The following is a 72,089-nucleotide window of genomic DNA, read 5'->3' as shown; positions in this document are numbered from 1 at the left end:
TGATCCTTTGACTTTTGAACCCTAGAGTTCAAGTTACATTGGTAGAATTGATTACTGAGCATTCTAGCATCACAGCATTAAAGCAGGTGACTGAGGGAAGCTATGGAATTACCTCTTCTGCAATGGAAGTCTTTGGGTTCTAAATGCAGTCAGTCATGCCTGGAGACAGGAGTATGAACTCAAAAATCTTTCAAGATTTCCCAACAGACTAAAGATTCTGCAGTTCTGGTACCAGGAAGCTTAAAGCTTCTTCTCTATGCTTGATTGCCCGTGGATCTGAAAAAAGGTGTTTGCCTATCTAAGCTGCATTAAGACTACCTTAGAAAAGAAAATTAATTTGAAAAAAAAAAGACTATTCAGAATAGAGGCTGGCAACCTCTGGAATACGTCAAAGATGCAGAGGGATAATTTTGAGAGGCTTTGACACCATTGGTCTTATTAATGGCAAGAAAAAAGTTCTAATGAAGGAGTGCTTAAATTTGGGGTGTGTCATGGAACCCCTTGGCTGTCTGGTGAAGGCTATAGACCCTTTCTCAGAATAGAAGACTATAGATCCTTTCTTAGAATATGTAAACCAAAATACATAGGATTTTTTTAAAAAAGGAATAATGTTGAAATATGGTTATCAAAATTCTAAGAAAACAAATTTACAGACCCCAGGTTAAGAACATCTGTTGCAAAGGAAACATCCTATCTAGATTTACTTATCCCACGAAAATATGTTTCGTGGACAAAGAATGTATATTATTTAAATTACTTTATTCATTGCTGGGCAGCTAGGTGGAACAGTGGATAGAGTACAGGCCTGGAGTCAGGAAGACCTAAGTGCAAATCAGGCCTCAGACACTTACTAGTTGTATGGCCCTAGGCAAGTCACTTAACCTCATTTGCTTCAGTTTCCTCATCTGTAAAAATTAGCAAGAGAAGGAAATAACAAGCCACTCCAATATCTTTGCCAAGAAAAGCCCAAATGGTGTCACAAAGAATTGGACATGACTGAAACAACTGAACAACAACATTCATTGCTGGAAAAGGTTCTTCTCTTTTCTCTTCCTTCTCTATGACAAATTTTCATAAATGAGAGAAATTATTATCAGTAATCAGTTATTATGGGATCCAAGGTTCTTTCTCTTTTTGCTTCCTCATTCAAAGCTCAGACCTTAGTAGGTCAAGGAAATCTCAGAAGGACAGAGTTGACAGTGAGATTGGCCTAACCCTGGAAACATTCTCCTCCATCTTGGGTAGAACCCCACCCAACTGGGAGAGCTTATTTCTGATTAACGAGTAAAGAGAATCTAATCTAGGTGAATTGCAGCCCTAAAAAACATTGGGCTCATGCCCAATAACATTGTTCAATTTAAGGGCATTGTTTAACTTAAGTGGTCTGGATGGAGATGGATTCTTTTGTCTTGATGGCTGGAGGCAGATGAATCTCATGAACAAGTCAAGTTCTCAGTAGGAGGAGCTGAAGACTTTTGGCCCACTTCCTCATTATATGTCCACCCCCTCATTGATTTTTTACTAATCAGAGTTGATCTCCGCCTATCTGGGCCACCCACTTTTCCAAAGGTGTTTTAGCCTTGCTGATCTCCATGGTCTTTTATCTTTGGTTACCAAAGAAACTACTGACCATCAATTCATTATTTGCTACCCTAATGAATAAAATTATTATTACCCAGAAACTTTGGACTTTTCATTCCTCACATAAATAATAGAACTAGGTGAGGAAAACAAGAGTTTTTGCTGTAAGCCTCTTCATCCAATAAATTACTTTCCAGGGATTTACACATTGCTAAAGGGGTTGATGCACACATCACCAGAGCTAGCTCAGTGTTTCAGAGGCTCCAAAGGAAAATATGGGAGAGAAGAGCTATTAGGCTGACTACCAAACTGAAGGTCTACAGACAGAGCCATTGTGCTGACTTCATTGTTGTATGCCTGTGAAACCTGGACAGTATACCATCACCATGCCAAGAAACTGAATTGCTTCCATTTGAATTGTCTTAGGAAGATTCTGAAGATCACCTGGCAAGATAAGATACAAGACACTGAGGTCCTTTCTCAAACTAAACTACCAAGCATTCAAACTCTGCTTCAGAGAGCACAACTCCATTGTTCAAATGCAAAATGTATGCTTGCCAAAAAGACTTTTTTATGGAGAACTCACAAAGGGCAAGCGTTCACATGATGGTTAGAAGAAGCAACACAAGGACACTCTCAAGGTCTCTCTTAAGAACTTTGCAATTGATTGCGTGACATGGGAGACACTGGCACAGGACCGCTCAGCACAGCGTGCTCACATCAGAGAAGGTGCTGTGCTCTAGGAGCAAAGCAGAATTGAGGTAGTGCAAGAGAAAGGCAAAATACGCAAACTTAGAGAATCCACCCCAAATATTCACACAGACTATTTGTGCCCAACCTGTGGTAGAACTTTCCGAGCTCATGTTGGTCTGATCAGTCCCAGTCGGACACACTAAAACTTGACTCTAACGTAGTGATGTCATTTGGGTCCTCTTTGAGAATGAAAAACAACAACAAAAAGGGTTAGGGAGCTAAGTAGGGATTCAATTCAGACATCTATTTAGCGCCTCCTCTGTTCAAAACACCACGTTGGCGATAGGGTTAAAAAGATATATGGGTCACAGACCCTGCTCTCCAGGAGCTTACAATGTAATGGCAAAAATGACAAATAACCATGTTGCTGTGAAACAAATGATAGTGAAATCAATTAATAAACGTGAGAAAGAATTAGAAGTTAGGCTTCCACAACAGAACAAGGGCATTCTGAGAAGGACTTCCACAATCTTGTGGATGATCCCTCAACCAATCAGAAAGCGCCCCAAACATTTTGCAAACAACTAGTTCCTTAAGAAAGAGCCCTGGAGGCTAAACTGGCTGCAACTCATTGGGGTCAAGGCTTTTCTCCACTGCACTTGCTTAATAAGCTTATTGAATATTTACTGACACTCCTGGAGGGTGGAGATAGCCGCCATTTCTGAACACGGGACACATGAATTAGCATGACAAGGAGGAACATGGAGAAACACGGGATGGGAGATTCAGGAAGAGTGTAACTCAGATGATCCGGTCCAACCCCGGGCTCAGGTGGGAGGAGTATGAATCGTACTAACTACTTAAAAGTTGACTCTACCACTTACTAGGAAGCACAAGCGACTAAGGCGTCCTGTGCCAGCTTCTCGCGAGAAGCGTAATAAAGGCTTTCCTTCGCGCACTCCTATAGTAGTTTTTGTTTCAGATTTTTCTAACAATAAACAAGCATTTATTAAGCGTTTGCTGTGTACTAGGCACTGTGCTAAACCCTAGGAATACAAAGATAAAAGCAAAACAGTGTCTGTCCTCCAGGAGCTCACATTCTAATGGAGGAGAAAAATAGTCTAAGTATGTGATCCTATAAATGCAAAGGGAAGGTTCAATCAAAATGCTATGAAAAAAACCTAAGAATCACCTGGTGGGGGGCAGGGAAAGAAATCTTGGAGGACTTAGTGGAGAAGGAGGCCCTGGAGTATAGGAAGAGAAGTATTTCACCAGGCAGAGAAGAGGAAGGAACGTTTTTCCAGGCCTGGAGCATAGCCTGCAGGAATGCATGGAAGCAGAACCTGGATGAGCAGGACTAGAATGGCTAATAATTAGTAATCCAATTGGGCTAAAGCACATGGCTCTTAAAGAGAGAGAGGGAGTGTGTGTTTATACTTAAATGCCAGACTAAGGAGTTTGTATTTTATTCTTTAAGCAAGAGGAAACTATCTAAAGAGCCCTCTAAATGTTCCAGTGTATTCCTGGCAACAGCTCAGCGTGACAAATGAAGACTTGGACACCATTCCTAAAAGGTCACTGACTCTTCACTTAGGTGAAGCTCTGGGAATCACTCAAGTAACAGTGCCAAGGGAAGTGAGGCTACCTTCTGTGTGGCTGGAATTGGCAAACCAAGCCAGCATAGTGAGATTAGAGGACAAAGTGCTGTTGCGTTACATTTCCTGAAATTTTGCTATTAGAATAATATCTTTAGTCACTAGCCAATCAGAGAATTTTCTTTTAAAATGCAAATGTATGTGGAATGAGTAATCCATTGAGTCTTCATCATGAGTTTATTTGATCTCTTCTCTGTGGACACTGCCCTGAGAGCAGGGACTAGAAACAGCTAATTTTAATATGGAAGAGGAATAAGAGAACAGTACAGAACTGTGGGAATGTGACCGAGAAGAACAACCCTGGAGAAAGCACCACAATGCAAGGGCATGGACATCTGAGGGGCAGCATCTCACAAGTATGGGAAGGGATGAATGCTACTTCCTTTCTACCAATGAGGAAGCTGACTTGCCCAGAGCCAAACAATGAGCAAGTGCCAGGATTCAAACACAGGTCTTTCTGAATTCAAGTCTTGAATGCCATTCCCGGTACTATGCTGTCTCTCCAAACAATGAAAGAAAATGACATGAAGGGAGGTGGAGGATGCTAGAAAAGGGCTCCACTCTTTCATTCTTCCCCTGAATTACTATAATGTTGTTGAGGCACATCCTTTTATTCAATTTTTATTTACTTACTTTTGCTACTTCCTACAATAAACATTCTGAGCCTTTCTACCCTCGTCAAGCTGCCACCTCCTTGACACCCTTCTCTCTCCACAGATGACCTATGGAATCAAGATTCTAAGCCAAATCGGTACTAATTTTATTGTTGTGCTTTTAGAGGCTTGGCATTACTGTGTAGGACTATGGCTAGATTAGCCCTTACTAGCATGAAGGACCAGAGGGACAAGATTTCACAAGGAAAATTCTGTTTTCTTCAGGCAGAACAAAAGAAATGTTCATGCAATTTGATGTCACCAATTATCCATTCTTGAATCTAGGCTGCTTCTAGGAACAAGCAGGTGATACTCCTGCTTTATTCTAGGAACTGAATGGAATAGAATGAACGTTTATTAAGTGTGTACTAGGCACCAAGTACTTTACAATTACTGTCTTATTTGATCTTCATGCCAACCCTGGGAGGTAGGTGGTATTATTATCCCCATTTTACAGATGAGGAAACCGAGGCAAATAGAAATCATGACTTGCTCAGGATCACACAGCTAGTTAGTGCCAGAGACTGGATTTGAACTCAGGTCTTCCTGATTCCCAGGCCCAGTTCTCTATCCACTGTGCCACCTAGTCATCAAATCTTACCTCATTTGATCCTCTAAACTTGTCATACCTCATCTGGTGAATAATGTTCAGTTTGGGGTAGTGTGGTTCCAAAAGGATGTTGATAAACTGGAGAGTGTCCAAAGAAGGACCACAAGATGGTGAAGAGCCTCGAGTTCATGGTGTATGAGGATGAGATGAAGGAAACGGGCATGTTTACCCTGGGTGTAAGAAGATTCAGGGTGGACATTGATGGGGTGAGCTCAGAGATCTCCCCCCCCACACTTTTATCCCACAGGGAATCTGGCTCCCATTTGTCTACAGACCCCAGCTCCTTATCTCCCTTTGGAAGCCTTTGCCTACACCTTTTGACCTTACTAAGATGCCTTCCAGCTCCCTCCATTACAGGCCCCATAAAACACTTAAACTTCCAGGTTTCTTATTGACTCCCTTTATCTCCCTTTGACAAATGCCTTCCCCTTCCCCCCATTAGCTATTCCCATTGTTTATTCAGACTTCCCCAATTAGAATCCTTACCTAGACCCTTTTACCAGCCCCATCCTTTGGCCACTCAGAGTGATTTTATTGTATTTAAGATCCACCCTGGCCCCCACTCAGATGCTGAGAATCTCTCATGCCCCAAAGGCTGAGCTTTTCTCATGCCTTCCTTACTGGCCGTCACCTGACCTATGAGATTTATCACTAATAAACATTTCCTCTGCCTTGAAGAAGATTTGAGTTGAATTCATTCAGGCAGGGCCTGGTACCTTGATTTTGGGGTTGCAGCACCCCAAAAGTCCTAGACCTCTTCAGACATGACAGCTGTGTTCAAATATCTGAAGGGACTTCACATAGAAAGGGGGTTAGACTCATTCTTTTTGTCCCCAGAGGGCAGCACTAGAGAAGTTAGGTGAAAGTTGCAAAGAGGATAATTTAGGCATGATGTGGGGACCAACTTGCTGGTAATTAGAACTGTCTGAAAGTGGAATAGCTTGGCCCAAAAGGTGGTGGTATTCTCTTTCTTGGAGTCCTTTAAGCAGAGGCTAGATGTCCACTTGTCTGGCATGTTATAGTGGGGATTCTTCCATATAATGACTGGACTGGAAAGCCACTGAGATCCCTTCCCAATCTCAAGTCCTGTGATTCTTTCCATTTATTTCTATCACAAAGGTTCTAAACCAGGGTGGTCTTCTAGGTCCTTAGGTGTGACCTTTTGACTGAGTCCAAATTTCACAGAACAAATCCTTTTTTCAAGGGGATTTGTATTACAAAGTTTGGATTCACCCGAAGTTTGGATTCACCTCACACTTGAGAACCTAGAGAGCCACCCCAGTAACCCACCTGGCATCATAGACCACTGTGGCAGGCTGATGAAACCTATGGATCCTTTCTTAGAATAATATTTTTAAATGTGCGCAATAAAATATAAAGAATTATAAAGAATATCATATCTCATTTGAACCACATAACAACCCCAAGAGGAAGGTGCTGTTACTATCCCTATTTTACATGTAGATGAGGAAACTGAGGCTAAAAGAGATTAAGTCAGTTGCCCAAAGTCACACAGCTAGCATCTGAGGCAGAATTTGAACTCAGGTCTTCCTGACTCCAGGTCCAATACCCTATCCATTATGCCACCTAGCTACCTCAATAAATGTTCATTGGATTAAATTGTATTATACTGCTGTAACAATGTACATACTCAACTTAGCAGCTCCAGGAACCACAATTAAGGAGGGATTCTGGGAAGAACCATAAGATGGACAAGACAATAATCAAACAGTAACCTAAGACTGGGATCTATGGATTTAGAGTCAGAGAACCTGGGTTTGTATAGTTGGAAGAGTTCTAGATATGGAATACCATTCCTTAACACCAGCCTTCACTTACCTGCTGGGCATTTCCACCTAGATGTCATCCCAAAAGCATCTCAAACTTAACACAAGTGAGAAAGGAATCATTAAATTATACATACCCATTTATACCCTACTATGTCTATACTGTGCCCCCAAAAAGATCAAAGAAAAATGGTCCCATGATTTACCAAAAAAATTATTTTCAGCAACTATTTTTGTGGTGGCAAAGAACCGGAAACTAAGGAGATACCCATCAATTGGGAAATGACTGGACAAATTATGTCATATAACTATAGTGGAATACTACTGTGCCCAAGAAACAATGAAGGACATGTTTTTAGAAAAACCTAGGAAGACTTGTAAGAATTGAAACATGATGATGTAAGCAAAGCCAGGTGAACAATTTATACAGTCACAACAACATTGTAAAAACAAACAACTTTCAGTGACCTAACTCTTATCAACTCAATGATCAACTATGATTCCAAAGGACCATTCAGGAAGAATGCTACCCACATCCTGACAGAGAGATGTTGAACCAAATATGCAGATTGAGACACATTTTTGGATATGGTCAATATGGAAGTTAGCTTTGCTTGATGAAGCATATTTGTTACAAGAGTTTTGTCTTCATATTTATTTTTTCTAATCAAGGCATAGAGATGAGAGGGAGGGAAAAACAAATTCTTGTAAATTAGAGAAAAAATGTAATTAAAAGAACAGCCCTGCTGGATGTGAGATGAACAGCAGATGATAATTCTGTTGTACTGTTTATACTCCTTCACTTACTCATGAGAAGATCAGCCATGATAGATATATTTTTCAGAACTTCTGATTTCATGGTAGACTACATTCTATCTTGGAGAGGTTTCAAGAATGCAACAGAGAAATAGATATCTTATTATGCATTGTTTTAATTGTCATTAGGTATTGCTGTATTGTTTTTATTGATTCTATGTCAAGAGTAAAGTCCTTTATTCAGATGTCAGACAAACTTGCCCATCACTGTGGAAAGTCAACTCCATTATGCCAAGATCACGTGACTGAGAGATAAAAGAGCCTTGGAAAAAGCAGGATTTTCATAGAATGGGAGCTTGGAGCTGATTCTTTATGGATAAATCCAAACTAATGTAGACTCGATAGATAGCAAAGTAGCCTGGGTCCTCCCAGATGGGGGTGAAACTAGATGTTAGAAGTTTGTTCACTCTTTTAAAAACTATAGAATGGTTGGCATTTCTTCCCAGTGGAGTGAAGCACCTAACCACTCAGTATGAATGTGGGATTCCTTCATCTTGATCCTTACTCTTGAATAGAATCATAATAGTGACTAGAAAAGCCACCTGATAGCTAATTTTATACCCAAATCTCTATCTCCATTTTCCTTAGTTCCATATAGCTCTTCCTCAAAACCCGTCCCCCACCCCTATTACCAACTGTTTATTGGACTTTTTCACAAGCACCTCAAAATTACCAAGGCTAAATCAGAAACTACCATCAAACCAGTTCCTATTTCTGTTGCCCTTATTTCTGATAGTGGTACTACTATCCTCCTACCTAGTCACTTAGGCTCAAAGACTTTAATTTTCAGAAATTTACATTCTTATGATGAACTAACAATTATCAACCAATATAAACACTTCATTGCACAAAGAACAGGAATAAGGATTGAGTACAAAATATATAAAATATGTAACATATAATTATATTGAATATGTAATATATTGTACTGAGTATATAATTAAATATAATATAGTACAGAATTATGTTTATTGTTATTCAGTCATTTCAGTCATGTCCAACACTTTGTGATCCCATTTGGGATTTTCTTGCCAAAGACACTGGAGTGATTTGCCATTTCCTTCTCTAGCTCATTTGACAGATGAGGAAAGTGAGGCAAACAGGGTTAAGTGACTTGTCCGGGGTCACACAGCTAGTAAGTGTCGGAGGCCAGATTTGAACCAGGAAGAGTAGTCTTCCTGACTCCAGGCCTGGCATTTGCCCTTCAGAATTACATAGTTTTTAAGTATGTGTGTAATTAACACGTAATTAACAAAATTGGCCTATTTGCTTATTGAAGCAAAGAATTAGAAATAAAATTAAATATCCCTCAACTGAGGAATAGCTAAACAAATTGTGTTATATGAATGTAGTGAAGTATTATTGTACCATAAGAAATGAAGAATTTGATGGATTCAGAACAACATAGAAAGATTTGTATGGACTAATACAGAGTGAAATGAGAACAAGGAGAAACATTCACATGATGACAACACATACACTTAGCCAAGTGGTGCAGTGGATAGAGCTCTGGACTTGGAATCAGAAAGACCTGGGTTCAAATCCTGCCACAGACACTTACTAGCTGTGTCACCCTAGACAAGTCACTTAACCTCTGTTAGTCTCGTTGTCCTCAACTGTAAAATGGGGATAAGAATAGCACCTGCCTTGCAAGGCTGTTGTGAGGACCAAATGGGACAACATATGTAAAATGTTTTGCAAACCTTAAAACATTATATAAATGCTGGCTACTTTTTTTCTAAACTACTCTCTTTTCCTTGGTGACATTTAGTCACCAAAGCCTGTTGAATCTTCCTTCTCAATGTCTCTTCAATCAGTTTCTTTGTTTTCATTTCCGTAGTTACCATCTAAATCCAAGAAATATCCAGACTATTGCATTAACCTCCTAACTGGTCTCCCTGACTCTGTTTCATTTCGAAGTTGAAAGAGAAGGAGAAAGGAACAAGTATTTGTTAAATACCTACTATGTGGCAGACACTGTAAGCACTTTACAATCCTCATAACCCCTGTGAGGTAGGGGTTCTTATTATCCCCATTTTACAGTTGAGGAAACTGAGGCAAAGAGAGTTTAAGTGACTTGCCCAGAGTCACACAGCTATTAAGTATATGAGGTCAAATTTGAACTCAGGTCTTCCTGAATTCAAGCCCAGTGCTATAACCCCTGTTCCATCTCGATGCCTCTAATTGATTCACAGATTGAGAGTTGCAGGGATTTTAGAAATCAAGCCACTTCCAACTCCTCATTTTATCGACTGGGAAATTGAGATCAATGACTTTCTCCTCTCCACACCCCAAATCATCGGGCACATTCCTGACAGAGTAATCATATATCAAAAGATCATAGGATCACATGTTTAGAGTTAGAAAAGAGCTTAGAGATCACCTGGTCCAACCCCCCCCCCCTTTACAAGTCAGGAAACAGAGCTCAAAAGAGGCGGAGTAATTCACCAAAATTTATGTAAGTCATGAGCTGACAGCCAGGATTTTTTGTTTTGTTTTGTTGTTTTGCTAGGCAATAAGGTTAAGTGACTTGCCCAGGGTCACACAGCTAGTGAGTGATATGTGTCTGAGGCTGGGTTTGAACTCAGGTCCTCCTGACTCCCGGGTCGGTACTCTATCTACTGCACCACCTAGCTGCCCCCAACAGTCAGTATTTGAACCCAGATTCCCTGAGTCCAGCAAACTCTCTCAGCTAGGTGGTCACATAATTAGAAAGCTGGACTTAAAGTCAGGAAGACTCTAATTCAAACCTGATGCTCTTTTCAATGGACAAGCAACATCTAATGCATTCCTTTGATCATCGAATCACAGAAATATGAAGTTGACAGAAGCCTCTGAGGTCATCTCATCTTGTCTCCAGATATTCAGCTCATGCTCTTAAGAGGCTTCGCTCTCACCACCATCCCTCCTTTCATCATCCAATTCAGAAAAGAACTCTCTAAATCAAATTCCTGTAGCTGCCAAGTCAAAGACCAACTTGCCTTGCTATCAGAATGGGTTGTAATAATAATGGCAGTAGCAGTGATATCATACCTAGGCTTATGTTCAGTATTCCTCATAGTAATTTCACACATATTTTCACATACAGTCCATCTTAAGAGCTAAGTACAGGAGAGATCATTATCTCCACTTGATAGATGAGGAAACTGAGGCAAATACAGGATGTGACTTGCCCAAGGTCACGTAGATAATTGATCAGTAGCCTCTTTAGACATATAAGACTAGAACCCAGGTTTCTTGATTCTTTCCTGGTTCTCTTTCTATCATATGATACCATGGAAAGTAAAGGTCACTTCCAAAAAAGCAAGTCCCACCCCCCCTGCTTCTTGCTGAGCCCTGGTATGTTCTGTCCTCTATATCATGAGCCAGAGGCTTATTTGGCTTGTTCTTTGGAAACCAGAAATCCATTGTGGCTTGGAGTTAAGTTCCCCAAGGTATTTGCCTGGCCTTAAATGTTGTGTCTGCTGAGCCAGCCACATGCATGCACCACCTTGATCTAGCTCTATAAGTTACAGAGCCTGGAAGAAGCCATTTATCATTTTAATGGGATCCTCAGATTCAGATATTAGAGGCTTCTAATTTATTGACGCTTTAGGATAAAAGACCCAAGAAATCATTACTGCCTGGGATGGACAGGTTCTGTGAAGCCTTTTAATGTCACACACAGCATCTTTGATAAATCAACTGCCTGGTGAGATTCTTCTAGCCACTGACCTCCTCCTTTCCTCTCTGCATGCCAAGGGGCTCTCTCTGATCTGGGAACTGGCCAATGACCCCTTGGCACTTTCAAGGCCTCTCTGCCACCAATCTCTTGTCATTAGCTAGGCTAGGAGTCACTGAGACTGAGGCCCAGTTTCCCTGGTTTATTGCTGAAACAATCAGGAGTACATCCCACAATGCAGTCCCCTCACAGAGTTTTCTTCCTCCACTTGCCTCCCTTAGTTTATGTGCTTCCTCCTGGCCCTGTATGTCCAGGCTAATTCCATACAGCAGGATTATTTAGAACAGAAGTTCTTAATGAAGGGTCGATAGATAGATTTTAGAAGGTCCACAAATTTGGATAAGAAAAAAAAATGACATCTTTATTTTCATTAACCTTTCACTGAAATTTCACTCTTCCTTCAATTATAAATTTAGGTAACAAAACATTTTGAAAAGAGGTCCATAGGCTTCACCAGACTGCAAAAGGATACCTGACAGAAAAAAAGGTTAAGAGCCTTTAGGAAAAAGAAACTTCACATAGCTGTGCCAAAGCTAAACTTTCAGGTCTTCCTTTCCCCAACCCCAGCTGCGAGCCCACCAACCATCTCACTGAAGAAGACGGTACAGTCGAGTGAAGGCAAAATCTTCTGAATCTTCAAACTTCCCATTCTTATCATCTCACTGTTTCTTGAAAACAAAAACAATGTTTTACATGATTGCACGTGTATAACATATCGGATTACTTACCATCTCAGGAAGCGGGGAGGGAGGGGAGGAGGGGTAGAATTTGGAACTCAGACTTAAAAAAAAAGTTTAAAAATTGTTTTAACATGTAACTGGAGGAAAATATATTAAAACAAATTTTAAAAATTTGTTTTTTTCTTTTTAAAGATTGAGTCTCTATCTCATCCAAGCTGGAAGTACAGGACCACTCTTGGCCAGACCTCAGTGCTGATCAACAAAGTAGCTTTGACCCGAGCCAATTCACCTCTGCCTTAGGCAACCTACTAGCCCCCTACCCCAAGAGCTCACCATTTTAATGCCAAACTTAGTGCAAAAACCGGATCACCTAAGCTTACTGTAGCTCAGAACTCCTAAGCTTAAAAGATCCGCCAGCCTCAGTCTCCTCCGTAGCTGGGATTACAGCTTCATCTCATTCTTTTAGAATTCTTTAAGCATTACTTGCCCATGCAACAGGGTTGGGTGGTCATAAAGAAGAGGAGGACCAGCCCTTGGAATAAATCATAGATTTAAGCTTGCAAGTGACCTTAGAGGTAATTTAATCCAATCCCGTCATTTTATAGGTGAAGAAACTAAGGCCAAGACAGATGAAGTAATTTTCCCAAGGTTACACAGAGAGTAAGTGACAGATCCTGGGATCTGAACCCAGGACCTCTACCTCCAAATGTAGTTCTCTTTCCACCATATTTTGTTGCTTGGGCTGTGGAAGCCAAGCCACATTCCCAGGCTAAACTTGGACACTGAATTCCTGAACAGATACAGACGGAGAAAGAATGCCAAGGCTTCCCATGAGCATAGGGTGTTCATAGGCCCGTAGGATTATCGATCTAGGGCTATAATAGACCTCAGAGTCCATTTAATCAAACCCCTTTATTTTACAGGTGAGAAATGTGAGGCCAAAGAAGACTGAGTAACTTTTCCAAGGTCGCAGATGTAGTATCATTTCCATAGGGGAAATTCTTCCTTGGAGGTCTAATCAGCTGGGATGGATAGGAGAGGTTGATGCCCTCCCAAAAATGCTCTCCAGGGGAGCATAACTGCAGCTTCTAACAGCACCATTTCTATATAATCCATTTGTCAATGAATTGTGCACTGCCTTGTGACATCATAATAATTTACTGTTTTATGGAAGCCTAGAGGCATACAAAGCACTAACCTTACAACAACCTTGGTAGGTATGATGATGATACCTACAGCTGGAAAGAGCTTAAAACACCATTCAGCCCAGCCCTCTTATTTTACAAATGAGAAACAAAGTAATCAGAAACAGGGCCTGGAATCAAACCCAGGTTTTCTGACTCCAAATCCCAGTTCTCTTTCCATTATAATATATAGAGAGACCTGATTTCTATCTATCTATCTATCTATCTATCTATCTATCTATCTATCTATCTATCTATCTATCTATCCATCCATCCATCCATCCATCCATCCATCCATCCATCCATCCATCTATCTATCTATCTATCTATCTATCTATCTATCTATCTATCTATCTATCTATCTATCTTTCTATCTTTCTATCTAATTACCTATGTAGTTACCCATCTTTCTATCTATCCCATCTAGTTAGCTAGCTACCAGCTGTGTGTGTTTGTATATGTCTGTGTGTGTGTGTGTGTGTATACACCTATATATAAGACCTGAATTCAAATGCCATCTCAGACACTCACTAGGTATATGACCCTGGTCAAGCCACTTAACCTTTTTTTGCCTCAGTTTCCTCAACTATAAAATGGGTATAGCCCTTAACTTCCAAGGTGGTTGTGAAGGTAAAATGAGATGTTTATAAATATATTTATAAAGTACCTTTCAAATCTTAAAGGTTATCTTCAAAAGATATTTATAAAGCCCCTTACCAATCTTAAAGCACTATGTAAAGGCTAATATTATTTTTATTATTATATCATGCTGCTTTTTATATTTAATACAAGTATTTTTATCCCCATTTTGAAAATGAGAAAACTGAAACCCAGAAAGGCCAAGTGACTTCCCAAGGTCATCCTTGTGTCAGAGGTAGGATTCAAACACAGAATGCCTGGCTCCAGGTTTAATGTTATTTGTACTATACAGGCTCCCTTCTATTGTTGCCATGGAATATTACTTCAATATTTTTATTTAATGTTTCATTGTGCATGTAGTAATAGTAATAACAACAAGCATTTATATAGTGCTATAATATTTGCAAAGCCCTTTACATGTGGCCTCATTTGTTCCTCACCACAGTCCTATAAGGAAGGTGCTGTTATTATTTCCATTTCATAAATGAAGAAACTGAGGCTGAGAGAGATTAAGTCACTTGCCCAGGGTCACACAACTGGTTAGTGTCTGAAGCAGAATCTGAGCTCAGGTTTTTCTGACTTCAGGTCCAGTGCTCTATTTACTGTACAACCTGTCTAAGACATATCAACTGGATTGTTATACACTTCTTGAAAAAAAAATAGATCTTTCATTTCTTTGTAGTTCAGTGCTGCACTGGTATACATTGTAGGAACTGTACTTAGCAGTTCTAGGAGCCACAACTACAAAGAAATTCTGAGAGGTTTCGGAGGAAGGGCACAAACAGTGAAAAAAAAATAAATAACTCAAGTCTAGAATCTATGGATTTGGAGTCAGAGAATTCTGAGTTTGTGTAATAGAAAAATCATGAATTGTAAACAGATAGGTAGGTAGGTAGATACAGACAGACAGAGGTAGAGAGACAGATACAGACATAGATAGATAGACAGACAGACAGACACATACATATATACATACAGCATTATTAAGTGCTTACTATGTGCCAGGAACTGTGCTAAGGACTGGGGATACAAAAACAAGAAAATAATACTGTCCCTACATTCTAGAAGCTCATACTCTAATGGAAAAGGACAGTACATAAAGTGGAGGAGGGGAATGGGTTGAGTGGGAGAGAATTGGGGAGAACTGGCATGAAGCAAAGCAGCTGGTGTGTAGGTGGAGCAGTCTAGAGAGTGTGAGAAGAGGGAAGTGAGCAGCATAGCTGAGACTTCTGGTGATATGGCAGTTCTTGTCGGACTCATCAATTGTCTAGTCATTCCCAAGCTGGTATCTAGATGTGCAATTCTGCTCCTGAACACAAGTCCTGCACCTCCAATTACCTGCAGGACAATTTCTACCTGTATATCCCTTGGGTATCTCAAAATTAATGCATCCAAACTACAAAAAATCATTTTATAGAACTAGAAAAAATAATAAGATTTTTCTGAAGGAATAAATGGTCAAGAATATCAAAGAGAATCAATGGGGAAAAAATGTGAAGAAAGGTAGCTTAGCAGCACCAAATCTCAAACTGTATTACAAAACAGTCATCATCAAAACAATCTGGTAGTGGCTAAGAAATAGAATAGTGGATCAGTGGAATAAATTAGGTACACAATATACAGTAGTAAGTTACCATAGTAATCTATTGTTTGGTAAATGCAAAGACCTCAGCTTTTGGGATAAGAACTCACTATTTGACAAAATCTGTTGGGAAAACTGGAAAACAGTTTGGCAGAAACTAGATATAGACCAATATCTTACACTGTATATCAAGATAAGATCAAAATGGGTATATGACTTAGAAATAAAAGGTGATACCATAAACAAATCAGGGGAACACGGAATAGTTTACCTGTCAAACCTATGGAGAAGGGAATAATTTAAGACCAAACAAGAGATAGAAAGCATTACAGTATGTAAAATGGCTAATTTTGATTACATGAAATAAAAAAGGGTTTACACAAACAAAACCAGTACAGCCAAGACTAAAAGGAAAATAGAAAATGGGGTGGGGGGAGGTGTGGAATTTTACAGCAAGTTTCTCTGATAAAGACCTCATTTCTCAAATATATAGGGAACTGAGTCAATTTTTAAAAAATACAAGTCATTCCCCAATTGATAAACGGTCAAAGGATATGAACAGGCAATTTTCAGATGAAGAAATCAAAGCTATTTATAGTCATATGAAAAAATGTTCTAAATCAGGAATAGTAAGAGAAATGCAAATTAAAACAACCCTGAGGTACCAGCTCATACCTATCAGATTCGCTAATATGATAGAAAAGGAAAATGACAAATGTCAGAGGGGATGTGGAAAAAATGGGATACTAATGAACTGTTGGTGGAGTTGTAAACTGATCCAACTATTCTAGAAAGTAATTTGGAACTGTGTTCAAAAGGCTATAAAACTGAGCACAGTCTTGGATCCAGAAATAGCTTTACTAGCCCTGTATTCCAAAGAGATTTAAAAAGAACAAAACGACCCATCCGTACAAAATATCTATAGCAGTTCTTTCTGTGGCAGCAGAGAATTAGAAATTGAAAGGATATCCATCAATTGTGGAATGGCTAAACAAGTTGTGGTAAATGAGTGTGATGGAATATTATTGTGTTATAAGAAGTGATAAGCAGGATGCTTTCAGAAAAACCTGAGAAGACTAATGAATTGATGCAAAGTTAAGTGAGAAAAACCAGAAGAACATTGTACACAGTAACAGCAATATTGTATAATGATCAACTGTGAATGACTTTGCTATTCTCAACAATATAGTGATCTACTACAATTCTGAAGGACTCATGATGAAAAATTCTATCCACCTCCAGAGAAAGAACTGATAGAGTCTGAATCTAGATCTAAGCATATTTTTTAACTTTATTTATTTATCTTGGTGGGTTTGTGGGGTTTTTTTGTCTGTTTTCTTTTACAATATGACTAATATGGAAATATGTTTTGCATGACTGTACATGTATAAACCTAGATCAAACTGTTTGCCTTCTCAATGAGAGGAGTTGGGGAAAGAGAATTTGAAACTCAAAATTTAAAAAAAAAAGAATATAAAAAATTTACATAATTCAAAATATAAAGCATTTTTTAAAAAATTAATACATCCAAAATAGAACTCATTATTCTTTCTCCTCAGACCAGCCCCCCCCACCACCACCACCAACTTCTCCTCCTTCTAACTTCCTGATGTCTGGCAAAGACACTATCATTCTTCTAGTGACCAGTTCACAAATTAGAAGTCATTGTCAACTGCTCAACTTTTCGAATTGTTTTCCAGAAGGACTGGACCATTCACAGCTTCACCAATGATGTGTTAATGTGAATGTGTTTCCACAACCTCTCCACTGTTAACTATTCCCATATTTTGTCACTCTTGCCAATTTGCTGGGTGTGAAGTAAAGCTTCTGTATTGTTTTGATCTTATTTTCGTTTCCCTTATTTTATAGCCATATTTCATATGATTGTTTAGAGTTTGCAATTCTTTTAAGAACCTTTTGACATCTTTAACTATTTATTCTTGATGAATGGTTCTTGGCCTTATATTTCTTTTAGATAAATTTTAGGCATCAGAGCCTTAGTGATTTTTATGCTAAATATTTTTTTCCCAATCCACATATTCTTCCCTTATTTTAGTTGCATTGATTTTATTCATGCAAAATCTTTTCAAATTCACACAAGTGCATCTTTCCCTATGTTCTTCTACTAGACAGGGAGCTGACAAACTGCCCAGAGAGAAAAGGCCTGGACAAAAAAGGATAGCATGAGGGCACCGAATGCCAGGAAACTAAGAAGCCAAAAAATAGGAGAAAAACACTGAAAAGATATGAGAGAGTTCAAGACAAAATGTACCTAATTCACAATTTTCCTTTGTCACATGTAAACTCTTAAGGGAATTGAAGTCTATGTATGTCAGACTATCTCCTCTGTGGCCATCTCAGCTCTAATTCACTCCCTGTTTGACTGCTCTTCTTTTGAAAGGTCAAATCCAAATTTGATAGTTTGATGAAAATAATTCTTAACTTAATTGACAAAAAAAATTATCATGAGTCATTTGTTAAGCAACTTAACTGCATGTGGCATTGCTGGAAATCACACGAAGAGACTTCCACAGGCATGCATCCTATTCTCCCTAGAGTTCACTCTTCTATCCTCCTTGGAGTTGCCTATCTGCTGTGGGATCCCAGAAACATATTGCTGAAATAAATTTAGGACTCCGTTCTGATTTGACAACTTGTCATTTTACGTTTATTTATCTGTCTTTTGACCATAGCAACTTTCAAAGGAGTTAGCTACAAGTCTTAAAGATACACCTGTCTGATTTATATTTCAGTGTTTCATCTTGAAATAAAATGGAAGTTCATGAAGGTTTTAAGTAGACATATCTCTGTAAGGTTTATGCATTATCTCAAAGCTTGTTCCAAGAGTAGACCTTGAAGACGTATGTGGCTGCACAGAGTGTGGTCTATAGTTCCTAAAACCAATAGCTATTGCAGAATGAAGTACTCTCACCAAACCCCTCCTCACTCATCCTTAACTGGCCCACTTTGGAAAGGAGAAGTCTCACTTAACCACACCTGAATGCCACATGCTGGCATAGAGAAGATGGACCAGCTAAGAATGGTCTCTCCCATCTTTCCTGGGTGTCTCAGTTTTATTGTGATATGGAACAGTTTTTGTTTTGTTTTGTTTTTTAATTAACTTTCAATTAACAAGCATTTATTTCCTATTCCCCCTATTCATTCCCACTGAAGAAAAAGAAAAACCTCAAATACAAATAAGCATAGTCAAGCAACCCAAATTCCCACATTGACCATAAATATGTCATACTCTATATTTAGCTTTTCACCTGTCAGGAGGTAGGTAGCATTCTTCATCACCAGTCCTGTGGAATCCTGGCCATTACATTGATCAAAGTTCTGAAGTCTTTTTTTGTTTTGTTCTGGTTTTTTTGTTTGTTTTGGTTTTTGTTTGTTTTCACTATGGTGGAATGCTACTGTTCAGGAAAACCTGGGAAGACTTTTATGAACCGATGTAGAGGGAAGTGAAGAGAACCAGGAGAATAATTTATGCTATAATGACAACACTGTACAAAAGCGACAGTTCTTGTTAATTCAAGTTATACTGTTCAGAAAAAGATCTAGGGGGTTAGGAGGATGTGGAGCAAGCAAAGGTCGATGGTCAGGTCTTCCTCAGGAAAATTCAGCAATTGCAGAAAGTGAACTGAGATTCTCCTGCTTTCCTTTCCTAGGATAATCTTATAGAATAAGAAAATACCCAGGTGGTGTCATTTCAGGGGCTAAGAGGACTTTCCTGCTCCCTCAACCCCAAATACTTTGTGTTAGGGAGAGGGGAGAGAGAACCAAAGGTCCCAGAGACACCTGAGTGGGTGGGGGAGGGATGCCAAATCGGGGAGAAAGCAACTCAAAATGGAGAGGCTGAGAATGCCGAGGATAAAGTCCCTGATTCACAATGTCACTGGCTGAGCTAGTCCTGCCCTCACTTTCTCCTCTACTTCCAGGGAATTCAGCACACTGATGCTCCTACCTTCCTTTCTCCCCAAAGAACAAAGAATTGGGTCTTATAGAGTGTGGGATGTTATAAAGTAGCTCACAGTTAATGTTATGAACTCATCAAGATGGACAAAGATCATTTTAGGGGACTGGTAGGTTACTTTGAAAACCTGATATACTGATATACAGAAACTGGGAATGGATGGAGTCATTTGGCAAAGAGGTATTGCTCAGCTAAAGATAAAAAGCCCCAAATGGAAATTCTAACATCAAGCTACAAGTCAGGATCACTTGAGGGGAGAATCAGAGTTAGAAGTTGAAACTCCCAGTTGATGCTTCACAAATGGGACCAGATATACGTAAACTCAAGTGTCAGACCCTGACCACTGACAAATGTACAAGGTTCCTTCTTGGGGAACTCTCTTTTAATAATCACTGACTCATTTTGCTCATATACACAGTTCCTCTGGGGTCAGAAGCTGGCTCTCAGAGAGACCTACCTGACTCCTATAGGAACTAAGATTAATGAAAACATTAACTATGAAAGAGGTTTATTAAAGGTAGTAAAGAACAAAGAAGAGACTCATATCTAAGCTCCTTTGGTAGCTTAGGGTCATGAGGGTTCATAGAGGTCATGAATCTGGAGTTGTTATAGCCCCATGTCCTATGAACTCCTTTTCCATACTCCCATAGATTCAAGTCACAGACTCTACAAACAAAACAAAGCAAAACAAAACAAAACAAACCCAAACATGCAGTGTAGTGTTTGATGTAGTTCCTGAAACAGAAGCAGAATCAAGGGCCCCTGGATTTGCTGCTATGCCCCTGGGAACCTCACCATCCTACAACCTCACTTCAGCCCAGGAATTCAGACTTTATCTATGCCTCCTTCCCTTGGAGCCATTCCTTCTGATTAGACAGCCTAGAGTTGGTAAGCTCCTTCTAGCATGACCATTTAGAGTCTGCCCAGGACAGCCATGTCTTCCTTCCCCACTGGCTGTACAATCCTGGACTTTGACATCAAACCCCTGCACCTACCCTAGCCCCTTCAGCTTCCTCTTCCCAGTAGAGTGTAAGCTCCTTGACGGCACAGACTGCCTTTCTTTTTTCCTCGCACCCTCAGTATTTAGCACAGTGCCTGGAATATTGTAGGTGCTTAATAAATGTTTGTGGACTCACTGTCCTTTGAATGGAAGGAGAGGAAGCTACTCAAGCCCTTGAGCTTCTCTAGACCTCAGGCATGAGGCTTTTTGGTGGGTACATGCTCATAATATTCACATTATGTTTGCGTAACTACTCAACTCTCCATTATCTGCAGAGAACATGAGGACCAAGTGCCACTGATTATCCCAGAGCAGATAAACTCAAATTCCTTTATATTTGACTCTGTAGATCACCATATTTTTTCTCTAGCATATTTACATTTCTAATTATGTTTTTCTCAGTCTAATATTAAAATGGGTTGGCATTACTTGAGGACTTACCATCTGACAGGGGGAGGAGATGGCACTAAGTGCATTGGGTGGCAGGGGGACACTGAACTAGAATTACAGACTTACTGTGACTCACCAACCCCTCCCAGGATAATTGAGAGTTTACAATAATGATGATGGTGACTGCTCACCTGAGCAAGAGTGTGCTTTACAAAATCTCCCATCTGCTTCTGAAGAAGCCAAATAGGAGCCCCTCCCCATCACCCTCCCCACCCCAGCCCACCCCCTCGCCAAGAGATCTGTTTTCCCCTTCTGCCAGTGAAGATGTGGTAGGACAGCCAGATGGGAGACGAACAGAACACGTGAATGCCTGGGAACTTTCCTTCTTGTTTAGGGATGTGTGAAGTGAGACTAGCCCGGGCATCTGTTCTCAGTGGTTCCAGCAGTCCCGCAGTAGCACTTTGTGGTTGGTTAAGCCCCATTTCAACTCGTTTTCTGCTCCTTATTATGTCCATTTTAAACTGTGTTATAGTCTGTGGTGGTCAGTGATTCATTGAGAGGCCTGCCTGTGGGTAATAGGGTATCTGTCCATTAAAACCACATCTCTACACCAGATTAAAGCTTCACTTAACCAAGGTTCATTCTCCACGAGGGCATCTGCTGAACAGAGAGCCAGTCAATAAATACATTGGACCAGTCGCACCTTGTTTCCAAAGAAGCCTCACAGGGGATCTGGCATGAATGAAGCAGGTTGGGGTGAGCCAAAGGTGGTGAGGGCATCAAAGGTAAATAGGGAGAATATATTAAAGAACTGCCCCAGAAGTAGCTAAGAGTCTCTCTGTATTTTCCACATAAACCTCCTCCCCAAGTCAGATAAAAGTGTTTTTATCACTCAGCTATAAAGATTCACTAAAAAATGAAACTCCTACAAGACCACAGGCATCGCAGCAGAGCTCTGTGCATGAATGAAGATTTGTTTTCCTTTCCAAACAAAAAATAATGTCTAATTTTTTATCAATGTAAGTGCAAGGTCAGCTCTTCCAGTGCCTCAGTGCTCAGCTAATTTAAAAAATGAGGCTTTATATGTTTTTTGACCCAATAGGGCTTCTATATTCTGAGAAGATGGTCGAGGGGGTCCTTGAATTCAGACAAAAGCAATTACTTCTTTTCAGAGCTTCTTTCCACTGCCCAAGGGGCTTCTGTCCATTGATAGATGAAATCTAAACTGTAGAAAGTAGAGTCTTACTTACGCTATGGTTGTGTGTGTTTGTGTGTGTGTGTGTGTGTGTGTGTGTGTGTGTGTGTGTGTAACCCTCACCCAGTCAAGCTCAAGAGAGGGAGAAATTGTTCTGATTTATAATAAATAGCTCATAGTTTAGTTTGTGTTCAAAAAAAAAATCTGACAGGGGGAGGAAATAGCACATGAGCACATTGGGTAACAGAGGGACACAGGCCTGGAATTATGTATTTGCTGTGGATCATCTACCCCCTTCCCTGGATAATTAAGAGTTCACCATAATGCTGATGGTGACAGCTCACCTGAGGCAAAAATATGCCTCATGTGAAAGGAGCAATGGAGAAGGGAGTGAAATGCCTGGCAGTTTAATACAGAATCTGGCAATGAGGTTGAGATGTACTGTTGTCATTCCTATATAAAAGAACCATCCTTCTTCTGATTCTCTTCCCTCTTCTTCTCTTTTTATATACCTTCTCCTCATAGCCTTCTCCTGTTTCTTCTCTTTCTTTTTTATTTTTCCTTTGTATTTTTCTCAAGCTTCCTTCCTATGGCACTCCAGAGGTGATATGGAAAAATATTTTAAAATAAATTTTTAATGATAACTCTTGCTTTTATATCACCTACATTTCCTCTCACTTCCAGAGAGCCATCCTTCGTAACAATGACTATGGGGGAAAAGAGGAAGGAGAAAAATGTTCAGCAAAACTAACCAATAAATTGGAAAAGTATGATGTTATATTTAGTGGTCCAAATTCATGGTCCCCCACCTCCTCAAAGAAGTAGAGCTGGGAAGATTATTCTTGTATCTCTTCTTTGGGACCAAGTTTGGTATTTATAATTTCACAGTATTTAGTTTCAATTGTTTTGTTTTTTGGCGAGGGGAGGGGGGTTTCCCACATACTGGTAAGTACTTATAAGCTGGAGTACTTATTTTTCTGGTTCTGTTTACTTCGCATCTGTTCATATAAGCCTTCCCATGCTTTTTACTCATTACATTTATCATTTCTTAAGGCACAGTAATATTCCATTATATTTATATGCCACAATTTATTTTGTCATTCTCCAACTGAAGTATAATTTACTTTGTTTCCAGCTCTTTGCTACTACAAAAGTACTATTATAAATATTTCAGTATAAATGGGGTCTTTTGTTTTCTCATTGACTTCCCTGGAGTTTATGTCTTGTGATGGTGGAATTTCTGGGTCAAAGAAGAGTGATATTTTCTTTGCATAATTCTAAAGTGATTTCCAGAAGGCTTATACCAATTCACAAATCCACCAACAATGCATAGGTATACCTTTCTTTCAACAATTCCTTCAACATAGAATATTCCCATCTTCTATCATCTTTGACAATTTGCTAAGTGTGAGATGAATTTTAGGGTTGCTTTGATTTTCATTTCTCTTCTTAGTGATTTGGAATATGCTTGTTGATGATTATAAATAGTTTGTGATTCTTTTGAGAAATTCTTGTTCATATCATTTGAGCTTTTTTTGTATTAGGAATGACTTTCAAGTGGAGAAAATATTGATGCCATTTATCAACTACCCCATCTCAAGTGATCACCATATCATAGAATATGAGAGGTGACAGAGACCTCAGAGGTCCTAGGGTCCAAGCCATACTGAAGAGGAATCCTCTCAATAACACCCCTGGCAAGTTGTCATTCAGGCTTCTCTTGAAGATATCTAGTTTTTGGGAGCTTAGTGGAGTAATGTACAAGATGTACAATATGTACATGTCAGGAAGACCTGAGTTCAAATCCTACTTCAGATACACTGTTGTATAATTCTGGGCAAAGTCACTTAACCTCCTGCAGCCTCTGTTTCCTCAGCTATAAAAGAGAGGTAATAATAGCACCTACTTCATAGCATTTCTGTGAGGATACAATGGGATGAGATATGTAAAGCACTTTACAACTCAGAGTGCTATATGCATTTTAGCTATTATAATTATTGTTATTCTAAGGGAACCCATTTTATTTTTGGAGAATTCTAATTGTTTAAAAAAAAATGTAGCTAAGTGGTAGAGTGGATAGAGTTCAGGGCCTGGAGTCAGGAGACTCATCTTCCTGAGCTCAAATCCAGCCTTACATATTTACTAACGGTGTGACCCTGGGCAAGTCACTTAACCCTGTTGGCCTCAGTATCCTCATCTGTAAAATGAGCTGGAGAAGGAAATGGCAAAGCACTCCAGTATCTTTGCCAAGAAAACCCCAAATAGGGTCATGAAGAGTTATACATGACTGAAAAATGATTCAACAACAATCGTTAAAAATTATTTCTCATACAAAATATGAATCTGCCTTTCTGCAACTTCCATTCATTAGTTTGAGTTCTTCCCTCCATGGCTGATAAAAATAAGATAAATCCTTCTACATGATAGCCCTTCAAGTACTCAACGACATAATATAAGGTTCTCTCTAAGTCTCCTCTTTTCCAGGATAACTGACCCCTGTTCCTTCAACCAATTATCACATGGCACATTTTTAGTTCAGGTCTCCCTTGACGGGATGCTATTTGAACACAGCATTGCAGGTGGGGTCTGACTAGGGATGTTAGGGATAGGACAGTCACATCCCTCCTTCTGGACAATCTGCCTCTAATAAATGCAGTTTAAGCCATATTAGCTTTATTGCCTACCAAGTCACACTGTTGACAAATTGAACTAACACCTCAGGTGTTGACTTTTTCCTCCCACGTGACCTATTGTCGAACCATGCAGCCTCCACTTTATACTGTCAAGTTGATTTTTTTTAAACCTAAGTATAGGGCTTAAAATTTAGCCCTAGTAAGTTTTACCTTATTAGCACAGAAAAATTGCACTTTTGTGTTGGAGAAGGTAGGCAAAAGATAACCAAAAGGTTTTGTCGCTGGCATATATGGATAATTAAGGCAGGAATGTAGCCAAAAGGGATAGAATATTGTGTCCTTGTTTTTTTCCTTTTAGTTTTTATTCTGACTCTGACTTCATTGGTATGCCAATTCAAAGAGGACCCTGGAAGCAAAGCTCCCCTAACACCTCACCTTCCACACAGCTCCTCAGAAGATTTCTGAGCAGGGTTCTCAAAATAAATTTGTGAAATATAGACTCACAATCAGGGAAATAATCTGAAGTATAAGGAATTTACCTGGTCAGGTAGTTTTGGAGAAACCATGAATTTCAAATAAATAGCAGACACAGGAAGTGAAAAGAATAAATAATCATAGCCTGGGGCATTTTGATAACTTATGAACTGCTATACGACTGGGTATGGTGGGCCACAGCCCACCATATTCATTAAATGAGCCAAAACTCTCCCTACTGAAGAGAGGGTTCCTAGCTACTGCTTCCCAGTCTATTACAGTAGAGTGGCTAGCCCTGAATGGGCCAGTACCTTGCCCCCTGGAAAACCAGTGGAAACACAAAATCCATTAGAGTTGACGCAGCAGAGACAACATGCCCAGTAGAGAAGAGCAAAAAGTGGTGTAATGTCATCATCAGAATACATAGGCAGGCCTGCAGAGTCTGAATTCTAATTAGCCCTGGATTCGAATAATGACTAAGTGGACACATTTCACACGTGTACCCTGATCGTGAGTGTTCTCTGACATGATGACCTTCCCCCATGGGTGATGGAAAGGACACATCACCTGCGCTTGAAGGAATATTTGCTTGTCACTTTATTTGCTATGCTATTTGAATAAGTATCTTATTGTTTTCAATTGTGTCCCTGGCTATCTGGTAAAAGTAAATGCATCAGTGGGGCTCATAAGCTATGTTTTTTAGTAGATGCTGGACCCCAGAGTGCCACAAACATGGGCTAGCTTTTCTGGAGGATCCAGTAGTTACATCAGCGGTCTACCCTGCTAAAACACTCTTCCCAGATTCTTGTCATCCACAAATTTGAAAAGTGTATCATCTACGCTAAGTGACACAGTGGATAGAGTGCTGGGCCTAGAGTCAGGAAGACTCATCATCTTTAGTTCAAATCCAACCTCAGATACTTGCTAGCTACATGACTTAACCCTGGGCAAGTCATCTAACCCTGTTTGCCTCAGTTTTCTCATCTATACAATGAGCTGGAGAAGGAAATGGCAAACCACTCCAGGATCTTTACCCAGAAAACCCCAGATGGGGTCACAAAGCATCAAACATGACTCAAATGACTGATCAGAAACCTACCATCTATGCCTTCATCCAAGTAAATGGAAAATAAGAAAATCCGCCAGAGACCTTCCCCTAGGTTTGTGTTAATCCATTAAGCACTATTCTTTGAGTCCTGTCTTTCAATCCGTTCCAAAGCTCCCTGTAAACATCATCTTACCCACATCCATCCAGACCCTGAAAAGCAGTATTTAGCCTAAGCTCAGTCTCCAGCCAGTCTCCCTCGGGGTTAAAGTGAAGCCTAGGAAGTCGGTCACTGGATTGATTGTTTGTAATAGTGAATGTAAGCTCTCCAAAAAGACTATAAACTCCTCTAAAGCAGGGACTGGGATCTTTTATTTCAACTGCCCTATTAGCAGGGAGGAGAGGGCTGAGCCCACAGACAGTAATACTGAATAAAATGCCTTCCTGACTGAATCTCTATGGCTCCCACATTGACCTTTGTCCTCCAAGAGCATTTCAATTTGATCTGCAGTTCCCCTTGATTCTAAAGTGTCAGCATCTCCCTCCTGACAGCTCGGGTTGGATCAGTAGCATACCTATAGTCACATTGACCTGTGACGTCAAGCTTCCTTCCTGCCCATGCAGCAAAATTGTCACAGTTTCTTCATGAACTGGGGAGTGTCAGAAAAAGGACAAAGGACAGGTGAAAGGAGTGCAGAAGAGGTTGCTGAACACTGACATTTTCCTGTGACCCTCTTGGGTTATTTTTGACCAGACTGTTTTCTGTCTCTCTCTTTCTCTCTCTCTCTCTCTCTCTCTCTCTCTCTCTCCCTCTCTCTCTCTCTCTCTCTCTCTCTCTCTCTCTCTCTCTCTCTCTCCCTCTCCCTCTCTCTCTCTCCCTCCCTTCACAAGATCTGAAAACTTGGCATCAGATGGATACCGTTGTTGTACTTAGCACTCAATTCCTCTGGGTTCATTTCCAGAAGAGTCAGCTCTGATTCACCAAGTTTACAAATCCAATCATTCCTCTGGAGCACCAAGCAATATCGCACTAAGTCAACATCCCTGATTACATTTTCATCTATTTATTTACTTTTGAGCAATGCACAAAGCATGTTTATTAATTCTTCCCTCTATCCCCTCAGGTCACTTTTAATATTGCAGCCACAGATGAGTATATGAAGGCGATGCTAGCCATCAAGCATAGTTTTCTGATCTGCTTTGGCACCCACACTGGTGGGGCACTGATTGGATCTGGGGCAGCTGGAGGAATTCCAGGATTCTACTGCCAAGGCCCAGCAGGAGACCAGGGGGCCCTAGAAAAGAGGAAGCAGTCATGAAAAGAGTCCCTTTGGGGGTGTCTAACTAAGAGATGGGATCCTGATTCCCTCTCAAAATTGCTACCAGAGTCTAATTTCCATTAATTGGAATGTAATTGCATAATCACTTCAATAAATGCCTCCTGGACATGTTCAAGCCAGACACGTTTAGATGTAGCTGTGCCTGCTACCAAAGTTAATTTGGGTAGTGGTAGGGGCAAATGCTGGAAGCGATGTTTTCTCCATGACCATAGACTCCAGAGAGGGCCACTGGCTCCCCTTGGAAAGCTCAGCCTCCAAGAAGACCTTGGAGCTAGACTCTCATGTTGGCAATAACTCAGCCTCCTAAATGAAAGGCTTACTGATCCACTCACATGTTTTCCCACTCTGCCCCTTATAAGTGGTAAAAGAAAGAAAATGCATTTTATTTGCCACCACTCTTGCATACACTGGCACTTTTCCTGGATGAGCAGACAAGCTGCTATTTACAGGCTCCAGATAAGCACAGAATCTCAGAGTTGGAAGGATCCTAATAGACCATCAAATCCACCTATTCCTGAATCAGAATGCCCTCTACAAGATCCATGATAAGCAGTGGTAAAACCTGTTCTGGGGAGTGATGGGGAGCCCACTACCATCTGAAGCAAACCATTCCATTTCTTTTTCATAGACTTAGAGGGAGTTAAAAACCTGACCCTTCTGTGCGTCCCATCCAGTGCTCTGCTTCTGATCTCAGAGGGCCAGCATCCATTGTCCAACCAGACCTGCACAGAACTAATCCAAGGGCACTGGGGCTCACAAGGAGGCAGCGCTTATGTGTGAGGTGACAAAGCACTGTGGTGTGGTGGAAAGAGTACTGGCTCTGGAGTCAGAGGACCGTGGGTTCAAACCCTGCCTCTAACGCTTACTACCTGTGTAAATTCGGTCAGTCAGTCAACAGATTTATTAAGGGTTTACGATGTGTCAAGCACTGTGCTACACCATAGAAATACAAATGCAAGCATGAAGACTGTCTCTGTCCTTAAGGAGCTTACATTCTAATGGGGAAAGACAACACACACACACACACACACACACACACACACACACACACAAAGGCAAAGGGGTTGGGGCGGGGAGAAGATACTCAGCTCTATCATGGTAGAGAAAGACCTGTAGAGATGAATCATCAGTGCAGTCCAAAGAGGGATGCAGACATCTTTGATTCCCTTAAATTGAAGGTTCTGGGAGGAACCAGCCAATCAGAAGGTGAAGCCTCAGGTGGCAAATCATTTAACTTCCTACCTGCCTCGGTTGGGCAGCTAAGTGTAGCAGTGGATAGTATGCTGGGCCTGGAGTCAGGAGGACTCCTCTTCCTGAGTTCAAATCTGGCCTCAGACACTTAATAGCTTTGTGACCCGGAGCAAATCACTTAACCCTATTTGCTTCGGTTTCCTCATCTCTAAAATGAGCTGGAGAAGGAAATGGGAAACCTCTCCAGTATCTTTGCCAAGAAAACCCCAAATGGGGCCAGGAAGAGTAGGACACTACTAAAATGGCTCAGCGGTAAAATCTGTTTACTTATTTGTAAAATGAAAGAATTGGGCTAGGTGACACAAAGTCCCTTCAAGCTCTAGATGTATAATCCTATGATGAATTAAGTACTATGAAAAAAAAAAAGAGTGGCTATTGTGAAGGTAGTGGCTGAGGGCATTATACCCATTACTATAGATGATAATAGTAATAATCTAATTTGAAGCTTATAGAAATGTCGAATGTATGAATTGAAAATCATTGTCAGATGGTAATGGTTGATTATAGTAATAATTTATCATATTTATATTAGATTCTATATTATATTATAATATATTATATTTTTTATTTACATAGTGCTTTAAGGCTTTTTAAGCTCTTTATGTACATAATCTATTTGAGTTGCACAGTACAACAGCACTGTAGAGTTAACTTTTACAGGTTATTATTACATTTTACAGATGGGGAAGCTAAGCCTTAGGGAATATAAATGACTTGCCTATGCCCCCCAGGTAGTCATTGGTAGAAGTGGAAACGGAACCCAGATCTTGCTGAGTCCAAATCCGTTATTCTATTTATATCCTAGACTGCTGAGAAGTCACACTCGCCCTCTCTGGGGATGGATATTCCACAATTCCCACAATTCACTCCTCTCTCTCTTCTGACACCACCACCCCTCTGATGTAGGCCCTCATCACTTTGTGCCTGGATTGTTTCAATAGCCTGCTGGTGGGTCTGCCTGCCTTGAGTCTCTCCCTACTCTAATCTACCCTCCATTAAGCCACTAAAGTGATTTTCCTAAAGCACAGGTACAATCATGTCAACCCCCCGCCACACACTCAATAAATTCCAGTGGCTCCATGTTGTCTCCAGGAGCAAATACAAAATCCTGAGGTCAGCATTCAAAGCCTAGCATAATGTAACCCCCTCCTACCTTTCCAGTCTTCTTACCCTTACTACCTGCCATCCAGTCTTTAAACCAGAGACACTAGCCTCCTTGGTGTCCCACAGACAAGACACGCCATCATCTAGAGGAAGCCTTTTCCAACCCCTCTTAATTCTTCCCTCTCTTATTTACTTCCTATTTACCTCATATATAGCTTATTTGTACATATTTGTTTGTTTGCTGTCTTGCCCTTTAAGTCATAAAATCTTTGAGGGCACAGACTATCTTTTCTCTCTTTTTGTAACCCCAATGCATAGTGCCTGGCACATAGTGGGCACTTAATGTTTATTGATTGGCTGATTGTTTTCTTCAGGGACCCAGTCCATTATTCAGCCATCCTAGATTGGTAACTCTTAAATCCCTCCTCCCAAGCTTTAGGCCCATCACTTCATAGTCCTTCAGTTGGGGTAGTAAACAAAGAATTTATATTAATCCACCTTTTGTCAGGAGTCACCCTGGTCCCATCCTTCTGCTACACATACTACATTTTCAGCAGCCTTTTCCTAGACTCACTATATTTCATTTTCAAGTTTCAGCTGCAAGCTTCCCATACCTCTGGGACCTCCCTCTACCTTTTTAAGACAACTGTTATGGTTTCATAAATATATCAGTGCTGGCAAAGGGTGGTCAGGAGGCAGCAGGCATGAAAGATGTCGGACTGCTGATTGGTGGTGCTTTGGGTGATTGCTGGCTCTCCCACAGGGAGGTAGAAAGAGATCTATTTCTCTGGGAAAGGTGACAGAGGGAAAAAATGGGGAATGCCTAGAGCTAGGCAGATGCTTGACCTGGTTTTGGTAAGTGAAATAATTTCTCATTTATCAGTACCCACCTACAACTTTGAAATGGATCCACTCTGATTCATCTATGCCACTGAGGTGCCCAGCTTACAGAGACCATGCATCCTTTACTTCTTGGGGATCTATCTTTTCCTATCAAGGAGCTGAAAGGAGCTCTGATTCTTTTAGACTAGAGGGTGCAGCACCTACTCTCACACCATCATGGAATTCATAGGCACTTCGCAGGCATCTTACCCGATCCAGTTAATACAATCGTTCTGCCTTCTTCTTAGTGCAGCCAGGGTTTGTTAATTATCATCCTACAGTGCTAGCGGATTGGGCACAAATGCATCCATCCTCTGCTCTCTGCACTCTGCTCCTGGAATGATAACCCCAAACAGCAGCAGAGAAGTGAATGAGAGGAGACACCATTGCCAATCTTTTGATTCCTACATGACTCCTTTATGAGCCAAAGTACTGGGGCTCAATTGAAATTTACTAGGAATTTTCATATGTTAATCTGGAGTACTTCCACCCTTTTCTCAATCTAATGGAATTGATTCATCTCAAGTAAGGAAACGGCAATAGCATTGTATAGTGGAAAGAAAATGAAATTCTGAGTCATGGGACCTGTATTGGAATCCTGGTCCTGCTGCGTGTTGGTTGTGTGAGGTAGGCAAATCACTTTGATTCTCTTTCCTCATTCTTCTCTTGGAGACTTAGTTTCCCCAATCTGTAAAATGAAGGAGGCAGGACCCGATGATCTCTAAGGTCTCTTCCAGCTTTAGATCTTATGATAGGATAGAGGGAAACAAGACAGACTGGAAAAAAGATACTTGAGGGCATCAAATTATCCCCAGACTAGGGACCAAAGATAGGGAGCAGCTAGGTGGAGCAGTGGATAGAATGCTGAGCCTAGAGTCAAGAAGGCTCATCTTTCTGAGTTCAAAAGGGGTCACAAAGAATCAGAAACAACTGAACACTTATTAGTTGTGTGGCCCTGGGCAAGTAACTTAACCCTGTTTGCCTCAGTTTCTCATCTGTAAAATGAGCTGGAGAAAGAAATGGCAAACCACTCCAGTATCTTTGCCAAGAAAACCCCGAATGGGCTCATGAAGAGTCTAACATGACAGAAATGACCAAAGAGCAACAGGGACCATGGCTAGTGAATATTGAGCACACTGGTCACTGCTCTCTCCATTGCTAAAAGGTTATCCATTTATAACTGCTGTTTGCATAGGGCCCAGAGTGGGAGATAAAGGTGAATCCCCATTAGATGTTAGTATTTTAATCATTTAATGCCCCCTTTCCTAGCTGCAGAGAAAGAGTATGTTCTAAAGGAAGGAGAGGGTATATTATTTGGTTAGAATCAAATGCATTTTTAAGTCTCAGTCCTCACACCAATTTTGGTTTGATTTTGCTGATAAGTAGGTGGCACCGTGGATAGAGCACTGGGCCTGGGCAGTTTCCTCATCTGTAAAATGGGGATAATAATAGCACCTACTACCCAAAGTTGTTGTAAAATTATATAATAATTAGAAAGCATTTAGCACAGTGCATGGCACAGAGTAAGTGTTATATAAATGTTAGGTATTATTATCACCATAATCCATTATTAGAAGGCAGGATTTAGGGTCCTGCCAAATTGGGTGAACTGAATTCAAATCTCACCTCTGACACTGGCCAGGGGCAGGAAGGAGGATGGAGAAAGCAGCCTTGGGAACAACAGCAAAAATACTGTCAGGTATTGTTTCAAGGCCATGTAGGGCAGAAAATACCAATGAGCTCGGGAATCACAGAATATGAATGTGATTCCTAACTCTTCCATACACTACCTGTTGGACTTTGAACGAGTTAGTTGAGCACTGTAGGCCCCATTTTCTCTTCTGTAAAATTAGAGAATTGGACCAGACAGCCTCTAGGGTCTCTACCAGCTCTAGACCCATGATCACATGAGCTATTGTTGGTTTGGCTTTGATTTCTTCCATGAACAAATGGGGAAAACACTGTACTATGAGTTTAAAAAAAAACTGGCTCTAAGTCCTGTACTAGTTATATAACCTGGGGCAAGCCTCAGTTTCCTCTTCTGTAAGCTAGAAACAGTCTTTGCACTACCTATCAAAAAGGTGTTGTGGCCATCGCATCAGATCACAGATATAAAGTTGCTTCTAATTGCAAAGCATCATATGAGCACAAGCTATTATAATCATTATCATTTGGCTCCCACTCCCTGGGAACCAACAATCCTGCAGTTGGACAGAACTAAGGAATGAATGTGTTCGTGGCTCCCTCCCCACACTCTTTGAAGCCAATCTGTGCAATGGTGAACAATCTCCTTTCCCCCGTAGTGTGCTCCTCCCCCATGGAGCCTCAACATCAGATTCACTCAGCCCAACTTAGAGCTTCCTATTTCTTTCTGTTTCTCATTCTGGGAAGATGATACCATAGTTTCCTATACTGCCTGGCTCTGAGTAAACATTCCTGCCAACTGTTTTATCTTCCTGGATAGTGAACAAGGATTCTGCTTTAGAAAAGTAAATTATGCTATGTACATAGTAGGAATGCAACAAATAGGTACATGGATGAATGACTGCATGCATGCAGGCTTTCTAGTCAAGTTCAGCTTTCCAATCTTAATATGCCTGGTGACTCCTGAGTACTAGTAATGTTCTGGGAGATACATCAACTATACAAATAATGTGGGTCTGCCCTCTAAGTACTTAAGTAGCATAAGATCATGGAATTTGAAGAGTTGTTATGAAGTAAGAGAAATTGAAAAAGACCAAAAGGCCATAGAATAGCCTCCTGGACTAAGCTATTCCAGCATCTTACAATTTAGAAATGTTTCCTTATCTCTAACTTCAATTCTGCTGTAATTCAAGGCAATTTCCCTAGTTCAGTCCTCAATGGAGATGAAAAACAACTTGTGACCCCTATACTGGAAACATATTGGTAGTGTGAATCACACAAATATAAAATTTAACACTATAAATTCAGATGCTCGAAGAGAGTTATTATTAGCTCATTCTCTCATCTCTTTTCAAAAAGGCTCAAATAGAAGCAATCTTGGGACAAACTGACATTCTACTTTTATGCTTTTACATTTAATGTCTTATAGATTATTTCACAGGTGGATGAAATGACTACTTTTATAGTTGAATAAAAAGTTTTGGGGTGTACATCTTTTGTAGGCTTACTGAAAGCATCCTCAGTACATCCCCAAAAATGGTCAAGTAGGTGGCACAGTGGATAGAGCACTGGGCTTGGAATCAGGAAAATTTGTCTTTCTGTCCTCAGACACTAGCTGTGTCACCTTGGGCAAGTCCCTTAACCCTGTTTGCCTCAGTTTCCTCATCTGTAAAATGAGCTGGAGAAGGAAGTGTCAAACCACTCCAGTATCTTTGCCAAGAAAACCCCAAAAGGGGTCACAAAGAATCAGAAACAACTGAACAACACATCTCCAGAAGTAGACGGGGTGACAGGGATGAAATCTGTGCTTCATCCTATTCCCACATGATTATAAATACTTCTGCTAGGTCTCTAAATTTTGAAATTTTTTCATTCCGTGTAACTTGGAAATTAGAAGTACTTGGAATGCCACTATCTATTAAAAACTGTTTTCAAATTTTTATGGATCATAGTTCTCTACAAGAAATTGAAGATAATTGCTTGGTCTATGATAGTAGTATGGTTCTGGTACAGTTTATTAGTTAAATTCTCCATATTTTGAAGTCTGTATTTGAAAGCTTACAATCTGTCAGTTCTTAAAAGATAGTTAACTTTCTATGTATAATACTAGCTATCAAGTATTTGGCATATGCTAACTTTTTACAGCCTTTAGAGATGTATTGGAGTTTCTACAATTTCTTTGTATAATCTATGCTGATCTCTAAGTCCAAGCTATAGGGATAACTCACCAGTAGTTTCAAGTAGCAATGAGATGGTCCTGAACTGCCATCATAAACTCCTATACTTCCACAAACAAATTCAGGTAAATTAGCCATTTTTTCATTGAATTCATGTGGATATGATCTACAGTAGATACCTTTTGATTCTATTCTTGGATTTTCATAGCTTCCCTCCAAAGGTAACCAATTCTGGTTGTATTTGATAAATCCAAAGACGTGAACTGGTTTTCAGCTTTGACTATTGCTCAAAGTGATGTCTGCTTCCAAAAATATTTCTGTAGGCATTTGAGCTATTGATCATATATATGTTCTTCAAGTGACTAGAAGTCCTCTTGCCCTTTTTGGAAAGGAAGAATTCATTTTCTATAACTGGATTAATTTAATGGGTTTTATACAGATGTTGATTATTTTAAATTTGTTCTTCCCATTCAGCTTTGATTTCAGGATACCAGTAAGTCTCCTAATCCATTCAGCCACAGCCTTCTCTTTGGTATCTTTATGCTCAGTATGTCTTGACTGGAGAAGACTGAGTTATTTGTAGGTATAGCTTTCATCCACTGGTTCAACATGAGCTCCAGATTCAAGTTCAAAGGCTCCAGACTCTATCTTTCCTTGGCTGTTAGGAATTTTAAATTTAATGAGTCAAAATGACATTTTGATATCATTAAAGTCCATAAAATCAAAGTTTTTTGATATATTTTTGGGAGAGTCATGGAGATTTATATTATCCATGTACATCAAGTAATTAATGAGATCTTTTGGATTGACTCCCTCTTTATTTAAGGCTGGGCAGAACCATAATGGGCTTAAACACTCTCCCTGAAAAATGCCATATTTCAATGAATTAATCCAGACATTACTCTGCTGGTGATATATATTTAAATATGAAACACTGTTCTATGTGGACATCAAATTCTCATCATACACTCATCTTAGGTGAATTTTATATATTTTCAGTACTTGAATAAGCTATGAGCATGGAACTGAGTCAAAGGCTTCATTATCATCAACAAAAGCCGGGTAAATGTTATGGCGCTTTGGGGAATCTTGTTCAATCATTGCCAAGTTGATAATAAGTTGCTTTTATACCCCTGGGACTTTGGGGACATTTTATTTTTTGCTTCTCAGCTAGTCTATGGTTTTCTCGTGTTTATAGAATTATTTTAGTGATTCAAGTTATGAACGCTTTCTATAAAGTGCATAAACATGTAATTGACCAATATTTGGAGGGATTACTGGTATTCTCATCTTTATGTGGTAGTACACGATGCCTCCTGTTAAGAAAGATAAGATCAGGCTTGCATCTGAGGAGCTGGTAAAATGATTTGTTAGCAACTCGTGAGTCACTGTGAAGTATTTGAGGCATTAAATATGACTAATTTTGCAAAGAAGCTAGAGTTTTAGTCCTTCCTTTTGGCACAGCTGTTTCATTACTTATTATATTAATAGTGCACATACTTTTGGTTTCTCATTTAATCCAACCTGCATATTTATTGTGATGGATATCTTATAACCATGTAGAGAGACAGAAAATTTTAACATTCTCTTTCATTAGGGGTCCTCTCTCAACTCTGACTTCTTTGCTTCTCAAACTTCTATGGTACAATTATGATTGTTGTTTAATAAATTTCAAATTATTTATTTTGTTCTTTTTGCTACTTTAACTTCTTGTATCATCTTTTGTCTTGTTTTGACTTTTGTTTTCAATTGCTTTTTGACAGAATCTAGAGTTCCAATGAGCTATTGTTTCTATTTCTGCTACGAGTTTCTATTTCTGTCACTTTTACCTAGACAATGTGACATTCAGGTTTTCTACTGTGTGAAACACTGAGATACTGATGAAATCTCCCATTGTCTTTCTAGAGATCTTCAATAGCTTCAGAAGTCATTTCTGCCATGATGATGTTTGATATCTTTCCTCCAGAATATTCCTTGATAGCCCTACCTTTCCTCCTATAGTTCTTGTTATGGCCATGGCTGCCCCATATACCGATGAGTACAAGTTCTGAAACGTTTTAACACCTTTTGTCAAATACTATAGAGGAATATCTTTGCTCATGGTGATTACAGAAGATAAAACTTATTTTAATTACTCTGTTTTGATATAATTGGTCTGTGGGTTGGGTTCATGCCATCAAACTCAAAAAGAGTTTTTCAGAATTCCATTCTAAGGTTGACTATCTCCCTTTTAAATCATTTGAAATGTCTGTGCTGGTTTTTATTATCTATTTAGTTATTCAGTGTAGTTCCTAGAGTTTATATAAAGTAAAGAATTTTAATGACTTCAATGACTTCAACTTTTCCTTCTTTGGATTTTAGTTATCTTCTCAAATTCATTTATTATTTTGTCTAATCTGCGGTTAGACATAAAGTTAGAATTTGAATTGTCCTGCACTGATTGGCAACATTTTTGAGAACACCCCTGACTAAAATCAGTATGAAGTCCTTGTCTAGACTTGGTAAGATCTGTTTCCAACTTTATTATGACATAATAGTGGCATGTAATGAAAGTATTGCCCACTTTTATGGTCATCATCATCCATGCCAATGCATGGTGGGACATTGGTATGACTTATTTGTTTCATTGTGTCTTGCTTTCCTGTGATATCAGAAGATGAAGAAGCATCATTCACCCCACTTTTCTCTGTGCCAAGCTGACCATTACAACAATTTTGAGTAAAGGTAGCCTATAACACTGTCCATCTATTATTTAGATTCATAAAAATAATTTTATCACAATGGCCAAGATGCTAATCCAATCAGTGGTATGGCAAAAGTCTAATTGGATAGCATTTAGGGGTTGTTGTTATTATGATGAGGAGGAGAGGATGAAGCAATTGGGGTTAAGTGACTTGCCCAGAGTCACATAGCTAGTAAATGCTATATGTCTGAGGCCAGATTTGAATTCAGGTCCTACTGACTCCAGGGCTGGTGCTTTATCCACTGTGCCAGCTAGCTGCCCCCTGTTGCTATTATTTTTTTGAGGAAACCTACATGGCTTCTAATCTTGGTTCTGTCCCTAACTAGATTGGGCACTTCAGGCAATCAGTTAACCTCTCTCAACCTATTTCTTCACTTGAAAAATGAAAAATTGGGAGCAGGGGATATCTGAGGTCCTTTCCACTTCTAACATTCTCTGATTCTGGTATGTTCATCCAGGTCTCTTCAGTTCGTATTAAGACCTAGAAATTCCTCAGACCCAAAGGAAGTCCTGAAATGATTCTGAAAAAACTAAATGAGCCATTCACCTCATTTTAGTTAATATTTTATTGGGTTTTCCTAGTCACTTAAACTAGGGTGTGAACTCTCATTGAGCAGTGTACCAATTATTCCTGTTGTAGTTTCATTTCTATAGACATCTAAAGTATCACCTGGAAGTCTTGCAGGAGAAATAGAAGGGTAATACACTGGAAAGTAGGTAGACCTGTGCACATAGGTGTTTCAGCTTCCTTCTTTCATTCTTTTCCCTTGAAAGAAACTTACTTTCAGCATCAAGACTGAGGTTACTTACATACCATGAGGGCTAATGGAAATAGCTTTCAGACACAACCCATTTTTTAGCCACCATTCTGGGGACTGACAACAGAAGAGCTGAAAACAGACATAAAGTACTGGCTACAGTCTCTACCTAGAATAATCAGGACCAATGCTAGACACTGTCCGTTACTGGGAAGCCTGAAGGAATGGTGAACCAAGGGTGGGAGACTACCCATTTCTCCTGAAGATTTCCTTTTTAAATTCTGAGATCCAGAACTGAGATGTGAGATACCCATACCTCCTACTTAGTCCTTCTCTATAAACTACGTACATGGGCAATTTGCAGCCTCTCCCAGATACCCAAAAAAGGAGAAGGTAAGTCAGCAATAGTTAAGGGAGATGACTGCATGGAGGCTACTCATATGAAGAATGCTTATCCATTTGCCTTACATTTTTGCTCCATTTGGCAATAAGGAAATGAATGACTACACCATCCATGTATGTGAGGTCATTGATTGAGAAAGTAAAGTCCACGTGTGGTGGGGGATAGAGCCAGAGAGAGCTTTATTTTTAATATTTTAAGCAATGTTTCATCATTTTATAGTCTAAATTCAAAAACTAGTCAAGGTCACCCCTACCCCACTTCAACTTTGATCCTTTGAGAGCTACACATTAGAGGAGCCAGTCTAAGTGTTTATAGGCTAAATGTAGAAATGCTGCATCTTTTTAGAAATGTTATTCCATGCTGGTTTCAGAGCAACTCTGATAGGCACACTTGCTTGATGACTTGAGTATATATATAGCACCACCTGATAGGCAACTCAAATATTGCATTCACTTTTTGAGGTTATTAATATGGTGACACCTTGCCTTACTATAGTTTTAAGAAAGGCAACACACAAGTAAGCTAATTACACTAGTGCAGTGCCTCAGTTGTTACACACAGCCACTACCTATTTGTAACATCTGCAGATAGATTCTCTGAAGCTGGTGTTCTAATTCTCACCTGTGGTTCCCAGAAGCTATAGCATGCGCAGCAGCCACACCCTGATAAACCATCTCAGTAGATGGGCTAAAGCAGGTTAAGCATCCCCAACAGGTCTCAAACCTGTTGGTGAATTAAGGGAATGTCTACCCCAAGCATGTGACAACTTTCCCCAGCAGAATGGGCAGATGAGAACAGTTTGTACCAACAGCCATGAAGGTGGCTGAAGCAGACACTATGGAGCACTTAGAGCTTGGTCAGGTTTCAAAGATGCTAAGGTCATCCACCATTTCCCAGGCCATGGTCAATCATCTTGACTTTTGTCTTGCCACTAGACTTCAATGATTCTGGAAGACAGAGTGAGGCTGACAACCTCGTGCAACTCTACCTCACTTAAATCCATTTGACAAGCGAGTCAAGACATCACTCGTGATGTCATTGGTCCTCTTCAAAATGAAGGATAAACAACCTCATCAATGACAGTAATACTGATAACTGGCATTTGCAGAGCACTTTACATGCCATTATCTCATTTGAGCATCTGTGATGCAGATACAGTAGGTAAAATGATTCTCATTATACAGATATAAAAACTGATGTTCAGAGAAATTATGTGAATTCTTCCTGGTCACCCAGTTAGTAAGTGTTAGAGGCAGAATCTGAATTTTCCATAATCCAAATCTAGCACTATCTACTACTTTACAATATGGAGAAGAATAGCAAAGATTGGGAATCATGGGAAATGGGATGAAGGTAGCTTTAGAAAGGACAGTTGGTATGAGTAAAAAAATTCATCAAGTTAAGTTTCAAGAAGAGAGATTTTTTTTAACCTATCCACAATCCTACACAGAATGGTTGATGGAAGATCTGTTAATGACCTAAAAATGTAAATATTTTGTATTTTGCGGGGAGAGAGAGTAAGAGGACATATCCAGAGAGACCTCTGACTTCTCTAGCAGAGAGAGCTCTCTCTGTGGACACCCTCTCCCCTTATTCACATGAATACCACCTCTGTTTATATTTATAACACTCTCTCTCTCTCTCTCTCTCTCTCTCTCTCTCTCTCTCTCGCTATATATATATATATATATATATATATATATAGTATATATAAATACATTTATATTTATAGCTCTAGTAAGTTGCTCTGGACTCTGACTTCCTAGTGGTCACACTATACAGATAGTATATGTCAGAGATAGAACTTGAATCCAGGTCTTCCCAACTCTAAGGCTAGCCTTCTATCTACTGCACTAAGCTGCCTTACTGTATTTTTATTTCTAATGTATCATGGAGAGAGAAGTTTGGGGAAGACAAATGTCTGAATGGGTCCCATAGAATTTGCGTAATCTTTTTTGTGACAGGTGGGATCTGAAGATAGAGGTATTCTTTTTGTCACTTACCAGTGTTATTAGCTATTTCTAGATCCTAGTCCTGGAATCCGTTAAAGGAGAGGAAATGTCCTCATTCCTAACATCACCCACTGCTTCCCAGCTGACTGCAGTCTTCATTGTCCCTCTCTAGGTTCTGATAGGCCCCCTCAGGCACTAGTGCTCCTCTTATTGGAGACGTGTGAATAGACTGTGCTGCCTGTTTCACAGGTATTGCACGTTTGGGGGTCCTTGGCTGAAGTGAGACATTATCTTAATGAAAAGTTGCCTTTCCCTACGAACATCTGCCACCAACTCACCATTTCCTTCCATCTGTGGTGATGGGATCCAGATTTCATTATAGTTAAAGACCAAGCCTGCAGCTGAGAGTAATTAAAACGGGGATAAGTTGAAAATAACATGTATGCCAATTTAAAAGCATGGGGTTCTTATTAATTTTCTCCTGTAACTGGCCAGAAGCTTGAGTGCCTGGCCAGGTCAGACTTCCGAAGGGTGGTCACTACTCAGCCTCTGCTCCCTCAAGGGTCCTGCCAAGGGGGCTTGAATGGGACTTTCACCTCTCACTGAGCCACCTGTCTGTCCTCTTTACTCTGATAGAGTTCACATTTTACTGATTTCCCCTTCCACCTTCCACTCTGACACCTGGTAATCCAAGGTGTCCACATGTTGGCAACAAACAAAGACCGGGAACTGACAGACTTGGCCCAGTGCCTCACTTTGCACTGTGCTGATTAAGTTTTAATTGGCAATTCTTCTCTATAATGGAAAGTAATTGCAGAAATTCCCAGAAATTGTTTGCCGAGTAGAAAGAAATAGATTCATCTGAGTTTTACTGGAGGAGCTTAATTAAAGACTTTACAAAGTGCAACAGATGGTACCTTGCTAGTTAGCCAGGCAGAGCTCTTCCATGGCATTCCCCAGCATCAGACAAGTCTACTCATTTCTGCCAGCTCCATTTTCACTCACGACACCATTTGGAATCAACTCCCGCGTTAAAGCCGGTGCCAGTGTCTGCCTCCATTTTACTATCAAAGGAGCCTAGAATTTGTGGCAGGTGTGAGGATGACAGTCCCAAAGCCTGGTTTCCATGCCAACCTCTTGATGACCAATATGGGTAGCATCAGTCTGGCTTTATTTTTTAAAATAATTATATCATTCTGGTGTAGGGAAAAGGGCACTGGACTAGGCATCAGGAGACCTAGATGTTAGGCCTCACTCTGCACCTTACAAGCAAGCTTTTATTTCTATGGGCCTCAGTTTCCTCCTCTTTAAGATGAGCTGTCTGGCTGATGCAGTGGGGATTATAAGTGTTTATCTGGCAGGTGGGCAATGCTTAGAGGAGTACATTGTCCCTGCCTGGCCCCTAGTCTAAATGTGTCAGAAAGAAGGGTGGGCAATTTGAATGACCCCAGGAGAAGGGGAAGATAGAGGGACACTGGGATAAGTGAGCTGCTTCTCCTTGAGCTCCTAGACCCAGCAGAAATTGCTGACGTGAGTAGGAGACACATAGCCCAAATTCCATGGGAGAGAAGATACAAATAATAATAATAATAATCCACCATGTAAAACTGGAAAGAGGGAAAAAAACCACTTGTACAAGGGGTAAATGGTTTTTTTAGCTCGCTGGGAGACCTCTTGTATGGGATGTGAATAAAAGTCATCTGGCCAAGTTTTAGAAAAAGGTATTTAAAAAAAAAACAAAAACAAAAAACTGTCCATACATGGGAACAGACAAACAAAAGGCTTCAGAAGAATGGAGGCCCTTTGCTCTATCAGTTCATCCCTGGGCTATAAAGATGCTTGACTGAGAAGCTTTGGAGAGTTTTCTTACCCCTATAGACTAATTGTCAAAAAAATTGTCAAACAAAATTGGTCCCCTGAGAAAGGGAGAAAGTGCCATCTGCTGGAAGATGAGAACAAGAAAAGTTAAGGGGATTCCTGTCCTTGCCGCCCACCCCCCACCAGGGTCTCTTTCCTCTAACACTGTGAGCTCCCTGAGACGAGGGACAGTGTTTTTATATTATCTCCATTTTACAGATGAGGAAAATGGCCATCCATAATAATAGGCTTTCTTTGCATCTTCAGCACTTACCACCGAGTCTGGCTTAAAAGAAGCTGGTTGATTGACTGACTCACCCAGAGAGGAGGGCTATATAATAAATGACTGACACTTACCAGACCTGACGAGAACAGTAAGAAGCAAATTAGTGGAGGGGAGTGACAGAGGACAGTGATGAGGGAAATGAAATGAAGGGACCCTGGAGGTGAGACCTGCCCTAGAAGTAGAACTTTATCCACACAGGCAAAAGCCATGGAGGGAGAGACCAACATGAAAGAGCAGCCTTCAGGAACCACACCAGAGCCTTACTCAGGGCAATTCTGTAAGCCGGGGAAACTGTACAGGTTTCAAGACAGAGAATAGGTTCCCAATGGGTAAATGATAGCTAATAAGATCTAACATTTATTAAGCACCTACTATGTGCCAGGCACTGTGCTAAGCACTTCACAATTATTATCTTATTGGATCCTCACAACAATCCTGGGAGGTAAGTGGTATTATTATCCCCATTTTATAGATGGGGAAACTGAGACAAACAGGGGTTAAATGGCTTGTTTAGGGTCACACAGCTAGTATCTGAGGTCAGATGTGAATTCAGGTTTTCCTGGTGTTCTACCCACTGTGTCACCTAGTGACCCTTGTTAGTATTTGCTTTGGGTCTGGGTGCAAGGTCTTTCTGTATTCTTGAACCCGTATATAAAACCATTCATGTGTTAAGCCCGATTGGCCTGTGTACTTGTAAGAGACATTGGTAACTCCTTCTTAAGTCATCTGTGTGGGCACAACAAGAAAGAGAAGTAAGGAGCTCCCAGAGTTCACCTGGACCTTATTATGTCAGGGGGTAGCCTTGGACACAGGGATTATATTTCACCAAGTCTTTTTCCACTATAATATTCTTCGATTTCTATGGTCAACAATTTTATCCAGCATCAAAAAGCAAATGGAGATGTTTAAGCAAAATGGCTCCATAAGATAGCAGCCATTTACTGACAGTGGTCCTCTTTGACAGGGGGAAAGATGTGGAGTGGAATGACATAAACTAGCTGTTACTTCCCATGCATGGCCAAGGAGTGTTCCTCAACCTGAATAATGGTGATGATGATGATGATGATGATGATGATGATGATGACTACATATAGCGTCTTGTGATTACAAAGCATATCATTGATATGTATCATATAATTTAACCTCACAATGCTAATATGATATAGTCAAGTCAACAAGCATTTATTAAGCTCTGAGTGTGTTCCAGCTCTGTACTAAGCTCTGGAAATGCAAGTATAAGCAAAAAGAAAAATAGTCTCTGCCCTCAAGGAGCTTATCCCTAAAGAGGAGCTGAAAATTGGAGGCAAGAGTAGGAGTCGGGGGAAGATAATGCCAGGAGAGTCAGGAGTGGGACTGGGAAAGGAGTCAAGGATGGCTGACCGAGTCACCTACCTCCTAGGGTCATTGTGAGAATCAAATGAGATAATATTTGCAAAGAGTGCTTACAATAGACATAGTAGGAGGTACTCAATAAATGTTTCTTTCCTTCTTTCCAGTACAGATGGTAGATGACTTACCAAAAAAAACAACTCATCTTCTAGGTAAAGAGAGGTGGGGTAGAGGGGAACCCAAGTTCCCTGTTTTTAGGTCCAATAATCATTCCACTGAATCATGCCACTTTCCCAGCAGGGCCACCTTTAAGGCGGTACCCACATCCTGGACAGCTGTGGAACTCTCCTAAAATAGTCAATGAGTCCTTTGTCTTCTGTCTCATTGATTTGGTACATTTAGTTTTAATAATAGGCAGAGGACCATAGCAAGCAGACTGTTACAGGAAGGATTGGGTTCAAATTCCTCCTCTGACACCTACTAACTATGTGACCATGGCCAACCTCTAGGCACTTCGGGCAACTCTCACTAGGTTAAGATGGGTTGCGATCTGTGTTAGCAGATGTTCCCACAGATGAAATGGTAGATCCTTGCCATAGTGGATCATAGAACGATAAATGAGACAACATATGTAAACCACTATAACGTGCTACATAAATGTTACCTATTATTGTTGTTTTTATTAGATTTGTCTCTTCAATTGGACTGGAAACATCTTGAGGACAGGGAACATGTTTTATACTTCTCAATATCATCTGGCCAAAGCACAGATGTGGGGCTTAAAACCAGGTTTCAATAAACGCTTGCTGAGGTTGGTTAAGGGGGAAAGAGGGAATAAGTATTTATTTATATGGCACCTACTATGTGCCAGGCACTGTGCTAAGTGCTTTTTTATAAATATTATCTTATTTGATCCTTACAACAAACATGGAAAGCAGGTACTGTTTTCATCCCCATTCTACAGATGAGGAAACTGAGGTAAATAGAGGTTGAGTGACCTGCCCAGGATCACACAGCTAAGTAAATGAGGTCAAATTTGAACTCACATCTTCCTGACTCCTGGACCAATGCTTTGCCCACTGCAGTCCCTAGCTACCTCAGTTGCCTTGAGAGAAAAGCCACAATAAGTTGACAGGAGTCCAGGTTTTGTTACCATGTCCCACACAGCTTTAAAGTTGGACTACCACTCTGCCCAAGACCTTATTGCCCTAATATAGCTTTCTTTTTTTGGACAAGAACTGTGATTTCACTAGTGCAAGGTAAGAGTGTCAAATTCAAATAGAAACGGGGTTACTAAATTGTACATAAAAGTCATTGATATCCACATACTTAAGAAACTACATGTTGACATTATCTGTGTCCTATTGTATTTCCATTTATTTTGCAAAATATTTACCAATTACATTTAAGTCTAGTTCCACACTGGGAGGGTAGCTGCGTATTTAACATCTCTGATGCAGGAAGCTCCCAGAGAGAAAGATGAATAACTCTCTCTACCAATGGAGAGCACCATCTTCTCTGCACCTTAGAATCTAAGAGAGTTGTCTAAAGCATCGAGAGGTAAAGTCACTTACCCAGGGTCACACAGCTAGTTGCCAGAGGTGGGACCAGAAGCCAAGTCTTCCTGACAACAAGGCTAGCTCTCTATCTGCCACATCCTATCACCTCTATACCCTAGTTCCCAAGGAAGCCAGACTTTCCCTGCAACTACCTCACAATGGAGAGGATTTTCTGTCTGGCTTCTTGCCTGGTGTCCATTTCAGGTCAGGCTCCAGAGGATTTGGTTACAGTCACAGAAACCTTAGACCTTCTTTTTCCAGCGCTGGAGTAAGCCAGCAAACCCTCTCTTTCAAACTTGGCTCTGGACAGTCACAGCTCCAGGATGCCTCAGTTTCCACTCTGGCTCAGGCTGGTGTCTCTCCTTGCTGTCTTCAGTGCTGGTGAGTTCACCCACTACCTCTTTATGATCTCAACTTCCATCCTCTCAGAGAGATTGATGGCTTTGTCATTCCCTGACTCTGTGCTTCTGAAAGAGGGTCTTGGAATTTGGGGCAGACACTGGGGTAGGCACCCTGGGTGGAGGAGGGGGCAGGGGGCAGAGAGAACAGCCACTAGCCCCTTCATGCCCAGTTTAGGCAGCATCAGCTTTGTTTTTATGAAAGACAATAACATTATCAGATAACCTTTGACTCTGAAAGCTGACTCCATAATGATCTAGTCTCTGTTGCCCATTATTATTCGTTCTTATCTCAAAACTCTTATTCTCATTGTCCCCCTAAACTGGAATGACCTTGTTTCCTCTGCTGATCCAAATCCTACCCAGCTTAATGTCCCTCCTTCTCTGGGAAACTTTCCTTTGATTACTCCAGCCTTGACTGGTCTCATGAAATTAATTAACTAACTAATTAATTGATTAATTAATTGCATTTACCAAGTTCTTATTATTTGCTGGTGATACAAATATAAAATCAAAACGACCCTTGTTCTCAGGGAGCTTAAATTCTAACGGGAAAGACTCCTCATATAGGTGAGTAATATGGCCAGGGAAAGACCTTCTTATCTAGGGAGTCATAGAGATGTGAGTGGAATGATAGAGCAGTCCATTAGCATACCTTTTCCAGAGGCAATGGAAGTGGTGATTTATTATAGTTCTTAAAGAAAGAGGAAGATAAAATCAAAAAATATTAAGGCCATAAGAGACCACTTTTCCTTCCTTTGTCCATTGTACAGATGAGAAAACTGAGGGATTGCAGATTTAAAACTAGATGAAACCTTAGAGGTTCTGAGATGCTTTGACTTGCCCAAGGCCACATACAGGCTAGTTAATGGAAGAGCTGAGTCTAGAACTCAGGTCTCCTGTTCACTGCTTTTTTCTGCTATCTCACATTGCACCTCCCTTCCCCCCAGTGTACTGAGCTCCTTCTGTACTTATCATCTATAGCACATGAGCAAGCACCGAACTGCACACTCAGTCTTATCATACTCTCTAGCTGGTTCATGAATATTTTGTCCCATCCTCCCTATCCCCTGTATACAGTGATTTACTTAAAAGCTGGGGCTTCACAGTCCCTACTCTTGGTCTCTTACCTACTTGTATCTACCTACCATAGCACATGGTACAAGTTCTAGCGTGGAGGAGACACTCAATAAAGATTTCTGGATCAATTAATATCAAGAATAACAAACTACCCATGAGTTCCTCAACAATGAGATCTTTTGCCCATTCCTCTCAGGCTTCAAGGGCAGCTAGGTGGCACAGGGGATAGAGTGCCAAGTCTGGTGTCAGGAAGACTTGAGTTCTAATCTAGTCTCAGATAATTACTAGATGTGTGACCCTGGACAAGTCACTTGAACCTGTTTGCCTCTGTTTCCTCATCTGTAAAATGAACTGGAGCACTCCAGTATCTTTGCCAAGAAAACCCCAAATGGGGTCACAAAGAATTGGACACAACTGAAATGTCTGAATGGCAATAATCAAGCTCCAAGCACCACATCTGGTCTCCTTATAACTACCTCTGTGCCCTGGGAAACTGCCCAGGGAAACACACCTTTGGTGGGCTGCCTATCTGGCATTCCACAGCACATCTGGAAAATGGAAGGATAAATAATTATAATAACAATAGCTAGCATTTCTATAGTACTTTAAGGTTTGTGAAGCACTTACAACTACTATCTCATTTGTTCCCCGCAACCCTGGGAAGTAAGTTATTATTATCACCATTTTACAGTTGAGGAAACTGAGGCAAAGAGCGGTTGGTTATGTGATTGTCCATGATCATGCAGTGAGGCAGGATTTGAATTTAGGTCTTTGGGACTACAAGTCTGGCTATCTTCTCTGTCACCTAATTGCCTCTGCACTCCTTTTATTGTTGGCTTACACACACACACACACACCAGAATATCGCTATGTGATTTTGGGACTCAGAAGATCTGGATTCTCTGCCAAATACTTATTTCACCTCTCTGACTTCTCTGCTTTCTCACCTATAAAATGGAGATAATCACACTTGCACTATCTACTTCATAGGTTTTCACGAGAAAAGCACTCCACAAACTATAAATCTCTATAGAAATAGGAGGTAACATGGACAGACTGTTCCAATGAGACTCAGGAGACTCAGGCTGAAGTTCAGACTTTGCCATTTACCAGACTTGAATAAGTCATAAAATCTCTGTGGGTATCCACTTCCTCACCTGCAAAATGAGGAGCCTGGACCAGGAGCTCTCTAAAGTCATTTCCATCTCTAGCATTATAATTCAGTGACTCTACAACTACTACTAATTTGGGCAAGACATAAATTCCCATTGAGCCTCAGCTTCCTTGTCAACTAGATGAGGGAAATTAACCCCTGCCTGAACTGACTGGAAGACATTTTGAGATCTTTGAACAGAAAACAGATAGCCATCCAAAAGGTGATGATATTTTTTATACTGGTCACTGTAGAGGAAGGGATCTTAGCTACCCTATTGTCCCATGCTAGATCATGCTTATGATATTTAAATCACTGAGTAATGGCAGCCCAGGTGGGGAAATAAAGACCCAAGCCCTCTCTCTCCCCACCCAGAAGTTTAGAGTATTTTTATCTTTCTCCATTAATACAACCAGGAAACAGACTGAATTGTCTGGTTGGTGCCATTTGTAAACACTCGGTTCCAGCTCAGAAGCCAATCAAATGTCCTCTTCTTCACCCGGCAGTCTGTAGTTGAGAAACTATCATAAAATGCTTGCATATGCTCCAAAGTCTTTGTGGGGGATGGAGTTTTCATTGCCCAGCCCCTCATTGCATGTAGGATTCATCAGAATGCAATGTAGCCTATCGTGACAAATTGCCATTTATTACCACTGCTCATTTATAATTAAAATGTCAGAAATATCACATAATTATGATAGAACAGTAACTGGAGAGTAGCTGGGGAATAGCCTTTCTACAGAGAGTATATGGAGTTGTCTTGTGTGGTCTTCCACCTGCTGTTTAACTGTTTCTGGACTTTCTTTTGGTCTCCTACAGGAGGAGCTGCCCTCTCCCGGGTTACTGACTGCCACACCCAGTGCCAGATTGACTGCCCTCCTGGCCTCCACTACACTTCAGGGAATTGCCTTGAGTGCCCTGTTGGCTTTTAGTAAGGAAGGGTATTCCAGACCCCATGGGGAGGGGGAAGGGAGCCAAAGGAGAGCAGACTGAGGGTTCTACTTTCTGGGTAGAGTAAAGAGTCACTGCCACCAAGACCAGACTCCCAGGGATTCAGATTCAGAGTGTGACAATCTGCTTAGGCAATGGAATACTAGCCGGTGGCCTGGTCACCCCTCCAGGAGTGGGGAAAACTCAAGAACCTCCCTCAGCTCCTGAGCAAAGCAACAACACTGGTATTACAGAGGGGCCGAGCAGCTGAGAGTAGAGAGGACCAATCCATTACAATTTATGGCAAAGAGGATAGAGCGCTGGGCCTGGAGTTAGGAAAACTTATCTTCCTGAGTTCACATCCAGCCTCAGACATTTATTAGTTGTCTGACCCTGGACAAGTCACTTAACCCTGTTTGCCTTAGTTTCCTCATCTGTAAAAATGGGAATGATAATAGCACCTACCTCCCAGAGTTGTTGTGAGGATCAAATACAATAATACTGTGCTTAGCACGATGCCTGGCATGTAGTAGTTATATAAATGTTAGCTATTATTATTATTATTTGGCCATCCTGTCCCCTGTCCCACCTCCAGGTATGAAGCTGTGATTCCTCCCACCTGGGAAGATTAAAGAATGGTCTTGATATCAGGAAAGGAAAGGTCCTTGTAGTCCTAGGTTAATCATCAGGGACCGCAATCATATTATAAATAATTTTTATAATTGTAAATAAATATAATGAATAGTAATAGATTAATAAATGATGAGCTAGTAATTATAATTATTGTTAATAATAAAAGCTAACATTTATCTAGGCTTTAAGATTTGCAAAGCACTTTAAAAATATCTCATTGGGGGGCAGCTAGGTGGCTCAGTAGATAGAGCACCAGCCCTGGAGTCAGGAGGACCTGAGTTCAAATTTGGCCTCAGACACATAATACTCTGTGTGACCCTGGGCAAGTCAGTTAACCCCATTGCCTAGCTCCTCCCGCTCAAAAATATATCTCATTGGATCCTCACAACAACCTGGAAGGTAGGTGCTATTGTTATCTCCGTTTTACAGTTGAGTAACCTGAGGCTGACAGAGGTTAAGTGATTTGCAAAGGTCACACAGCTAGTAAATGTCTGAGGCTATATTTTAACTCTCTGCCCAATCCCCCAACATCTCCACTCTCTCAAATCCTAATCTAGTAGTTATGGACCCTTTTCTCTTAGCCCCAAAGACTGACCTGTGGCTGGTTGATCTGAGAAACTCTTCAAATCCCACCCTTAGATTCTAACAATTTGCTCTGCCTACATGGTACGCTGGCCCTGGCTTCCCAGTGTGTTCCCCAAAACCTACAAAGGAGGGAAAAATGCCCATTGACAGAGTATTTTTCATATCCTTGCATATACAGTAAACTCTCAATTACCTGCACTACACGTTATCCATTGCCTCCTTCCACCACTAATATTTGGGCCAAGCCAGAGAAGGTGAGTGTCTAAGGGTCTGTCTGTATGAATGGGCTGACTAAATTCCCAAGCCAAAGCTGAAATGTCTTTCAGATGAGTACCATTCTCCAGGCCCTGTCTCCCCTCCCTTCAGCACAGACTATTGACCGTATCTACTTACTATGGTTCATGTCACTTCTAGGGGAAGAACATTCTGGTGTGTGTAGCTATTGGCCTGGGAAGCAGCTGCTACTTCCTAGCTTGGCCTTTGGCAGCACTGGGGGCTGTGTCTGGTGGTATCCTGACATTTTTGTTTCCTTTGTGTGCTTCCAGTTGCCTAGGAGGCAAGACAGCTCCAAGACTATGCCCGGTGGGCACATTCAGCAGGATCACTGGCCTTGGGGCCCCCACAGGTTGCCAGGTGACCCTCCTTCTCTAAAGACCCTTTCAGCTATTAATTCAATGACCCTGGAAAGGGTAACTTCTTGGAAATCACTTCTCTTGGCTAGAGTGGATATAAAAACGGGATTCCTCTTCATGGGAAAGACTGCTGATGCCATCCCATCCTGCCTACTGACTGAACCCCTAGCAATTTCTTTGGGGCATCAGCTACTAAACCCAGCTTTCAGCTTTCACCAGCACCTGAACCTTCATGCTGGCTTCCGTCACTTGAGATGGCTTCTCCAAATAAGAATAGCCTAAGTGGCCTCTTAAGATTTCTTCCAAATCTACATTCCACCGTTTTCTTCCTGTCCCTTTGATCTACTTCCATGTGACTCTGGCCTTTCCCTCCAACTCACAGATCGCCACAGGGCCTAGTGCCCTGGTGGGTATTGAAGTGGTGGGGCCCAGTAGGAAGGAGACTAGAGACAGTTCTCAATCAACCATCTTCCCATTGTCCCTGCCACAAAGAAGCTCCCTTGATTGTAACTCTATATTAATTAACTGTTTGACTTCAGTTTGGTCATTTTTCCTCTCTGGGTCTAATTCCTCACATCTGAAAAATGGGATGGGGGGAGGGGGAAAGAGGGAAACAAGGTTAGAGGATCTCTCAAGTACCTTCTGGCTCATGCAAATGCCTCATTTTCGTTCTATGTGACCAAACATCTTGCCCCTTTGTAATTTCCACAGGTTTGCCCTACAGGATACATCAGTTCAGAGACTAGAAGCCATTGCCGTGCCTGTCCAGGTGGCTATGCCTGTGACTCCCATACTGGGGTCCTGAGAAGCTGTAGGCCTGGGGAGTACTCGCCTGAAGGGGAGCTGTGGTGTAAGCCATGTCCAGCCGGCTATGCCTGCCCTGATGGAAGGATAAGAGAGGTATATACACCTAGGAACAGAGGTCCCCATGAAAAACCTCGAGAGCATGATGGGAACCCAGACCTGGGAGGCCATCTAGTTCAAGCTCATATTTATAGGAACATCTACCCCTTAACTATTCTGAATGGTAAAAACCAAGGAGTAACTTCTTTCTTCAATTGCCAAGAACCTCACAGTCTAGAAGTTCTTTATAGCCAACTGAAATTCCTCATACTTTAGCTTAAGCCCATTTCTCCTCAATCCAATTTTATAGAATATGTGGTTCCTTTGGGCTTAAAAGTAGCCATGTAGGGGGCAGCTAGGTGGCACAGTGGATAGACAACTGGCCCTGAAGTCAGGAGGACCTGAGTTCAAATCTGGCCTCAGACCAAACACTTGACACTTACTAGCTGTGTGACCCTGGGCAAGTCACTTAACCCCAATTGCCTAAAAAAAAAAAGTAGCTGTATGATGAAATACTAGTTGCAAAGACAGTCATTTATAATAAGAAATTGGAAATCACAGGGCAGATTTTTATACTGATTATATTGATCAGTAAGCATTAATGTTTATCCAGAAAGCCTTGTACCTCATATTTGAGAGCCCTTTACTATCCAATCAATATGACATCCTTCTTCTCTACTTCCTAGGATACCCCACCAACCACCACCCGTGGGCCAAGGAGTGAATGAATTTCTGCTACTCTCTTATAGGGTCTCAAAGTCACTTCCTCATTCTGTAGGGAAGCAAGGTCCAGAACCCAATAGTCCTGACTCCCCAAGACATGGAACCTGCCACCTGCCCATTGTTGATTTTATCAATGGCATCCCTGAAAGAGGAGTAGATGTCAGTAAGCCCCTCTTGACAGTGATTGGATGGACTTTTCATTTCACTATAAATGCAGATGGGGAAGGTCTGTTTATGTCTATCATCCCATCCTACCTAGCTCCTTATTCTCCCTCACTGTGACCTTCCCTTCTGCCCTCTCTTGTCTGCCTAACTCAGTAGGGAAAGTTTGTCAGCCTAGTCAGAGAGAGCAGGGGGTAAAGAAAGGAGGAGAGGGAAGATATTGTGGGGAGATTTCTTCTCTCTAAACTTCTCTCAATGGGGTTTATGAGCAAGAGAGAAAAATCACACTAAAGGTGTGCAAAGAAGACTTGGATGTCAAAAAGGCAATAGCAAAAGAGTGTTAGACTAGGTGTGTGAAACCCCGAGATCAGACCCTGGCTCTGCCCCTTGCTAGCCAGGTGACCTTGGGCAAGTGTCTGAAATTAAGTGGTGTACTTTTCAAGGTCCCCCAGTGAGTGAGCAATTAGGTTGGAATCAGAGCTCCCAACACTTTAAATTCTAGTTGACAACTTAGTTCTTTCATTACCATGTCCTTGATAATTAATTTTCTCTTTTCACATTTCTCCGTTGCTCTGCAGCGTTGCCCACCAGGACAGGAGCCCAGTTCTCAGCTCACAGGCTGTGTCTTCTGCCCTCTTGGTTATTTCTCGCTGGGAGGACACCCAGGCTGCCAGCCTTGTCCTGAAGGTAGGTGGAATTGGATCGAGAAGCCGGGGAGCTATGAGGTAACATAGAAGCCATTGGGCCTTAGGAGCTAGGGAAACAAGTGTGGTGAAAAAGGGGGTCTTTGTAGCCATGGGATTTGTACCCTTGGGATTATATACTGCTGTACTTGTTAATGTGACTCATGTGGCAGCACAGTAAGAAGTGTACTGGCCCTGAAGCCGGGGGTCCTGGGTCGTCATCGTCGTTGTCATCATTATCATCATCATCATCACTAACATTGACATAGCACTTACTACATGCTAGGCACTGTGCCACACACTTTTACAATTATTACATCATTTGGTCCTCTGGAGAGTGAGGTGCTGTTATTATAATTATATTATTATTATTATTCCCATTTTACAGTTAAGGAAACACAGGTTAAGTGACTTGCCCAGGGTCACAGGGCTATTAAGTATCTGAGGCTGAATTTGAACTCAGGTCTTTCTGACTCCAGGCCCAGTGTGACTGCCAGAAAGTATCTTAACACCCTGATACTTTGTTTTATCATCTATAAAACTGGGATAATATTATTTTGCACTATCTACTTCATGTGGATTTTGTGAGGAAAATGCTTTGTTAATCTTAAAGAGATATATGTAAGTGTGAACTGTCATTATTAAAGTATTTAAGAGAGAAGTTAAAGAGGAAGATGTGATTGGAGAAATAAAAGCTCAGAAAATTTTTTGAATGGTCCCAAAGTAAGTATGAGATGACAACCTGGATAAATGAACTGGGTCCTAATTAAACTAATTTCAAATGGAGGTGTGGAAGGAGGAGATTGGTGATTGGGAAATGGTAGCATGGGTATGTATGTGGAAGGAAGGTAGCATTTGGGAGGAGAAAGGGGGCATGTAGGGAGAGAAGGTTAGGCCCTTCTGGAGCTCTAGGGGGAATTATGACCCACAGAGTCCAGCCAGGGGAAACCTTAAGCTGGCTTAAGCTTAAAGCAGCTTAGAACTCATGGGAGATAGCCAGCTGAATTCACAGAATCTCAGAATCTCAGAGTTCAAAGGTACCTCAGAAATCATAGAACTGATCCTGAATTGGAATTCTCTCTACAATATACCCCACCAGCAGTCATCTGAACACTGTTCTGGCTTCTGCCCTCTGGGACAGTGCGAAACAAGCTTAATCTATCTTCCACCCAACAGCCTTTCAAATATTTGGATAGCTATCATATCCCTCCTTAAAATGTGCTGGGTTTAGAGTCAGGAAGACCTGACTTCAAATTTGGCTCACTAGCTATGCGACCCTAGTAAAGTCATTTAACTTCTACCTACCTGAGTTTCTTCAACTATAAAATGGGGATAATAATAGCATCTATCTCACAAGGGTATTGTGAAAATCATATGAGATAATATTTGGAAGGTGCTGGCACATAGTAGGCACTTAATAAATGCTTGTTCCCTTCCCACTTCCTTTAAATCTTCTATTTCTTAGGCTAAAAATACCCAGTTCCTTCTATCAATCCTCATAGGGTCTGAACTCCAGGCTCTCACTTCTTAGTTGCCTTCTTCTCAATGCTTTCTAGTTTATCAACGTCCTCCCTAAAATATGGACCCTAGAACTGAACACCTCTCCCCAGTTGTGGTCTGGTGTGGACAGAATACAATGGAGCTCTGACTTTGTTATTTCTGGATACTTTGTCCAAATGCAGCCCAAGACTGAATAAGCGTTTTCACCTTATCTGCCAAAGCCTTCTGATCTTTTTCAGATGGAATATCTAACTCCCATGCCTCCTACCTTGTATTTGTGAAGTCAACTTCTTGGGCTTCTGTGTAGGATTGTAGTTATTTATCTTTATTAAAATTTACCTTGTTAGAGTCAATCCAATGTTCTTGCCTGTCAAGATCTCTTTTTTTTTGGATCCTGTTATCGAGTGGGTTGGCCATCTCTCCCAAACTTGATACAGATGCCATTTCTGACTGTATGCATATTATGGAGAGAAAGGTTTAATGGTGCAGGGCCCAGGAGAGATCCCAGAGGTACTGCCCTTGAAGACCTCACCAAACTGATATTGAACCATTCACTCATTTTGGTCATGTCGAACTCTTTGTGACCCCACTTGGGGTTTTTTTTAGGGTTTTCTTCCAGTATCCAAAGATACTGGAGAGGTTTGCCATTTCCTTCTCCAGCTTATTTTACAGATGGGGAAACTGAGGCAAACAAGGTTAAGTGACTTGCCCAGGGTCACACTAAGTGCCTAAGGCAGCATTTGAACTCAGGTTTTCCTGACTCCAGACATGGTGCTCTATCCACTCTACCACCTGGCTGCCCTGAACCATTAACAGCTATTCTTTGAGTTCAGTCATCTGATTTTTGTGAAGATGGAAAATGTGAGCTAGATTACAGTGCTGTGAAATGGATTCTGGACTGATTAAATGACATACTTTATCAAATGCTTTTCTAAAATCTAGGTAGACTATATCTATGAGGTTCCCCTACAGCACAAATTATTTCTATAGCCTTTTATCATTTTAGTAATGCTGTCAGAAAAGGACAAAATTTTGGAACGATCTGTTCTTGATAAAAGTCATGATGGTTTCTTTATGATCATTGCTTCTCTTTTTTTCTAGATGTTTACTCGCCATTCCTTTAATATGTTCTAGAATTGTGCCAGTAATTGAAGTCAAGGTCACTAGCCTATAATTTATAGATTCCATTCTCTCCCCTTTTTTGAAATCTCAACACCTATTGTTCTCTAGGCCTAGCTGAAAGGGATTTTGGGGGATTATCTAGTCAAGCCCGCTCCTGTCAGATGAAAAAAGTGAGGCCCAGAAAGATGGATGAAATGCCTTGATCAGTGCCTTATAGGGCGTAAGCAGAAAAAGTGGCATTTGAATCTAGGTCTTCTGACTCTGAATCCAATAATAATTCCACCATGCCAAGTTGCACTTTTCCTCCTTGAGAGTCATTTTAACCAGATTTCACTAATATAAAAATGTGTGTGCTTTAGAGGGGGCTAGAGGAGAAGGGCACAGATGAAACTCACCTGGCCAGTACCCACCTATCTACAGATGACCCTGAGAGTTTCTGCGAGATGAGGGTGGGGAGATGATGCAAGGAAGAAAGGTGAAAAACCACCCTTTCTGAAAGAATTGTGGTTTAGACCCCGTGTTTTCCAATTTCAGTTTTCCAGGGAATCAGCTATTTTCCTGAGCTGATCCTAAGAGCCCTTGGAAGACCAGAGCTTCTTTCTAACCTCTGGCTCCATGCTGCTGAGACATTCTGACCTACTGTGATCATGGCACCATCTATCTCATCGCCAAAGGCACCTGTTCCCACGTACTGCATATGCCTTGGTTCTGGCAACCAATCCTTCTTTCCTTCTTTTGCCCCTTGCCATCCTCTAGGTCATAATTAAGCCTTTTATAGGACATTTATTTATAAGAGAGAAGAGAATTAGAGGACCGTGTTTAGTTCCCAATTCTACATTTTAGGAAGGACATTGATAATTTGAAGCATATCAGGGGAGGGCAACCAAAATCATGGCCCATGAAGATTGGTTGAAAGAACTGGTGATATTTATCCAGGAGAAGAGAAGGTTCAGGGAAACATAATAGCTAGCTTCAGGAACTACAAAAGTGGTTATGTGGAAAAGAGGTTTAATCCATCCAATTTGGCCCCAGAAGGCAAATCCAGGCACAAAGTGCCAAAAGACAAATTTAGGCTCATGTCAGGAACATTTTCAAACAATTTGAGCTGTCCCCAAGTGGAATGGGCCAGGCTGCCTTCAGAGGTTGTAGATTCCCTGAAGCTCTTCAACAATGGCTAACTAGGTCATCACTCACTGGGGATGTTGTCATCTAAATCTCTTCTTTCTGGTCAGGATTAGACTAGATGGCTTCGGAAGGCCCCCTGCAACTCTGAGACTCCACAGTTCTGTAATACCAGGCCAAGTCACAAAACATATCAATGGGGGTGTTGGGAACAAGGGGTATGGGCAGCTTAGTTTGCTCTGGTAATTGTGGTAAAGCTAGGAGTGAATTGTATGTGTGCACATGAGGTTTTATTGAAGGGGCTTGGGGTTTTGGTTTTGTTGTATTTGGGGCAGTTCCTTCCTTCCTTCCTTCCTTCTTTTCTTTCTCTTTCTTTGTCTTTTCCTTTCCCTCTGGTTGCCTCTGTGAGTCACCTTACAGTCTTTAATCATAACAACACTAAGAAAGCCCCTAAATTGAAAGGCTCAATTTCGATCACCCTAGGGACAGGGATGGCTTTAGATGGATAACAGTTCTGTGGGTCAGATCAAGCATTGTAGTCTTCATTCCTGGCTATTCTTCTCCCAATAAGGCTGGGGCCAGGGCTAGAGTTGGAGAGAGGAGGGAGAAATTTGGATGTTTTCCTTCCCTTACGTCCTTCTGGAAACTTTTGCCTCTGGAACAGCACCAGGTGCCTCCTGCTGAGTCCTCTGAACCCACTAATTCTATTCCATTGCCTGGAATTAGAATCCGTCATCTTTAATGATGAAATGCTCAGACTTTCTTAGAGGAGCAAGTACAGAAAGGAGAGGTTGCAGCTGGCTGGCCCATTGGCGTTGTGGGATGGGGACATTCCCAAGTCCTGGCTAGGGCCAGCCTTGCTAGGTAGTTGTGATTTTTAGGGCATCTACCTCCTCCATGCCTCTCTCACCTTCTCTATTCTCTGAAATTTCTTAAAAAGGCAAAAAAGCCTTCATTCCACAAGGAAAGAAAAAGGGATCACATGAGCATGGAGTGAGAGGGGAAAGGAGTAGGGGAGATGCTGAGCTCCTTCTGAACGGGGTGTCCAAGGAATAGGAAAAAGCGCTTGGGAACAGGAAACTGAGAGCAACACAGTGAAACAGCCCAGTCTGGCAGAATGCTGGAACCCTGTCTGGACAAGGAGCCCTGACACCTGGGTCCCAGCTCTGTCACTTATAGTAACAGCTGACATTGATACTGATGTCACACACATTATCTCAAGAAAGCTTTTCCTACCCATTTGTACATCTTGGAATCCCTGGTTTTCTTCAAAACAGCTCAATTATGTCTTTTCCCATGAAATCTTTCCTGATTCCCCCCCGCTGCTCATGCCCTATGTGTTCATGTAATCTCCTCTCTTAAAATATAATCTCCTTGAGATCGGGGCTATCTAATTCTTGACCCAGTGACTGGGTCACAGTAGGCACTTAATAAACCATGGTAATTGACTGATCTCAGTCGCCATATGACTTAGTGAGTCACTTTCTTTTTCTAGACCTGTTTCCTCATCCTTAATAAGACAAGGATCTCTGCATTTTCTTCTAGCACCAGCATTCTATGGGGTCTGAACTGGGGATGGCAGGGGGTAGGGGAAGGAATTCACCACAAAAGCCAGTGTGTTATGTTTATCTAGGCCAAGAGGTGAGGAGAGCAGATGAAGGATCACAGGAGTTGGGTTTCAGGCTGAACCTGCACCATACATATTTAATAAGACTACAGTCGATGCTGGATTATCCATGCTGCCAGAAAGGAGCACTGGGTAAATTCAAAGTCGGTTATTGTTTACTTTGAAATACTCTATGTGGGGCAGTGCGTTGCAGTAGGAAATGTACTAGATTTGGAATTAGGAGATTTGGAATCCTGGTTCTGCCACTTACTCATTGTATGACCCAACATAAGTCACTTACTCTTATCTCATCAATAAAATGGGGGTAATTTTTATACTTCCTACTTCACAGAATTTTAAGAAGAGGACATACAATCCTAATGTTGCCACAAAATTTTGAATTATTATATTATTTTTCCCCATAACAGATTTCTCTCTCTAATATTTCAGTCAGTCATGTCTGATTTTTTATTACCCCATTTGGGGTTTTCTTGGCAAAGATACTGGAGTGGTTTGCCATTTCTTTCTCTAGCTCATTGTTAGAGTAGAGGAAATTGAGGTAAACAGGGTTAAGTGACTTGCTCAGGGTTACACAGCTAGTAAGTGTCTGAGGCTAGATTTTAACTCAGGTCTTCCTGCCTCCAGGCCTGATGCTCTATCCACTGTGCCACCTAGCTGGCCCTGCCCTTTCCCTAAAATTACTCAGGCTTATATTCGACTGAGTTTGAATTCCTTGTGTGCATACTGACTGACAAGAGGGGATGTAGAGGTTCAAGGGAAAACTAGCCCAGGATTGTAGCTCCTAGATTAGTGATTATTGAATTGGAAAAGCTACTGCAGATACAATCCACAGGGTATAATCTACCTACAGATAATTGAAAGTGACTGTATCTTGAACTGCAATGCAATAGCCTCTCTCCCAATACAGAGAGGTACAGGATGGTTCTGTGGAAAAAGCATTGCTTGTGGAGTCAGAGGGTAAGGATTCAAATCCCTGCCCTAATACTCACTACCTGCCTGAGTGACCTTGGGAAAGACACTGAACAGCCTTGCACCTAAGTTTCCCCATCTGCCAAATAAAAAGTTGGGACTAACTCGTCTCCAAAGTCTCTTCAATCACTAGATCTATGACCCTAAATTTCCAAAGCACTAAGGAACTTCCAAAGCTAGAAGGAACCTAATTTAAGCTTTTCATTTTACAGATAAGGAAACTGAGCCTTAGAAAAGGCAAATGGCTTTCCCAAGGTCACTCAGGTAATAAGTAGCAGAGCCAGGCTTTGAACTCAGGTGATTTGACTCTAAATCCAGCATTCTTTCTGCTCTGCAATCCTGCGTCTTACAGAGGTACTGTCGCATATAGTTCACTTACTCTCCTAATAGCCAATGAAGAACGTAAAGGGACACATTAACAACCTTAGGCACAAATAACTTGCCCAAGGTTGTAAGTCTGTGACCGCAGGAGAAATCAATGCTGGGAAAATGTCTCAGCCTTTGGCAAAATTCAAGTTCTCTTAAGCTAGAAAAGCCTCAAGGCCTGGGTCAGAAGGGCAATCTGTCTAAGAAACCCAGCCTTCGTAGGCATGTGTTTGCTGTTCAGTCATTTCCAGTCATGTCTGACTCTTCTTGGCCCCATTTGGGGTTTTTCTTGGCAGAGATACTGAAGTGCTTTGCCATTTCCTTCTCCAGCTCATTTTACAAATGAGGAAACTGAGGCAAACAGAGTTAAGTGATTTGCCCAAGGTCACAAAGCTAGTATGTGTCTGAGGCCAGATTTCAATTCAGGAGGATGAGTGGAGTGAGTGGTTTGCCAATTCCTTCTCCAACTCATTTTACAAATGAAACTGATACAAATAGGATTAAGTGACTTGCCCAGGATCACACAGCTAGTAAGTATCCAAGGACAGATTTGAACTCATGGCACTCTATCCACTGTACCACCTAGCTGCCTTAGGAGCTGTCTACAAATAGGCATCTATGTATACATGACAGAAATCACATCTACTTGTCTTCATGCCCCATTCAATCTTCTCTAACCAGGGCCAACTCCCAGCAAAAGTGTGAAATAAGAATAACAGCAGATCATTTTTCTGAAGGATGGTAAGTTTGACAAAGCACTTTTCTCCACGTGGAGACAGAAATAGAGAGACACAGAGTCCAACAAGGGGGGAGGAAGAGAGACAAGAGACAGAGGGAGACAAGGAGGGAGGAAGAGACAGAGACAGAGGAAGAAGAGGGACAAAGAGAGGAAGGGAAAGACAGAGAGAGAGGCAGGGAGCTAGAGAAAGAGACAGAGCAACAGAGACAGACAGGGAGGGAGGAAGGGAGAGACATAGACAGAGAGGGAGAAGAGAGAGACAAAGAGAGAGTGAGAAAGAGAGGACGGAGAGAGGGAGCTACAGAAAGATGCAGAAAGAGACAGAGAGAGAGACAGGGAAGGGGAGAGAGAGAGAGAGAGAGAGAGAGGACGGGTTAAGAGAAGCAACTAATTTATATAGCACTTTAAAGTATGTAAAGTACCTTACAAATACTATTATCCCCATTTTATAGATGAGAAAACTGAGGTCATATCACTTGCTCAAAGTCACACACAGCTAGTAAAGCCCAGATTCAAACTCAATCCCCCTAGACTCAAGGCTAGTATTCATTCCACTATAGCAAGCTGCCTCTTGATAGATAAGTTTCTCTTTCACTACACCTCCTCCCTTCCTCTTCTTTATTTTCCTCTCTTTGTTATCACTCCTTTCTATCCCAGTCACCCTGTTCTTTCCAGGTGCTAGCCTCTCCCTCTCCCTTCACAAAAGGACCTTCTGACCTCAGTTCACTGAGCTGCCACCATCTAATGGGTCACCCTTTCCAAGAATGCATGAGACAAAAACAATGAGGGAGAGAGACAGGTTAAACCCAATGAAAATGACAACATTTTTCAGGCGTTACCCACAGCCCAGCTGGGTAGATACTTGATATTCAGTGAGAGAATTATTCTGAGGTAGGGATCTCCCCATTGCCCCCTCAGATCCCATGGTATAGATAGCTAAGCCTGGCCTTCCTGTGTCCATCAGTCAAAGGCAACTTGGAGTCTTAGGCTCAGAAGATTTGGAACTGTGACAGACCTTAGCATGAACCCATTCTAACCTTCTAAGGGCAACTGCAAAGCGCTGGGCCTGGAGTCAGGAAGAACTGAGTTCAGATTTGACCTAAGACACTTGCTAGATGTGTGCCCTGGGCAAGTCACTTAACCTCTCTCAGCCCCAAGTGTCCTCCTCTGTGAAATGGGGATAATAATAGCAGCCAGCTTCCAGGGCTGTTGGGAGGAGCAAACTCAATAATATTTGTAAAGTGATTAGCAAAGTGCCTGGCACATAGTAGGTTCTTAGTAAGGACTTGTTTCCTTCCTTCTTCCTCAAATGAAGAAACTGAGGTCAAGAGATTAAAAGACTGGCCCACAGCCACAAATAGCAAGTAACTCACTCCAAAACCTGTTCTCTTTCCACCACGTTTCTTCTTCCTCGCAATGGTCCCTGGTTATAGGGTGACAGAAAAGCGTCAGGGAAGGACCAGTGTCTGGGAGGCAGGCACCCAAGGCCCTGTCTTCATTTGTTTTCCTTGCTAATGACCTGGAAAGAAGATTATTTGGTGCATTAATTAAATGGGTACAGGAGAATCGATGACGATGGCAGTCTGAAGAGATCAATCAAGACAGGAGACTAATCCTCCAGAGAACTGGGGGAGCAGAGAAAAGAATTAGACATAAGAATTATCTAGGAAAGATGCCAACATGGCATAGAAGTGGGAATGGGGGGAAAGATGGATGGAAACATAAAAAGTGGAGATGGGTAGTGAAAGGCTGGGCCAGTAACCTTGGATCACCACAACCCCACCCCCCACCCCACCAACCTACAGTCTCTGATTCCACCAGAGGAAGTGATGATCCTTTGATCCCACTCAGTCTTTATCTGTTTCTGTCTCTGTCTCTCTTCCCACCTTCCCTGCCTCTCTCTCTTTCTGTCTCTTTGTCTCTTTCTCTAAGTATTTCTCCTCTCCTTTTCTATCTCTGTCTCTCCTTGTCTCTGTCTCTCTCTTCCTCCTTCCCTGTCTCCTTCTGTCTCTTTCCCTCTTTCCCTTCTCTCTCTGTTTCTCTCTCTCTCTGTTTCTGTCTCTCTGTCTCTCTCTGTCTCTGTCTCTCTGTCTGTCTGTCTCTCTCTCTCTCCCCCCTCTTCCTCTCTCCATCTTTCTGTCTCTCTCTGTCTCACTCCTTCCCTGTCTGTGTCTCTCTCTGTCTGTTTCTGTCTCTCTGTCTCTCTCTCTCTGTCTCTGTGTCTCTCTGTTTCTGTCTCTCTGTCTTTCTGTCTCTCTCTGCCTCTGTCTCTGTCTCTGTCTCTCTCCTCATTTCCCTTGTACATTTATTTATCTGTGCACGTTATAACTCCTCTACTCCAAGAGGACAGTAAGTTCCTTGACAGCAGCATTTCATTTTTGTCTATTCTCAATGACTGTATCTTAGCCTAGATCACAGATTTAAGAGCTGTGTGTTAGAGGTCAACTGGCCCAATGCCTTCATTTTATGGATGAGGAAACCGAGGTCCCAAGAAGTTAAATGATTCAAGTACATTTCACAGTGGGCAGGATACAAAAATGTATGGCAAAAATCCAATGGATTTCCAGTCCATTGGCACTTGCCCATAAGGAGAGGCAGAGGGGCAGAGTCGGAAAGACCTAGGCTTAAGGACCACCCAGGATACACACTGGCAATATGACCCTAGAAAAGTCACTTATCCTCTCTGTATTCCAGGCAGCTGTCTGCCACTAAGTTGTAGAGAAGGCACTAGCTTAAATGAGTAGTGGGAGTTTCCTGACCTTGACGTTTTGTGTACCAATTAAATCATAAATCCAGTTCCTTTTTATCCCCAGTGCCTAGCATAGTGCCTTACACATAGTAAGTGCTTAAGAAATGCTTGTTGAATGTCAATTTGAATTAAGTTTAATCAGAGCTGACCTTTGCAGGGCCCCTTCTGCAGTCTTGATAAAGAAGTCAGTGGGATTTGCAGAAGCACCCACAACCTTACCAGTTCCTGGATGCTTGAGGAGGGGGCTGCTCTCTCAGAACATGATGACCCTACCTTGCCATGCTCAGGCCCAGCTTCACTGGACAGAGATGCTACTGGGAGTGAGAAGCAAGAAGCAAGGCATACAGGCAGGCATAGTGTACAGGCCTTGGTGGTTTGTTTCCTGGGGAAAGGGCAGAAGAATTAACCAGGCCTGCATAATGGTCTCTGTGGCCAGCAGCTGAAAGAGACAAACACTGATTGCTGGACACATTTAATTTACCGAAGGCTGGCGGACCTGAGATTTATGAGGAGGGTTTTAAGCAGAACTCAAGGCAGACTAAATAAGATTACGTACAGCAAAGCACTTTGCAAACTTTCAATATTACTATTATTGTCATCAACATCCTCACTGAGAAGACCTGGTGGAGTTGATGGAGAAGTAACCTCAGAGTTCATCCTACCTTTGCTGTGTTCTGGCTGTATGACCCAGGGCAACTCACTTAATCTCTCATTTTTCTGTTGTTGAATCCTTTCAGTTGTGAACAACTCTCCATGAGGCCATTTGGCGATTTCTTAGCAAAGACACTGGAGTGGTTTGCCATTTCCTTCTCCAGCTCATTTTACAAATGAGGAAACTGAGGCAAACAGGGTTCAGTGACTTGTCCAGGGTCACATAGCTAGTATCTGAGGCTGGATTTGACTCCAGGCCCAGCACTGTATCCCCTGGGCCACCTAACTCATTATTCTAGTTGTCAATAACTACAAGGATTAAGATAGTGAGAGGTAGTGCTAGAGATGAGCCTAGAAGGAAGCAAGGGATTCTGGGAGTCAAGGCTGAAGAGGGAAAGCTCTCCAAGACTGGAGATAGACTATGAAAAGGCAAAAAGGCAGGAGATGGGATGCAGAGCATTAAATAAGGAGTGCATGGATTTAGAAAATGTGATATTAGTCTGGAAAGACAGGTTGTAACTAGGTGGCACACTGGATAGGACTCCAAGCCTGGAGTCAGGAATACCTGACTTCAAATCCAGCCTCAGATACTTCTTAGCTGTGTGACCCTGGGCAAGTCACTTAACCATGTTTGCCTCAGTTTCCTCATTTGCAAAATGAGCTGGAGAAGGAAACAACAAAACATTACAGGGTCTTTGCCAAGAAAACCCCAGATGGGGTCATGAAGAGCCAGACAGGACAGAACAACAACAACAAACTAGATTGTGACACTCTACATGCCAAACAGAAGAGTTTGTGTTTTATCCTAATGGTAATTGGAAGTCATTAGATTAGAAAGGGAAGAGAATGGAGGCCAGGAGACTAATTAGGAGGCTCTGGCAATACAATCCCTTTGAGAGGTAATAAGGGTGTGAAATGGGGTGATGGCTATCTGAGGACAGAGAAAGGGACAGATGAGAAAGAATCTGTGGACAGCAACTGAACTGAGCTGGCTGGATGGGAGGAGAGCTTGTTAGCATCCTGGTGGATGGAATTGGCAAGGTATAGATAGCTTGTAGTTTGCCTTGAATTATCTTTATCTTTCCCCCTAAAAACCCCTCCCACTCCAACCTTTGCATTGCTGTAAAGTTCAACACCATCCTTCCAGTCCCTCAGGCTCACAACCTAGGAGTCACCCTGAATTCCTTATTATCTCCCCCCCCCCATATCAAGACTATTTGCAAAACCTGCTGAATTCACCTTTTTTCACATTTATATATTTTATTTTTAACTTATGGAATAAAACAAGCATTTCCACAATAGAATTCACCTTGGCAACATCTCTGGAATATGTTGCCTTCTCTCCTCTGACACTACCACCATTCTAATGAAGGCCCTCATCACTTCATGCCTGGATTACTGCAATAACCTGCTGGTGAGTCTGCCTGCCTCAAGTCTCTCACCACTCCAATCTATCATCCTCCACTTAGCCAGTAAAGTGATTTTCCTAAGGGCAGGTCACCTCTCTCTCTCTCTCTCCTCTCTCTCTCTCTCTCTCTCTCTCTCTCTCTCTCTCTCTCTCTGTCTCTTTGTCTGTCTGTCTGTCTGTCTGTCTGTCTGTCTCTCTCTCTCTCTCTCTCTCTCACACACACACACACACACACACACACACACACACACACACACTCAGCAAATTCTAGTGGCTCCATAGGAAATGCTAGGACATTCAAAGCCCTTTATAACCTAGTCCCCTCCTACCTTTCCAGTCTTCTTCCCCATTACTCCCCAACACATATTCTTCAATCTGGTGATATTGGCCTCCTAGCTATTCCACCATCAAGACTCTCTATCTCTTGGCTATGAGCATTCTCTCTAGCTATCTCCCATGCCTGGAACTCCCTCCTCATCTCTACCTGCTACCTTCCCTGGATTCAGCTAAAATCCCATTCTTCTACAGGAAGCCTTTTCCAATTTTTCTTAATTCTAGTGTCTTCCTTCTGTTAATTATTTCCTATTTATCCTGTGTATAGCTTGTTTGTACATATTTGTTTGCTTGTTGTTTTCATTATTAGAATGTGAACTCTTGAAGAACAAGGGCTCTTTTGCCTCTTTTTGTATCCCCAGCTTTAGCATAAAGCCTGGCACACAGTAAGCACTTAATAAATGCTTATTGACTGACTGTCTTGAACTCTAAAGGAAGGCATTTGAATTTTACCTGGTAGGCAGTGGGGAGCCATTGGTGGGCATTCATTCCATTGTTTGCTGGCCACGTCGGGGAATTAAACTGAACTTCATGGCCAAATTAGAATCATAGATACAGATGTAGTCAGAACTGACCTGCTGCTGGGGAAGGGAAGAAGGAGAATGACAGAGACAGGAAGAGGGTCAGGGTCAGGCCAAAGAGTGATTGAAAAATGAACTATTTTTTCAGGGAATCTAATGGGAAAAAGAACAATTTATTTAATGTCTGACCTTGTTCCTTGAGTTACTGAGACAGCGACAAGCCAAGCTCTCTATCTGTCCCAGAGTATAAGAAGCCAGCAGAAACAGGTCATGTCTGATGACCTTGTTTGCAGCCAGGCCCTGGATGAATGTTTAGGAGATTATTGCTAGTTTTCATGGTTAAGCATGATCCCCCTAACTGCTAGCACCTCTCCATCCAGGATTATCTTTTGTCTGCTTTATGTAACTTGTGTATATGTAATGAATAGGTATGTATATGTATTCCATCAAGACATAAGCTCTTTTAGACAAGGGATTGTTTCATTCTTTGTATTTGCATTCCTAGTGCCTATCAAAGTTCTTCCCACATAGTAAATGCTTAATAAATGCCCTCTTGGTAAATTGATTGAGCAGGGACAGCTAAGTGGATAAAGATGTGGGCCTGGAGTCCAAAAGCTTATTTTCCTGAGTTCAAATCTGGCCTCAGACACTCACCAGCTAGCTATGCAACCCTGGGCAAGTCACTTAACCTTATTTGCCTCAGTTTTCTCATCTCTAAAATTAGCTAGAGAAAGAAATGGCAAGTCATTCCAGTATCTCTGCCACAAAAACCCCAAGCAGGGTCATGAAGAGTCCGACAGGACTGAAAACCACAGAAAAACAAAAATAGATTGAGTTCCAAATATTGCCCCCAAACAGTGAGCAGTCATTCAGACAGTTAATGCCCCTCCAGCCCCTAGGTAGAGCTACCCATCTTCCTCTGCTCCTTTGATTTTATCTGAAAAATCAACCCAAGGAAAAGACCCACCTGAGCTTTGGGGGCAGGGAAGACTTGATTATTGTGAGATGAGTTCTACCTTGCCTCCAACAACTAACACTAACATGAAAAATGAGTATTTTTCAGCTCATGTTTCCCCCTTCCGTTTCCAAGCTGTTTCTCCAGCTCATTGAGAGAGAAAGGAACAACAGCAGGTCCTCTGTGTCTCTGCAAGCTCTGTTTGGGAAGCCTGGTTGCTCTGTAGACAGCCTGCCAAAAGCCCTAAGTAAGAATATATAGAGAGCCCTTCAAGTTTTGCCCTATATTAAAGCCTGACAAGAAAGCTCACCAGTTTATAGCTGGATGGGGCCCCAGAAGCATATAATCCAATGCTCTCATTCTACAGATGAGAAAACTGGGGCCCAGGGAGATAGAGATTCACCCAAGAGAACAGGTTATAAGTGAGAAGGGCAGGATTGGAACCCAGGTCCTCTCTCTTCATATCCAGTGCTGTTTCCCACTCTAGCTTTCATGACTGTTTAACATCCATTGTGACTTGGACTTCTTGCAGTCTATACCAGTGGGAAAAAGGGGTTGGCTAGCCCTACCATGCCAGAAAGACTTTGAGTCCAAGCCCTGTAATGGACTGGGTGTCTGCCATCAGAAGACCTAGCTAAGTTCAAAGAGGCTCAGCACTAGGATAAGTGTAGGAGGCAAAATTTTCAGCCACAGGTTTCAAAGACCTGTCTACCCAGCTCTAGAGGGATATGAGCTTCTTTAGTGGAATGAGTACTTAAAGTTATCTCTTCTACATTGTAGCTTTCCCCATCACTGTTTCGATATATCACCAGTCAGCATAAGAAATTAAATGAGAATTTTGAGGAAGCCACAGATGACACAGAGCCTATGACCAGATACTTAACACAAATTTTGCAATAAGGTACTGTAAATATCCCATAAAAGAAAAAGAAAAAATCCAGACTTCTTCTCTGGTAGCAAGGGAGAGCCAAAAATTTTACACAAATTTTCCAGATTGAGGGGGTACCATGCCTCTAATCCATGTAATATGGAAGGGATAATTGTGCACCAAGAAATCATAGATCTGTGAAGTATTGAAGATTTATAAAAGATGGGGGGGGCTTCCTTGCAACTGTACCATGACAGGCCATGTGTGTGTTGTTATCCCCATTTTCCAGTACAGCAAAGATGAGCCATGGAGCACACATTCTGGATCTTGGGGGATGGATATGTGCATTGGCTTGTTATTGGGATATAATCATTTCAATCAGCTGAAATGATACAGCAACTTCTGATTGGTTCCCATATGTACCCATAATCGGGGCTTATGTCAGAGAAGATTGGCCACTCAATATCCTGAGGGAATGGACTCTGGTTCTGTAATTTTCTCTCACCTCTGTCCCTGGAGCAAGTCTGAGATCTATAGATAAGCCCCATCTCCCTTGGAATTACAGCAAAGGGGAAGTGAAGAGATTTCTCTTCCCTCTCCCTCCAGCAACAATGTTAACTATGAGCAGGTCTTTAGAGGAAGAGACAAGAGTACACACTTGTTCCATTAGAACTGTCCCAGTCCAGGGATTAGGGGGAGCTCTTCTAATTACCACCATTACAGATTAACAGAATCAGCAGAACATAAACTCTTTGAGGGCTGCCAGGAACTGTTTGGTATCCCCCCCAGTGCCTAACCCACTGCCTAGTTGAGACATTGCAGATGCTTAATATATTTGTTGAATTAAATTAGGAAACAGGCTAAGAGAAATCAAGTAGTGGATTGTTTGGGGGTTTTTTGTTTTGTTTTGTTTTGCTTTTAGTTTTCATACCCAAACTCAGATATGTTGGAGCTTCAACCCCAATTGTCCTGATTTTGAGTCCAGTGGTCTTCCAATTATGTTACCCTGACTCTTACTGTCTCATTGACTAGAGTGCTTTCTCACCAACTTGGCCAGGATCCCAGATAGAAGACAGTGGGGGAACAGACTTTAATTTAGCACCCCATTTCCTCCATCATCACCCTGGCTTTCAAGGTTTCCAGACACCATATACATTTTAGCCAATAGACAGACACTACAACTTTTCACACTTACACTCAGGATTTCCTTTCCTCTCCCCTCCTTTCTTCTTGTCTTCTCTAGGACATTATTGTCCCTACCTTGGGACCACTCAGCCTCTCCTGTGCCCACCTAACTCTTCTGCTGGTGCTTGTGGAGAGGGGAGCCACTATGTGGATAGTGGACACCAAACAGAAGGGTTCATTCAGTCTGCAGAGCTACCCCCATCAGAAAAAGAAGGGCATAAGTGCCTACTTTGCCCATCAGGTAAGATATGTGTCCTCAGCACCAGAACCTTGGAAAAAAAGTGTCAAGGGAAGATAAAAGGAGCAGGAAAAACATTCAGTGATCTAAGAGGTCTGGGAAGGAAAAATAGAAATCCACTACTTGGCCAAGGTTGGGGAGGAGAATAGTAGCAGGGGAAAGAAGTGGGGAGAAGTTGGAGCCTGAGAACCATGACACATAAATATCACAATGATGCAATGCCAAACTGAAATTTCAAATTCCCCGATACCTACTATGAAAAATATTTTGCTCAGGACCCTCCACCTTTTCCATGGGCACTATGCTATTCAATGTGCAAAGATCTTTCCAAAGCCTGTCCCTTTCCACAGGCCCTGGGGTGTTCGGGCTTTCTAAATCTCCTAATTGGTACCCTTTACCCCAGAGCTGCATCCTTTGACAGGTCACTTCTGCCCTGATGGCATCACCATCCCTCCATGTCCACCTGGGAGCTTTGAAGCCCAGAAAGAGAGCCCCCAGCTCATAGAGACCATCTCTTGCTCAACAGGTTTGTTCTGGATTTTGTCTCATTTTATACAATGAGGGGGGAGAGAGGGGAGATAATTTTTGCTCTAAATAATTCTACTAATTAGGTGCTTATCCAGAGACTGACATTTATGAAGCTTATTGATAGCTCTCTGGCTGAGCCAGCACCCAGATAGGAGGGGAATGAAGAGACCACTGAAAAATTACTCTAGGGAAGATGTACAGCCAAGGTTTAGTATAGCCCCAATTTGAACCCACTGAGCAGCTTCACAAACTGCATTTGAAGAACTGAGAGAGAAGACATGAACCCTGCAAAAACAAGTAAACAAAAACTAGAGATTAGAAGCTATGGCTCTGTAGTCAACAGATCTAGGTTAGAGTCTTGGCTCTGCTCCCCAAGTGACTTGGGACAAGTTACTTAACCTCCCTGGTTTATTGATCTATAAATTGAAAGAGTTGTATTAAGTGCTGTCTAAGGACTCTTCATATTCTAAATCTTAAGGTCTCAGAGGAAGAGAAATCATAAATGAAATGGAAGCCCCTTGAGGGTATAGACAGCTTTCCATTCTTCTTTTCTGTATCTCCAGAGCCTAGATCATTATAGATGTTAACAAATGCTCAAATTGAATTGAGTAGGAAAACCTAAGGGAAATCAGATTATTCAATGCAAGAGAAATGATAATGTTCTTTGGATAGATGTAGCATTCTTCCATAAAGAGTAATGATCTTTCATGCTGGGAATAAAATAAGAGAACATATTAAATTGAAGCATGTGATTAAGTTAGATTAAAAAGTAGAACTTCCCAAAAATACATTAGGAGAGTATTCAAATGGTCTGTAGCAATGGTCTAATAGCAATCTTCCCTAGCATTAGAAGGACTGGTTGTAACATGGGGGCTCCAAAGAAGCAAACTCAATTCAGGCTTTTTAGTGGGTGTGTCCTATCTGTTGGCCTCCCCACAAGTCTCTCCTCACAGATTCAAGGTAATAGGGTAGATGTGTCTCAACAGAAACAATATCCCTCCCCACCTACCCCTCCAGAGCTTGCATTCAAAGTTACAAAGCATTTTAATCATATTATCAAATTCATTCCTCATAACAGCCCTGGGAGAAGCACAATGCAAATTTTATTGTCCCCATTTTACAGATAAGGTAACTGAGGCTTGAGAAAGAGACAATTGCTGGCTCAAGCAAATGGTGGAAGCTGGAATGAAAGCCAGATCTTCTGACTTCCAGTCTAGCACTCTTTTCACTATTCCACATATCCATGTTGCCTTCTCAATCACCCTCCCCTCCTTGACTTGTTTGCAACTTTGCTGAAGGGGAATCCAACTAAATCCAAGGATTTGTGCAGTCAGTGTTGTAGAATGGAAAGACTTTTGGCTTTTTGTCTCAGAGGCTCTGTTAATTACTACCTGTGTGACCTTGGAGACTCAAATAACCCAGTTACTTGTCTCTAAAATGAGGGGATTGGGCTAGACGGCCTTCGTGGTCTCTTACAGCTCTAGCTCTAATTCTCCAATCCTGGTAGGGTAACAGGCACCGTGGGGGATCTAGGAGAAGACCATGGCCCAACCTCTTCCCTCTGTAAGCCTCTACAGAGACAGAGTTATGTAATAATTCAAGAACAGTGCAACAGCACCAAAGGGGATTGTGCAGGCAGAGAGTGCCTGAGGAGTTCACAGAAGGAATAGAAGAGAGAAAGAAGGAAAAAATTCTGCTGGCAATGAGCTTGAATTCTAATGGGGTGGGGAGGACAAGTACACATAAAATTATACACAGTAGAAATATAAAGTTAAGAAATACAAACA

The sequence above is a fragment of the Phascolarctos cinereus genome, unplaced genomic scaffold, assembly GCF_003287225.1.
Source record: "Phascolarctos cinereus isolate Bilbo 61053 unplaced genomic scaffold, phaCin_HiC Scaffold_726;HRSCAF=1367, whole genome shotgun sequence".
Lineage (NCBI taxonomy): Eukaryota > Metazoa > Chordata > Mammalia > Diprotodontia > Phascolarctidae > Phascolarctos > Phascolarctos cinereus.
Note: the sequence above shows the minus strand (reverse complement) of the source record.